The sequence below is a fragment of the Aedes albopictus genome, chromosome 1, assembly GCF_035046485.1.
Source record: "Aedes albopictus strain Foshan chromosome 1, AalbF5, whole genome shotgun sequence".
NCBI lineage: Eukaryota > Metazoa > Arthropoda > Insecta > Diptera > Culicidae > Aedes > Aedes albopictus.
Window position 1 is genome coordinate 263,102,278 of NC_085136.1, and position 72,089 is coordinate 263,174,366.

General features: G+C 40.7%; 1 protein-coding gene across 1 annotated transcript; it reads left to right on the top strand.

Annotated features, from left to right (window-relative positions):
* Positions 1 to 24,299: 24,299 nt before the first annotated feature.
* Positions 24,300 to 49,633, top strand: LOC134285918 (gastrula zinc finger protein XlCGF57.1-like). The gene is made up of 3 exons (XM_062847485.1): positions 24,300 to 25,876; positions 48,852 to 49,177; positions 49,599 to 49,633. Exons 1-3 carry the CDS (start codon positions 24,300 to 24,302, stop codon positions 49,631 to 49,633), a joined length of 1,938 nt encoding a protein of 645 aa, XP_062703469.1.
* The last annotated feature ends 22,456 nt before the right edge of the window (positions 49,634 to 72,089 follow it).

Below are 72,089 nucleotides of genomic sequence, written 5' to 3' on the forward strand. Positions count from 1 at the left end.
CTTAGAGGAATATTTAGAGAAATTCCTGGATGACTGCTTTAAGGAATTTCTGGACAAATATTTAAAGCTTCCTGGAGGGATGTCCTCGAGGAATTAATGAAGGATTTTTTTGAGAAATTTCTGAAGAAACTCATGGATGAATTCCCGAAGAAATTTCGGAGGGATCCATGGAGAAATCTCTGGAGGAATTCCTAGAGAAATTCCCGGAAAAGATCCGGGAAAATATTTTAGGATTTTCCGGAAGAATTAGTCGAGGAATTTCTGGAAGAATCCCTGGAGACAATATTGGAGGAATCCCTGGAGGTATTTCATGAGGATTCCATGGAAGTTTCCCTGGAAGAATTCCTAGAAGAGTTGAATTGATTGAAATTGATTTAGGATTATGTGGAGGATTCCGTGAAGGATTTCCTGGAAAAATCCCTGGATGAATGCCTTGAGAAATTTCTGGTGGAATCCATGGAGGGAGGAATTTCTGAAGGAATTCCTGAAAAAAAAATCCTGCAGAAATTCCTGGAGGAATCCATGGAAATATCCCTGGAGGAATTCTTGGAAGGGTTCCGGGAAACATTCTTTTAAGATTCTCTGGAAGAACTCTGACAGAAATACCTAGAAGATTTTCGGGATTAATTCCTGGAGGTATTTCTGGATGAATTTCTGAAGAAATTCATGAATAAATCCCTGAAGAAGTCCTTGAGAATTTCCTGTAGAATGTCCTGGAGGAATCCATGGAAGAAGTGCTCGAGAAATTTCAGGAGGAATTCCTGGAAGAGTTCCGGGAGAAATTCCTTTAGGATTTTCTGGAGGAATTTGTAGAGCAATTCCTTGAAGAATCCCGGGAGGAAATATTGAACAAATTCTGGCAGACATTCCTAAAGGATTTTTTCTAGAAGAAATTTCATGAGGAATCTCTGGAGGAATTCCTGGGGGTAAATCTGGAGGAATTCCTGGAGGTAATTCTGAAGAAATTTCTGGAGTATTTACTGGAGGAATTATTTGGGGAAATTCTGGAGAAATATATGAGGCTCCATGGAGAAATTTCTGAAGGAACTCCTCGAGAAATTTCTGAAGGAATTTCTGGAGGAATTTCTGCAGGATTTTTTTTAAAAGAATTTCTGAAGAAATTTTTTAACGAATCCCTGCAGGAACTCCTTGAGAAACTCCTAGAAAAAGTTCTTGAGGAATTCTTTGAGGAATGCAAGGAGAAATCCCTGTAGTTCTGGTGATAATTCCCAGAGGATTTTTAGAGGAATCCCTGGAGGAGTTCCTGGTAGAATTTCTGGCGCTGTGGAGCGGACCTGGTGTGATGGTTAGAACACTTGACTATCACGCCGAGGACCTGGGATCGAATCCCACTCCCGACAATCTCGCAAAATGTGAGTTCTTCATTCGGAAGGGAAGTAAAGCGTGGGTCCCGAGATGAACTAGCCTAGGGCTAAAAATCTCGTTAATACAGATAAAAAAAAGGTTCTGGCGCTCTTCCTTAAGAAATTTCTGAAAGAATTTTTGCGGAGGAATTTTTGCGGAATTTCTGAAGAAATTCATGAATGAATCCTCGGAGGAATTCCTGTCGAAATGCCTTGAGAATTTCCTGGAGGAATCCATGGGGGAATTTTTCGAGGAATTCTAGGAGGAATTCCTGGAAGAGTTCCGCTTCATTTAGGATTATCTGGAGGAATGCGAGGATCAATTCTTGGAGGAATCCCTAGATGAAATATTGTAGGAATTCTGACAGTCATTCCTAAAAGAAAATTTCAGGAGGAATCTCTGGAGGAATTATTGGAGTATTTACCAGAGGAATTATTTGAGGAATTTCTGGTGAAATATATGAGGCTTCCTGGAAAATTAATGGAGGAATGCCTGAAGGAACTTCTCGAGGAATTTCTGAAGGAATATCTGGAGGAATTTCTGAAGATATTAATTATTGCATCCCTGGAGGAATTCCTGAAGAAATTTCAGGAAAAAAATCTCGAGCAGAAGAAAATATCAACAGCATAATATTTTTTTTTTAATTTTTACTAACGTGTATTTTAACTTAAATGCTAATTCTACACTCCATAATAAAATATGTTATTTTGGCATAACAACTGTATAATGGAATTGGAAATTTATATGTTATTACCATATCTTATTTTGTTATAAACTTGTCTGTCATAAGCGGCAAAATAACAAAAATCATAACAAAAAATGTTCCTGGAATACCAATATAATAATAAGTTTTATTAGATCAAAAACATTTTAATAACATTGAATCTTGCAATAAATTTGAGAAATTGTTATTACTGTGTTAGAGTTCATCATATATTTATACATTTTCAATAAAAGAATAATAACAAAACTTGGTCTACAACAAAGCATATAATTGAAATGTTATTTAGTGGATGAATCTCAATAATAATTTGATCATAACAAAATAAGATTGCCAGGCAAGACATGTTATAAAAAAGTAATACTTTGATAAGCTCATAATAACAAATTATGATATAAAACAGGCTATGTGATTCTGTTGTTATGAATTTGATATTCCCCTCTGCTCGGGATCCTGGAGAAATTCCTAGGGGATTCCGTGGAGGATTCCCTGGTGGAATTTCTCGCGGAATCATTCGAGGAACTCCCGAAATTCCTGAAAGAGTTTCGGGTGAAATTACTTTAGGATTTTCTGGTGGAGTCCATGGATGAATTTCGGGGAGAATTTTTTGATGATTTTTTGAAGAAATTTATGAATGAATTCCTGCAGGAATTCTTGGATAAATTGCTGGAAAAAATCCTGAAGCAATTCCTGAAGGAATCCGTGGAGGATTTCCTGGACAACTTCCTTGTGGAATTCCTCGAGGAATTCTTGGAAGGGTTCCGGGAGACATTCTTGGGGAACTCAGGCAGAAATTCCTAGAGGACTTTATGGAGGAATGCCTGGAGGAACTGCTGGAGGAATTTCAGGAGTTCTTCCTCGACAAATTTCTGAAAGAATTCCTGGTGGAATTTCTGGAGGATTTTTTGTGGAATTTCTGAAGAAATCCATGAAGGAATTTCTGATGAAATTGTTTGAGAATTCCCTGAAGGAATCCATGGAAAAATCCTTGGAGAAATTTCTTGAGGAATACCTGGAAGAATTCCGTGGGAAATTCCTTTAGCATGTTATGGAGGCATCCGTGGAGGAAATATTGGGGAATACTGACAGACAGACATTCAGGAGTTTTCCTAGAAAAATGTCAGGAGGGATCTCTGGAGGAATTTTAGGAGTATTTACTGGAGGAATTCCTGAGGGATTTATTTGAAGATTTTCTGGAAATATATGAGGCTTCCTGGAGAAATGTCTGAAAGAACTCCCCGAGGAATTTCTGAAGGAATTCCTGGAGGAATTTCTAGAAGAAGTTTCTGAGGAATTTCTGAAGAAATTCAGTAATGAATCCCTGAAGAAATTCCTTAAGAAATTTTTGGAAAAAAAATCCTAATTTCTGCAGGAATCCGTGGAGGGAAATCACTGGTTGCATATTGGAGGAATTTATAAAGAAATTTCTTTAAGACCCCTCGAGGCATTTCTAAAGGAATATCTGGAGGAATTTCAGAAGAAATTCATTATTGAATCCCTGAAAGAATTCCTGAAAAAATCCTGGAGAAACTACTGGAGAAATCTGTGGAGGATTTCCTGTAGAGATTGCTCGCGAAATTTTTGGCAGAGTTCCGGGAAACATTCTTTTAGGATTCTCTGGAGAATTCTGGCTAAAATTCCTAGAGGATTTTCTGGAGAAATCCCTGGAGGAATTTCATGAGGAATTCTTGGAGGATTTTTTTTAGGAATTCCTGTAGGAATTTCTGGCGTTATTTTTCGAGAAATTTCTGGAGGAATTTGTTGAGGAATTTAAGAAGGATTTTTTGAAATGATTCATTGATGAATCCCTGAAGGAATTCCTGAAGAAATTCGTTGAGAATTTCCTGGACAATTTTCTGAAGGAACTCCTTGAGGAATTTCTCATAGAACCCCAATATGAAGTACTTGGTGATGTTGGCACCACAACATGTTGAAACCCCTACTTGGGAATTCATATTGCGTGTAACACCATCATTCTATTTTGCACCATGATCATACATATATTGCACCATTATTATAGTGCCCCCCCTAAGCAAGAACCCTGCGCACGCTAGTGGGTGGTAAATGTACATAGTTAAAATAAAGTACATGGTGGTAAGAAAACTGAGCGAGACAAGCCTTGATTTGCGACGGGTTCTATGGACGACATTGGGCGGAGTACAGGAGAACGATGAGTGACGCGGAGGATGAACCAAGAGCTCGCTGACTTCTACGGTGAATCCAACATCCTGAAAGTGACCAAAGCTAGACGAATACGCTGGGCAGAATATGTTGCGAGCAGGGATGCCATATATACAGATTTATTTTTGAGCATCGGTACAGATTTCGTTTTATATGAAATACAGATTTTTGAGCAGAAGGGTAATTTTATTTTTGTATGGGATACAGATTTTTCTCCCAAATTTTGTATGGGATACAGATTTATGAAAAGAGTGGTACAGATTTTTTTTAAATCATCTGGCATCCCTGGTTGCGAGACTGCCGGACAACAACCTTGCAATATTGGTGTTTGCTTATCATCTTGTTTAGACAAGAAGACGTAAAATATAGAGAGTACGATGGGTGGACCAGGTGGAGCGTGCTCTGTAGGTATTGTGACGGAAAATTGATGATTCACTGTTATCATAAATTTAATGCTGAACTAAAAAAACTGCTTTCAAATCTATCTGCTTCAGTGACACAACTTTCAAATTGTTGATTTCAAAATGTTTTCTGTGTTACTTGGGAGGGGCATGGATAGGTAGAATCCGTTACCTCAAAGAACTGGAAAATACGCGAAAATAATTGGACTGCCTACTCCGGTTCTGTTTAATCTGTATGCCAAAGCTGATTAAAACTAGAAACTGTGTCAATACATAGCAAGTTAAAATATTTATACAAAAGAAAAGTGAAAGGGGCTTAACCACCTGGTCGTCGTAGTTAAAGCTAGGCAACTCATCAATATCGCAGCACGTAGTAGTTTGTTAATGTGCGATCAACCAATTTGGTTTCCCTCAGATTTGATGATCGTAAACATCGTGCCTAACAATATGTTGTCACCTTGCCCGAGGTTTTAAAATCCTATAAAAGCTCCGGGCCAAATATTAATTCCAAAATTATCACCTCAGGCGTTTATGATTTTCTCCACCGTTGTCCGTTGACTTCCCGTCGGCGTCGTCGTCTCGACGGTCGAACCCACTTCAATCTCTGCGCGGTGACAGTATTTAAATCACCTCCTCCGGAGAACTGGAGAAAGCAAGCAAGGGAAGTGTAATTTAATGTTTTTGATATTGAAATTTATGCGTCGGCAGCAGAAGCAGCAGTAACTAAAAACTGAAACCACACCACGCTCTAATCGTTGAGCTGCGCTGAGGTTACAGAAAGCGGAGAAAAGGTGACGCGAAGATCAAGCGGCGGGGTCAGGGAAAAATAACTGAAACTTATTATCATAAAATATACGATTACGGCAGCCGATAGTCGAGAGTGACTTTGACTTGGTTTTTCATAACTCTTAGCTGTGCTGTGGAGTGGATCCCAGCAGCTGTGCTGGTACTGCTAAAGAGTTCACCAAGTGGTTTTCCCCCCGAAAAAACAAGGCTCCTATCGTTCGTTTACGAGGGCCGGTCCGAATTTGTCTAGTCCGGTCCCGGAGTGAACGTTTATCTTCACTCTGTTTCCAGCCAGAGAGCTGGTCTAGCTCCGAGACAAGAGTCATAGCGGGAGGGTGCGACAATATGTGGAGACAAAATGGTTAATGGTAATTTATGCAGAGAACTGCGCCGCCATGCCGTCTTCCATGGAATAGCACGTCGGGGTGTAGCTCCGGTAGCCGAGAGGCAGTTTGACAATGTAACAAACAAACGATTCTACAAGCACCGGGAGAGGTTACATGGCAATAATATTCAAATTTTTATGATCTGGTGTCTCCAAGGATGGATGTTTGCTTTCTGGAGGCATGGGAATAACGTTTCGAGCCTGGGAGAAAAAAGTGACGAACTTTGAATTATTTTATGGCGTTATGGATGAGTTGAGAAATTGTTGTGTTTTGAGTTATTGAAGAGGAATTCGAGAAAAAAAGGTCGTTGTGACTAATTGACTGACAAAGAAATGCTATGAATACTAACAGTTCCATTGAAAAAAACGTCTATTTGCAGATTTCAGATGAATGTTTTATGAGAGCATTCATGTTCCAACTGTTGAGGCGCCTCAACAAAATTGGTATTAAACTGGAACCTCTTTTTATACACATGGCTGGGGTTGCATAAATAAAAAAAGCATAAAAAGAGGGAAATTTGTGCAAAAATTAAGTTTGGACTTTAAAGAGGGAATCTAGTACTCGCGAAGGGGCGTTCCAGAGGGTTGTTTCAGGGGGTTTCAAGAGCCTTTTAAGGGGTCCTGTCTGGTTTTGTTGGCTTTTTCATGGGATAAAGGAGAGTTCAGGGATATTTCAATACAGGTTATCTTCGATATAGCGTACAAAAAAGTTTTCTCTTTGTAGGTACGTTATTATCGAAGTGTACGTTATATCGAAGCAGACAAAAATTTAATATGTTTATGCTAGTGTTGATTTTTTCGGACGAGATATAAACCCCAAATAATGATTTCGGTCAAATTCACAAAACCAATAATGAAAAACATGAGTTTTCAGGAAAGACTAATTTTGTTTTTTTTTGTGCTTCGATATAACCACAGACAAACAGACGTAACACTCTGATAATTCCCATCGTACACCGATTTAACGGTCTTTTTCAAAATTTGATAGTTGGCCAACTGCTCAACCGTGGCGCTCGCATCGTTTTTGTTCGAGTTTGACGTTTGCTCACTACCGCCACCTAGTTGGTGGTCGGCCAAACATAGTCCTTTTAGCATTGGGCAAATATGTTTCCGTGACTATGATTTGAACCGAAAAATGTTCGAGGTGTTACATCTGTTTGTCTGTGATATAACGTTCACTTAATATTTCCCCAATTTGCGCTATTTTTGGATAACAAGGCTGATGCTGCAACACAAAATTGGTTGAGTGATTTAGTAGTTGTACGTTATATCGATTTCGCTATATCGAGGGTACGTTATATCGAAGAACACCTGTAGTAAGGTACACCGGGGCAAGTTGGAACGGGTGGGGCAAGTTTCATCTGATGAAATGAAATAGATTTCTATACAGTTTGAAATTTTTTCTTAGGGGCTTTAAGGCTAATTCAGGGGATCTCAGAAGGCTGACAAGGGCGTTTCAAGGCATTTCAAAGTCATTTCAGAGAGTTTCGGAGAGGTTTCAAGGGGTTTTCAGTTGAGTTCTGGAGCATATTAAGGGCGTCGAAAGGAGTTTCAGAGGCATTTCAAATTGGTAATGATGATTTCAAGGGCGTTTCAATGGGAGGTTTCAGAGGCGTTTCAAGGTCTCGTCGTTGGGGGTGAGAATGGGTCAAAAAAGGATACTCAATGATTGTTTGGTATATAACAAATGCAATTGAAGTCGGAATAACTTTTTATTTGGTATGTATACTCTTCTATATGGTAATAAAAGTTTAGCAAGAAAGTATCACATTACATGAATTACTTACTAAACTACAAATGATTGAATATTGACCCAATCTCACCCCTTAGAGGGGGTGAGAATGGGTCAAAGTATTCGAAGTCACCTATCTTAGAATATAAGTTAATTTTATTGATCATAACTAGTAAATCTATTTAAAATACAAAGTAACCATGACGAATAATAATTTAGGTAATTTTAAAAGATGATAAATCCACCTAAAAGGGCTAATACAACCGAAAAAATGGGTGAAATTTGATAAAATAACGTTTGTATGTTGTATCGCTATTTTTAGCCACCATAATCATCCTCATTTAAAGTTTCAACCTCCTAGAGAGGAGGGAGGAAGATTACAATGAGGGAAGGACACATTGAAAGATTGATTGAAAAAAATGATATTTTTAGTATACTGCATAAGAAATGTTTAACCAAGTCCTCCGTTATAAACTCTTATGTACATGATCATTGGCCTCTCAAGATAGAGGGTCGTTCAAATATTATGTTATACAACATTTCATATTATTAGACCCTCTCTCGCAATAACATTTAAACGAATATGCAGTACACTAAAGGCTAGATGGTGATTAGAGGAGCTGTCCTAACGCATGGGTGTATTTTTATAAATGATTTTAGGCACTAAACGTATGAACACACTCGCTTGACGCTTCTTCGACATATTTTCGAAAAAAAACGTGCTTTTATGAAGATACGGTAAACATGGCACCACTTTAAAGTCAATTGGGGACTGGATGACAAGTTGAATTTTTAGTTAAGGTTATGTGCTCGATAACTTGCTTGACCCAATCTCACCCCCATTCTTAATATTTAGACATAGGGTCGAAAATATTGAATTTTTAAATAAAAGTGCATTGACAGTCCACTTTTTTCGTTGCATCAACCAGGTAATACCTACAGCTAACTACTTTTAAGAAAATTTATGGTTAGGTGCTTGTGTGGAACATTGCGAAGGAGAAATTTTTTCAGAGAGATTTACTAGTAGTTTCATCACATAAGTTTAGCCACAAATCTAACAAAAAACGATTATTGCTAAACATCTTATTCTACATCATGACATTTAAAAACATCTCCTCTTTGAAATAATATAATGTTTTCAATATAAATTAGCGATAGTTGACGAGTTATTTCAAATTTTATGTTTCTCCATTTTCACCCAATCTCATCCCCCAGACCCATTGCACCCCCATCGACGGTATTGTATGTCAGGGCTGTATCAGGGAGTTATACTCTTAGTTCAAAGGGCATTTCAGGAGCGCTCCAAAAGATATTGTGATGGGGTTCTGAAAACCCTCTGAAACTTCCTGAAATACCTCCGAAATCCTCTTAAAACCCACATTAACCCCATGTATCGCACCAGATACCCGCCGTAACCCACGAAAACACCTTCGTAACGCCTTCGTAACGTTTCTTAATTCCGTTAAAAATGCTCTGAAACTTCCTGAAACGCCCAAAACGCCTGCATAACGCTTCTGAATCCCGCCGAAAATGGTTTGAAACTTCCTGAAATGCCTTAAATATCCCTCATTTCATTTTTGCAGAAAAAAGCAAACAACCAAAAGGCATTCTATATAGAAATTATCCTTACGAAAGTTAGGATCTTGGACTAAAGCCACTTGCGCTGAACCATTTTTCAAAAGTCAGCAAAGATTGAAAGTTGCTATTATTTAATGCTGGAGATTGATCTAAGCCATTCTAACCGTAGCCTATGCCCAAACTAGGCAAGATTAAACTTTTTGCAACAATATTGCACAAGGATACCACCACGATCCACCAAAACAACGATGCACAGTATGAGCCTCCAGATAACACCTTTCAAATCCTGCAGGAGTTGTATCCCCGTTTTTCCCCCATTAAAAAACGACATTCGTAAATTTCGTCTTTTTTGTAGAAAAATAAACATATCTCATCAACGCATTGACGGATTTTTAAAATTTATGCCTGAAAATAACCGTATTTTCTAGTGTCAATTTCTTGATTTTGCTTTGGCTGACCAAGCCATGTGGGAAATTACACTGTTGAAAATGCTTTAACATCCATGTGCACAACAGAACATGTGCTCGATGAACAAATTGAGATTTGAAATTATGAAAAGAAATCCACGTACTCCGGTGAGACTCGAACTCACGACTCCCAATTCGCTAGACGGGCGCTTCTATTCCTTCAAGCTACGGAGTCACTCGACTATCTCCGTCGCCAGCAGGCCTAGAACTGAACTCGATTCCACAATCGCACATGGTTATCTTCTTTTCACAATCCAAACCCCCTTCGGATGGGATTAGATGAACATCTAACACATTGTCTGTTGTGCACATGTATGTCAAAGCGGGAGAGGAAGTTATTTTTAATTGTCGAGAACTTCGGGCACTGCCTCCCAATCACTTATTGGTATGGCAATTAGTGTGCAGTCGGACTCTCGACGGGTCGGTCCTCGGCCGACCGAATACGGTAAGGGTGACCGTAGCACCTTACAAATGTCAATTTCTTGATTTTGCTTTGGCTGACCAAGCCATGTGGGAAATTACACTGTTGAAAATGCTTTAACATCCATGTGCACAACAGAACATGTGCTCGATGAACAAATTGAGATTTGAAATTATGAAAAGAAATCCACGTACTCCGGTGAGACTCGAACTCACGACTCCCAATTCGCTAGACGGGCGCTTCTATTCCTTCAAGCTACGGAGTCACTCGACTATCTCCGTCGCCAGCAGGCCTAGAACTGAACTCGATTCCACAATCGCACATGGTTATCTTCTTTTCACAATCCAAACCCCCTTCGGATGGGATTAGATGAACATCTAACACATTGTCTGTTGTGCACATGTATGTCAAAGCGGGAGAGGAAGTTATTTTTAATTGTCGAGAGCTTCGGGCACTGCCTCCCAATCACTTATTGGTATGGCAATTAGTGTGCAGTCGGACTCTCGACGGGTCGGGACATGGACGGGTGCACATGGATGTTAAAGCATTTTCAACAGTGTAATTTCCCACATGGCTTGGTCAGCCAAAGCAAAATCAAGAAATTGACATTTGTAAGGTGCTACGGTCACCCTTACCGTATTCGGTCGGCCGAGGACCGACCCGTCGAGAGTCCGACTGCACACTAATTGCCATACCAATAAGTGATTGGGAGGCAGTGCCCGAAGCTCTCGACAATTAAAAATAACTTCCTCTCCCGCTTTGACATACATGTGCACAACAGACAATGTGTTAGATGTTCATCTAATCCCATCCGAAGGGGGTTTGGATTGTGAAAAGAAGATAACCATGTGCGATTGTGGAATCGAGTTCAGTTCTAGGCCTGCTGGCGACGGAGATAGTCGAGTGACTCCGTAGCTTGAAGGAATAGAAGCGCCCGTCTAGCGAATTGGGAGTCGTGAGTTCGAGTCTCACCGGAGTACGTGGATTTCTTTTCATAATTTCAAATCTCAATTTGTTCATCGAGCACATGTTCTGTTGTGCACATGGATGTTAAAGTATTTTCTAGTTCCAAAATTTTGTAGAAGACGCCAACTGTGTAGAATTTAAAACATAAAAGTTATTCGAAAAAAAAAATCGAATTTTTGGGGTCCACCCTGCCACATTTTTTTAAAATTGCTCTAGCACAATAGACAAAAAATGACCTACAAAGTTAGCGTCTTCGGCAAAGTTTCTCCAAATAGATCGAAGAAAAACTTTCTAGAATATTCCTCTGAGCTGACTTAAAAACTGAAAAAGCTGAAAATTTTATTTTGATGTTTTGCGGGACCACCCTAATTTTGATAACCATCAAATCATAGCCCATAACTATAGTAACAATATGGCCGAGGACACTCACTTTCTAAAGCATCAGCTTCATGGTCAAAATAATTGTTTCCTACTAAATTCGTGATCTGACCCAGTGTCATAAATTAAATATATTGACGCTTAGTCATTGCATCATGACGATAAGTCATGAAACCATAGCGCTGAGACATGAAACTATGACTCTTAATTTTGTAAATATGATTCCTAGTCATATAATTATCTCAGAAAAGGCGTGTGATCTACCTTTCTTTTCTGTGAGAAATAGAAATGCTGTTTATTTTCATGTTTTCTGATTTCAAAGCGGTTATTTTCCGAAGAAAGTTGCAAAGAAATTGACCAAGGAACTCTAAAGGCTGCTAAAGTTCCCAAAATAAATTGCCTGAGAAATATTTAAAGAAGTTTCCAAAAACATCCAATGCACTTAAGAAATAAAGAAAAAAAAATCCGAAAGAATGGCCATAGGAACACCAGTAAAAATTTAATATCGAACTACAAAATGGAATTCCACAGCTGTTTTAGGAGAAACTGCCAAAGAAATTGATTCAACCGGAAATATTCCCAATTGCCGAAGAAATTTTCTAAATAATGGATTACCCGCATAGGGCGCGTTTGCAGCTGATCTGCAGTTGTATTTTTATGGCAGATAGCATCTAAACTTAAATTTCTCGAAACAATATACTTTTCTCGAAAAAAAATATACATAGTTGACACCAGTGCTGGAAAACCGTGAGTAAAATCGGTTTCGTGCTGCTGAGGTTCGCGATCGTTCGACAGGAACACGAGCGAGAGGTTCGCATCATTCTCTACTGCGATGCTTTTGTGTTTCAGTGGTTCATGGCTAATTTTTCACTAATGAAATCAAATTTTGGTAAACTTTTTCGTTGAATGAATCATTGGAATGGTAGTTGTCCAATATAATCATAAAACACTGAATTAATTATCTTTAGGGGCAAAGAAAGGCAACGAACCAAGTGTCAACAAATTGCGATCCTTTTGGCAAACCAACTGCGATCCGGCTCATTTGACATATTTGTTTTGTGTTGGTTCTTCGCTTCGGCAAACCGTGGACCACTCTTGCTTTTTTGGTTCGCGAGCACGAGTACAAAGTTTGTATTTGATGTGAACCAAAAATCACGTCAAATGCATGATGCTTTCCACCACTGGTTGGCACCCAAGCGGTCATCATTGTGCACAACCACTACCTATTTTTTTCAGGTTACCAAAAGAATCTTCGATGGAATTTGATATAGGAATTCCAGTAAAAAATGCAAAAAATAAATGGAAATATCAACGAAAAAAAAAGCTTGAAAAATTCTCAAAGTATTTCTGAAGTATTTTCTTGAATTAAATTTCTATAGAATTACAGAAAAAATAAAAAAAAAATATCGAAGAAATTGCTAAAAGAACTCCAAAATGATTTACTAAGAAACTGCTAAAGGATTCACATAATACAGCTTTTACCGTAGACGTACATATTTTGTAGGTATAAAAGCGGTATTCATTGAGCATAAGCGACACCATTTTTTTAGTAACGGTGGAGAAATTTGCCTTTAGATACTATTCGCATCTTCCACACAATGAAGAAGGTAGGTCTTAAAAAAAATATCGTAATGAATCGCCAAATATAGGGTGACGATGGGTATTATCGGCAGTTTTGTTCTCTTCGTCATGGCGGGTTTTTGTCAGCTAAATACCTTGAAACTTTATCGTATAATTCAGTTTGGTTAGGAAGGATTTGAGGCCAAGTCTGAGTTTAACAGCTTTCAAAAAAACCCCCTTGACGAAGAGAACAAAACTGCAGAGAATACACAATTTCCCCTACAGAAGAATCCCAGATATTCCATATGGCCGAATAAATTTCCCAATGAATAACCTAAAATAGCGGAATTGGTTGGGAAAACACCAAATAATTTCCAAAAAACTAAGAAACTATTTTCCAAACAAATAAGCGAGGTTTCTACCGAAGATTCCTCCAGAAATTCGTTCAAAAAATTAACAATTTTCCGAAACTGGTTATAATAGATTACTCGGCTAGAAAATACTAAAAACAAGTTCAATGAGATATCCAAACAATTGCCCGATTTTTTATAATGGAACTGTTGATGAAATTATGAATTTCCGTAGAATTGCCAAAGCTATGAAATCTCAATAAATACCGAAGAAGTTCATGAAGGGTTTTCAGAAATCATTTTCAAATAATTTGCTAAAGAAATTATCAAAAACTTTTTAAAAGGATTTTTGCAGAAGAAATTTAAAAAAAATGTCTAAGAAATGGCCCAAGAAATTCAAAAACAATCGCAAAAATGATTCAACAATTAAAAATTAAAATGGCAAAATGATTGCTAAAAATTTTCCAAGGAAGTTTCTAAATAAACTGTCGATGGAATTGCCTTAGGAACTTCTTAAATAAATGTCTTCGGAATTACCGAAACAAAATCTGATAGAATATCGGTAAGAGCTACCGAACTTATTCTCAAAGTAAATTGCAAAAAAGTTCAAATTCATCGATTTCCGAAGAATTTAATAAATTTTCTTTTTTTTTTGATAATTCCTTTAAGATTTACTTCCCATAAATTTCAGGAATTCCACCAAGCTGCGCAATTTATATGAGATTCGTGCAGTAACATTTTGATAGGAATTGCGGACTGAGCAGCTTGTGCAAACTTGGTAGAATTTCTGAAATTTATAGGAAGTTAAACTTTAAGAAATGCTCACAGAAGAAAGGAATTTCCAAATAAATAATCGAGAGAATTCCCAATGGAGTTGCCAAGGAAAATAAGAAGAAAATACTAAAATAATACCAAGACATTGTCGAAGGATTTCACAAAAGAATTATTGATTGATTGATTGATTTGTCTTTCTAAAGAGACTTTCACCAAAAAAAGAATTATTTCCACATGATATCATAAAATAATGTATGAAGAAACTGTTTTACATAATTCGAATTGCCGATGAAACTGCATGAGTAATATCAAAAGAATCTGCCAAATCAATTCCAAAGGGTTCACAGAATCAATTCCTAAAAAAAAATCGAAGCGATTCTAACAACATCCTGTATGAATTCTCGAAAGTGATGCAGTGGCATCTGAAGAGTTATTGAGAGCAATGACTCAATTAATTCATGAAAGAATTTGTGAAACATTTCCTGAAAAAATCTCCACCAGTATTGGTTAAGAAACCTTGTGAAAATATTTTTTTTAAGATATTCGAGAGAAATTATCAAAAGAACATTTGAAATATTTTATAAAATGTTCCCTGATAGGATCACTGGAGGAACTTCCGCAGAAAACCCTGGAACAATACATGAAATTAAAAAAAACTTGAGGAATTCCCGTAGAAACCATAAAAGCCCTTGTGGAATTTCACAGAAAATACATGAAGGCATCCTAGGGAAAGAATAAGAGAAAAGCTCAATAGAATTAGGAAATCTGAAAAGTCATTTGCTAAAAAAAAAATTTCAAATTTATTCTTAAACGAGTTTAATCTAATCTAATCTAATCTAATCTAACACATACGCAGCCAGTACAAGAAAGCATCCTGGAAAATAATCGGGTAAGATTACACCCGATCATTTTTCTTGTCAGTATTGATGCTTGCAGCATATCGATGATATGACACAAGCGTCAAAGCGGCCAGGCCTACTGCGTAGCGTTTACCGCAAAGATGATTGTTTGAAATGATTCGATTTCCATAAGCTCATAAATATTTCAAATCGGATCACTTCTAGAATCTTCAGGGGAGGAAGGATGCGTGGACATACCGTACCAAACGCTCCGAGATTTGATAAATTATTTAGTTGTGTATATGAATGTAATAATGGCACATTAAAAAGAAGCATGAAACGTTCTCACCAAATTTAAATTGATCGTCCGTGAACCCTTTCATTGATAAATGATATTTCTGACGTCCGTCTGGTGGCTTGATGTTGGCAACAGGATTCCTTTTGAAGGCGACGTTTGGGTGACGTAGTACCAAACGGCTCATCCAGTTGATAGCCGCTTCTCACAGCGTTCGGACGTGCTTTGATTTCCTCTAGTGCTACGTATCGGTGAATATGAGTGGTTTTCGTAAAAACACTCTGGTGGTAGATTTCAGTGTTCTGCCTTCGCGTCCAGAAGTTGGGAAGGTCCACCAGTTTCTGGAACACGAGATTAAACTATCTCTATCTGATGTAAAGAGTGTCCAGTTCCACAACACCCGAAAATGTGTGTTTGTCGAAATGGTGGACTGTGTCACAGCGCAGCGCTATGCAAAAGCGCATAACATCAAGAGATTTTTTTCATGCAAAGGCAAGCTATTCAAAATCCCTGTGTTCGTGGATAGCGAGGCGGTAAGTGTCCGAGTACACGATCTTCCGCCGTCCGTGCCACACACAACTGTAGCCAATTTTATGATGCAGTTCGGAGATGTGCTTTCAGTGCAAAGCGAACTTTGGAGGCATTACTTCCCTGGGTTACCGAACGGAGTTCGAGTGTTGCAGATGAAGGTCAAACACCCCATCCCGTCATTTATCTCGATCGCCAACGAGGTCTGCTTCGTGGAGCATCCCAATCAAATCCGCACCTGCAGGCGGTGCGGCCGAGCGACACATCCAAAGCAGAATTGTGTGGAGGCAAACAATCCCGAAACTATCACCACAACACCATCAGTAACAGCAATACTACCAAGCGAACAAATGTTCAGTGATGCTGATTTCCCCCCGATAAGCATCGATTTAACTCAATCGGACGAGGTCATCGAAACATCGGCAAATAGCAAGCGCACACTGCCCGAACAAGAAGCACCGAAAGCTGTACCTACGGTCGCTGTGGATGAAGCAGAGCGACACAATACGACTGGAGAGGACGACAACAACGACGACGACAATGACGACGACGATGAGGAGAATGATGGTTCATCATCTCCATGCGAGGCCAACGATGGTACCTACAAACGACGGCTGTCAACGAACCGCGGCAAAGATAAAAAGAAGATTTGTTGTACCCTGGCATCACAGAGTGTCTGTGATACCGTTTCGTTTAATATTTCAAATATGAAAGACAGTAATTGGCCCCGTAAAGCCTAAGCGCGCATGGGCCTATCAAATAAATGAACTAATAAAAAAAAAAAAAAAAAAACGGCTCATCCAAGCCGAGCGATGAAAACACGTTTTTTCTTCCACTGATAGCTTTTCAACACGAAAATAAAACCAAACTAACAAAATTGAGCCCGGCACCAGAAGCAATTCTTAATACAAATCGTGAGGCATTTATTCCAATGTAATATATTGATATACGGATATTTCACATAACTCAATTCTTTTCTCCTAACCGAGTGCGGCGGGCGGAACACCAACCCAACCATCGACGTCAAAAGAGTTCGCATCGTTGGGAAAATACGGCACGGGACTTCACGGAGATCTACTTTTCACTCGCGGAATAACTGCCCGAGTGGCGTAGTGCCGCACAGATCGCTAAAAGAATCGCGGAAAAACTTTTCACGAAAACACAAAAAAAAATGCAAAAAATGCTTGACAAGCAAAAACACCCAAATTTATTCTTAAACGAGTTTAAGAAAAAAAATCCGATAAAAACTCTGCATTTATTTTCGAAGAAATTCTCGGAAAATTCATGGAGAAATTGTCGATGGAATCCAAGACATGTTATCGAAAATAATGATTTTCGAAGAAAATTTTAGAAAAATCACGAAAATTGTGACACCGGAGCTTTACGGTTTTCGGATGTAGAAAACATACACTGTAGAACTGTGGTCTAGAACTAACTTTATTACTAATGCTAAGCCTTATATATATGAATGAATGTACAATACATTCTACCTGATTTGACTCATTATCTTTTGGGTCCCTTTCTTATTATCTCTACTTTGTTATCGCCGCCACTATCGGTGCGTCACTATTTTCATTACAATTTATGGGTCTCTTTCTTGGTCCTTCGTAGAAGATTAGTTTATGACGTAATTGTCTTGGGTAGCAGAGAATTATCAACTATGCGCATATTGCAACTAACAATATGCCATGCGGTGCGCTGTATAACTTAAGGAAAATGACAACTTGAGTTTGAAATGCAAATTGATTGATTCGCGTTCGTTACATTCCGGACCCCGTAAATCTACTAGATTTACAATAATAATTGTCGATAAGCGATTTATTACTTATTATATGAAATGATATTAATATTGTCTTTTTACTTAGGACTAGACATTTGTGTTGAATTTTGGATACACATTTCCTCTATACAGGTTCATTTCTGTTTCTTCTGTTTCATTGTTTGGTTGTTGATTCTCTTCTGAACATCTATTATTTTCCATTTTGTTTACCGTCTCCCTTCTAATGTTTTTATGCGACAAAAAATTAGTTAATGAGTCCCAGAATGATGCTATTAGTTTCCAACTGAAACCATAGATGTCATATAATATCTGACTATGTATGATTGTATCAACAATAAATTTTAAACCTCGAGCGAATAGGTAAATACCGATGAATGTTGACGTAGTGTTTCCCAACCATGTGCTCCAAGACAACACTTTGTTCCAGTACTTATGTATTGCACCATCAATTATTTTCTCAGATAATAAAGCATCAAATCTAAAGCCTTGAGTATTAGGATTTTGTCCAGCTAAAATTTTATAAACTACAGAAGATGCTACACGTCTTTCGCCTTGTTCATATATCATGTTCCTCATTTTGACCAAACTGTTGGAATCATAAACCCCACTCTCCATTAAGTTTGGCAATGGCGTGTATGACCAGCTGGTAACAATATCAGTTGATAGTTTACTTGGCGCAGTGGTTTCTCGTAATCTTCCATCTGTGGTGTACCATCTGCTCCCAAATTTGAATTTGGCAGGAAGTAGAGGAGTACACTCTATTTCTGTTCCTAATGTTTGTAAAACGCGTGTAACTGGAGCTAAAAACATTGACACATTATTGTAAAAAACGGGAATTTCTTGATAACATTGCTCAGTAAATCTTGGTGTAATGTAAACAGGTTTACACTCCAAAACGTGCAAAACTTCGCCAGCGACTACTGCTGTGTAACCATTTCTCTTCATTATGCTGCTGACGAATTCATTCGGGTTAAGCCTAGCCAGTGTAAGCTTAGTTTCTAAAAGAACTTTATCTAACTTACACATTTCAGCCATAACCATATTGTAAATATCATTTAAAGATTGACCAATATAACTTTCTACAAGAGTAATTTTGGAATTAAAATAAGTAAACAAATCCAAATTTTTTCCACTGTTTGCTTTTCGTGTAAATGGAGATCTAATACTCTCTGTTTCAATTATTAAAATTCTAGGATGATCAGTAGTAAATCCGTTGTAACCACAAATGCGAGTATCTTCTCGTGTTTTGATCGAAAATACTTGCTTTTCTGAAATAGTGCTGTAAACCACTGAATGAGTTTGCTTTATATTACCCTCTAAACTTGTAGTTTTATTGACAAGTCCTTCATAAATTACTTCAAATTCAGTTGTTTCACAGGACTGATTCAAGTCTACATTCCAGGTCAAATAACCTTCTTCGGAATCTAGACATGTTCCAATTGAATACGAACACATTAAACCATTTTTCAAATATATCTGATCATTTTCAAGGTCAATATTTGCAATATAGTCGTATAGAGCAATCTCGTACTCATAATAAACTAGTGCCCCAGTCCATGTATAGAATGGTGTACTATATGTGCCTCCGTTGCATGAATTTCCAGTCACGCTACCTACAATAAGCGTTTCACCCCTTGTAGTGGAATTTAACTTCAGCTCATTAATTTGTCTGTCATGAGTCAGCGATACAATTCCTAAAGCGTGTACCTTTGTACATTCTTCTGAATTGAACTCTTTGACGATGTAAGAATATCCATACTGATAATCTGAAGTATGCGAAAATGCTCCACAATGTCTTATGGACCTTCGAATTATTACCTTACATTGAAGAACTTTAGTTAAACTTTTTACATTCCTTTGTAAAACCTGTATTGTTATTTCTGTTGAACTCAAATTACTTTTCTGAGGAATACAAGAAGCTACATCAAGAAGCGAGTAACTTGTCATGTTTACCTCTGGGTTGGCACAATCAAATGCTATCAATCCTCTAGTTTCGAAACCAAAGATTAATGTAAACATGTATACAAGCAACATAAACGATATGAAGTTACTAGGATTTTTTGTTCTTATGGTTTTATTCGAACGTAGATTGCACATTTCTTCATGATCATCTTGATTCGGGATTAAATCTGGTGAATCTAGTTTCTTCGGTTCTGAAAGTGGAATTGTGTCATGACTTCCTTGAAAGTTTTGAGTTTGTTGAAATAAATCATCATTTGTTTCTAAAGATGGCTTTGGCTTTTGAATTTTCCGAACATCTAAAACTGCCACTTTGACGGCTGGTCTTTCATAAATACCTTTAGATGTTTTAATTTCAGCAGATCTTACTTGTCCATCTTTAGCCATTCTAACACTGATTACTCGACCTTTCAGCCATGTTCCAGGAGGTGCCTTATCATCAGTTATTACAACAATATCGTCAACTTTAATAGGTTCAATTTGATTAGTCCATTTATTTCGTTTCAACAGTAATGGAAGGTACTCTTTCGTCCACCGAACCCAAAAATATTTCCCATAGTTTTGAACCTTTTTCCAATGATGTTTTTCTAAGTGAATTGCAGTTGGATCATAAGGTGGTACATATTCTCCAGCACGACCAATTAGAATATGAAATGGTGTCATTATTTCGTCGTCGATATCTTCTACTGGTATGTGTGTTAATGGACGAGAGTTTAGAATAAATTCTACTTGGATCAGAGCAGATCTTAAAATTGCTGGTCGTGGTAAACGACTACCATACTGCTTCAGCATTTTATATAGCGATAACTTTATGATTTTAATAAGCCTCTCCCATACTCCGCCGAAATGGGATGCCGCGGGAGGATTGAATGTCCATTTTAAGGCTAATGCTGCCGCATCACCGTTTCTCATTCTTTTATCAATATTCACAATTAGTTCTTTTAATTCATTGTCAGCTCCAACAAAGTTGGTGCCATTATCGCTGTAAAGGTGCTTAATTTTTCCTCTTCTGTTTTGAAAATTACGCAAACAGACAATAAAAGAATCTGTATCTAATTTCTCAGCCATTTCGATGTGAACTGCTCTACTAGACATACATGTAAAAATCACACCCCAACGTTTTTCTCTTGATCGTTTTACTGCAACTTCAAATGGACCAAAGTAATCCACTCCAGTATGCGTAAATGGATACAAGAAAGATTCGGTCCGATAATCTGGTAAGGGTGCCATCATGGGTGGTACTGGTTTTGCGTTAACAATAATGCATTCTTGGCAATATTTCTTGACCTTTTTCAAAAGTGACCTTTGTTTAATAATCCAAAACTTTTGAAGAATAGCTGCAATCACGACATTGTCATTCTGATGCAAATACCGTTCATGATATGTCTTTACAATTAAAAAAGAAATATTATGTTCATATGGTAATATAATTGGCTTTCTTGCTGATTCGGGTATGCTTCTTGCGTGTTCCAATCTTCCTCTTGCTCTGAGTACTCCATGATTATCAAGCATTGGACTCAATTTTCGTAAGTTGCTGGATTTTTCAATTTCTTTACCTTCTTTCAGTAATGTTACTTCCTCTGCGAAACAATCCCATTGAGCTTTTTTGAATATCGCGTTTTCAACCCATTTTACATCATCATAATTAGTGCTACGATCAAAATCTGTTTTATTTTTAATCCAATCGGTAAACTTTTTTATTATTAGAGTTCGCTTAACCAAACGCCACCAGTCCGAAAAATAATCGTCCTGAATAAAAGAGTAAGGATGTATTCTTTGATGAATGTTTACATAGTTTCTCAGCTCTTCATCAGTTTCCATACTTACTGTCCAGTTTGGCCAATAACTTTCTGATTTTCTTAAAAACGATGGTCCATTGAGCCATAATGATGCTCCCTTTTTAATTTTTGTACCTTCATCAGCAGGGTTTAATGATGATTTTATATATCTCCATTGATCCATTGAAGTTGTTTCTAAGATTTCAGCAACTCGATGAGCTACGAATTGCTTATACCGCCTATGCTGACTATTAATCCAGGCTAGGACAGTTTGACTGTCTGACCACATGACGCATTTTGAAATCGAAATTCTTAATTCTTTCTTTACGGTATTCAACAATCTTATCCCTAATATTGCTGCTTGCAACTCTAAACGTGGTATGGATAACATTTTATTCGGTGAAACTCTTGCCTTTGCTGATACTATATTCACATCAGTGCCATTTGCAGTAACACTTCTCAGATACACAACGGCAGCAAAAGCATTTTCCGAAGCATCTCCGAACATATGCAACTCATAAAACAATGCATTTTTCAAGGTCATACATCTTGGAATCTTAAAATGGGTGACAAGTTTAAGCATATCTATCCAAGAGTTCCAAAAATTTGATAAACTATCTGGTAACTGGCTATCCCAATCAGAAGATTCTTTATGCCATTTTTGTAAAAGAATTCTACCATGAATTGTGAAGTTCGAAATTAACCCTAAGGGATCGTAAATACTCATTACAAACGAGAGAGTTTCTCTCTTTGTAATCAACCTTGTGAATTCCAATCGATCAAGTTTTAATTGAAATTCGATCAAATCAGTTGTTGTATTCCAATAGATACCCAATACTTTATCAGTTGGTATTTCTTTATTCTCGAACCATTTTATTTCTGAAACATGAAGTCTTTCTGAAGGAATAACGTTGGCAAGCTGTTGCGAATTTGTAATAAAATTTCTTAGATGAAATCCAGCATACTGTTGAATATTTATAACACCCTGAACAACTTCAGATGCTTCTTTAATTTCATCAAAGCTATCCAAATAATCATCAACATAAAAGTTATTTTCAGAAGCCTCAGAAGCCTTTGGAAAATCATCCTTAAAAAGCTGTGCATTATAATTTTTCACTGCTTGAGCACAAGCAGGAGAACACGTTGATCCAAAAATCATTGATTCCATCACATATACGCTCGGATCCCTATCGGCCTCACATTGTCTCCAAAGGTATCTTTGTGCAGGCTGATCTTCCATAACAATTTTTATTTGCTGAAACATTTCTTGTATATCCCCTGTAACAGCGATTTTGAACTCTCTGAATCTTAGCAAAACACCGAACAAAGATTTTACTGTGTCAGGACCGGAAAGCAGTGCTGAGTTAAAAAATACTCCTTCTACTGCTGCAGCTGCATCAAAAACAATTCTTGATTTAGGTGGGACTTTGTTTTTATTTGTCACAATAAAATGAGGCAAATAATAGGTGTTTGGATGTTCCTGTAGTAGCTCACGTGGGCTAAGCTTACGGGCATAACCCTTTTTAACAAATCCTTCAAATGACTCAATTGCCCATTTTCTTAGCTCTGGTTTCCTAGCTAATGTCTTCTCCAATATTTCCAAACGTTTGAAAGCATTATTAAAACTTGGAGGGAAACTCATGCTTTCAGTTTTCCACAATAATCCTATTGAGTAATGTCCGTTTTCATATTTAATTGTATTTTTAATAATTGATTCAGCTCTTTCTACTTCTGCTGATTTTGGTAATTTATTAACGACGTTGACTCCAAAGTTTTCAGTAGAACAATAATTTTCAAAAATTGCTCTTAAATCTGTACTTTCATGCTCTCTAATGCAAAAAGAATATGAAGGCTCACCTCTATATACCTTACCGAAAATCAACCATCCTAGTTTGGTACGCGCTGCCATCGGCGAGTTCTCGTCACTTATCCTTCTGTCGGTCGTCAACAACAAATGAGCGTGCTCCATACCAATTAAAATCGTGGGCTTGGCGTTGACGTATCCCTGAACTGGAACATCAGCTAAATAAGTGAACTCCTTCTTCATGTGTTTAATATCCAATGTTTGCGTTGGAAGTTCAATGTCCTCGATGGTCCTGACATCCTTCATTGAATAAGTTTTTCCTCCATGTCCGCGTATCCACAGCTGTACTCTTCGGCTAGGTGATTCCTTTGAAACGTTCTGCGTCCAGGTTAATTCCAGTGGTTCTGACCGTCCACGGAGCCCAAGTTTATCCGCTACCGATTGATCCAAAAGGCTTAATGACGAGCCGGGATCAAGGAAAGCGAATGTTTCCAAAGAGAGGTTTCCATTCTGCAACGTTACTGGTACTATTTGATAATATACCGTTGATTTTCGACTTCCATGATGATTATTGTTAGTTTTGTCCTTCTCCAGATTTTGATTTTCCTTGGGTTTCTCGACGGCTGCTTTATGCAATAAACGATTGTGCATTCCTTTGCAACCGTCTATTTTGCATTCTCGCTTGCTTCTGCAAAACTTACTACCGTGTCCTTTGTTCAGGCAAGAAAAACACAGTTTCAATTGTTGAATTCGTTGTTGCCTTTGCTCAACATTGAGGTTTTTCAATATGTTGCACTTGAACGTTTGATGCTCATGCTTACAAATGTTGCACTGCATTTTTGAAGGATTGTTATGAATATTGATTCTGGGCTTTTGTTCCTTTCTTGTAGGTGGTGCTAATCTCCGTAATGTCGTTGCGTGAGTTTGCAGCCACTTATTCAAATCATGGAGAGTTGGCTGACTGACATTTCTTTGAAGCGCTTCTGTCCATGTTATCTGCATACTAAATGGTAGCTTTGATACTATGTCAGTAATTAACCGATAATCATGAAGGAATTCTGGCTTGGCCAATGTTTCCATTGTCACAACCAAATCGTCCAATGCGTTAGCAATATCGATAGTATGGAGTTTGGGTTGATTCAATGTTTTTATCAGCTCGTTCAATAATTGCTGATAAATAGCCTCCGGTCTCCCATAAATTTCTTCAAGCCGTTGCATTATTCTAGGAACATTCTAGGAACATTCGTTCAAATGCTTGGTACATTTCCTGAACCACCTGACGGTACCCGCAATAGGAACAATCGGGTAGTTATGTCCATGATGCCGCCACCTCCACTCTACACCGCTAACCCTTCCTCTTCGTCGACGACCACCGCAGCACCTCGCAGGCCGAGCGAATCGATTAGTGGGTCTTCCGCTTCCGCAACCACAACGGTGGTTAATATCGTCACTAGTTCCCCGGCGGATACGGCAGCCATGGTAGCGGCCGCCACCGGAAATTCCGAATCAACCGTAAAACAGCTAGCCCCGCAGTATCAGTGCCAGATCTGTTCCAAGTGCTTTAACAGTGTAACCACCCTGTCGGTGCATTTGAACTCGCACGAGAATCAAATCGAATACCGCGCCAACCCCGGCGCAGCCACGTACAACGGGCACATCGTGACGGCCGGGGGCCATGTAATCAAAACGGAACCGCAACCGTTCCAGATTCTCTCCCCAGCGGCGACAGTCTACAGTGGAGGAGTCCACGGCTTCCAAGTGGCATCCGCTGGGGCTGCCACCGGCCACACATGTCAAATATGCCAGAAGGTATTCAGCTCGGGCGAGCAATATCAGACCCACATGAAGATCCACGAGAACGAGTTCCGGAATCGGGCACTGTATCAAGCTAGTAGTAGCAGCAGCAGTGGTGGCGGGGGCCAGCAAACCACGGCGGTTGTGCAACAGATTTCGTTAAAGGAGCTGGATCCATCGGAGGAAGAAGACGGCGGGAAGCCAATCGATTGCATTGTGTGCCATAAGAAGTTTCAAACTGCCACGCAACTGGCAGTGCATTTGAGGGAGCATAGCTCCGAGAAACCCTACCGGTGCACCGTCTGCGGTAAGGGCTTCATTCAGTCCAACAACCTATCTACTCACATGAAGGTCCACTCGGGCCAGAAGCCGTTCAAATGTGATATCTGTGGTAAAAACTTCAGTCAATCGAACAATCTGAAGACCCACGTTCGGACCCACACAAACGAGCGTCCCTACGCATGCGCAATCTGCGAGAAGCGTTTCAATCAGAAGAACAATCTGACAACGCACATGCGGACCCATTCGATGACCTGCAAGGTCTGCCAGACGCCATTTCACCATCCGACGGAACTCTCGAACCATGTTCGGATTTGCTACGCAGACCAGAAGCCCAACATATGCTCCTTTTGCAACAAGGTGTTCATGAACCACGAGGAAATGAGTGACCACATGAAGCAGCACAATCAGGTCAAACCTCACAAATGCCAGATTTGCCAGAAAACGTTCACCCAATCGAACAACCTCAAGACCCACATGAAGACACACATCTTCCAGGATCCCTTCAAGTGTTCGTTCTGCTCGCGGTCGTTCCCCAACGAGGAAGAATTCAGTCGCCATTCATTGGTGCATTCTTCGCCGAAACCTTTCAATTGTCCCTACTGCGGAAAGCAGTTCATCCAGTCGAACAACCTGAAGACCCACGTAAGGACCCACACCGGTGAGAAACCGTACAAGTGCTACATCTGCGACCGGCTGTTCAATCAGAAGAACAACCTGAACACCCACATGCGTATCCACCAGGGTCTCAAGCCGTTGCATTATTCTAGGAACATTAGCAGCCCCTATCATCAAATTTGACACGCTCTTGGCAGCTTGGCCATACAGAGCTTCTTCCAATCTTGATAAATTTTCGAGATTGGTAAATCTACCTTCGGCAGATGTGTCCTTAAAAATGCTTTTGAATTTCGGCCATTCACGAGCCTCTCCACTAAATTTTGGAAGCTTGATTAATGCTTGCCTCGTCGCATTTAAAGAACCTTCAGACTGACGTCTGTTTGCCACATCTTGTTGAATTTTCAGCGATTCATTTAGCTGGTTCGCTAAATCAAACTTCACTTTTACGTCCAATAATGTTGCTCGTTCGATTTCCAGATATTCGCATTTGGCGCAAAGGAATCGCTCTTCTTGTGACGGCGTATGCTTAAGGTGCACACAACTAAGGTGGAACCACCTATCACAATCGTCACAAGACACCATATTATCCTTGGTGTCAGCTTCCTTGCATAAACGGCAGTTTCCGTTCTTATTTTCCACGAATTGGAACATAGCTTTTGATTTTGCCATCGCAAATGTTCACTTTACTCTCACCTGGTTGTTTGCTGCTACTTTGCTTCTCTGTTTCCTTTTGCCGGATCTGCGCGTTCACTTCTGATGACAGCTTCTAAAGGTATTTCCAAACCTTTTTGTTAATTCACACACTGCAGTTTCACTATTTTCAAAAATGTCCAATGTCCTAGTTTCACTTGAATTACCACTCTGGGTTTTAATATTCAACACACAAGGTATTTTAGACACGATTCGTGAATATCTATTCACAACTTTCGAATGTTTGCCACTATTGGCTCAAGATTTGTAACAGTTAAATTTTGTGACAATGCACAACACTCAGACTGCACTCCTGGCGACAGTAAACCACGTTACAAAATCAATCACTGTAGCTATTTATTACGACAACTTTTTATATTGTCGGAGTCCTTTCCACTTATTCTAGTTGATCTCCGCGCGCCGGTATCACTGCACAATTTCAACACAACGTCGCGAGTACTTTCCTCTCTGGTAGTTCACCAAAATGTGACACCGGAGCTTTACGGTTTTCGGATGTAGAAAACATACACTGTAGAACTGTGGTCTAGAACTAACTTTATTACTAATGCTAAGCCTTATATATATGAATGAATGTACAATACATTCTACCTGATTTGACTCATTATCTTTTGGGTCCCTTTCTTATTATCTCTACTTTGTTATCGCCGCCACTATCGGTGCGTCACTATTTTCATTACAATTTATGGGTCTCTTTCTTGGTCCTTCGTAGAAGATTAGTTTATGACGTAATTGTCTTGGGTAGCAGAGAATTATCAACTATGCGCATATTGCAACTAACAATATGCCATGCGGTGCGCTGTATAACTTAAGGAAAATGACAACTTGAGTTTGAAATGCAAATTGATTGATTCGCGTTCGTTACAAAAATAATTCTTGAAAGAATTCCCCTAGTCAACACTAACAAAGCCAATACATGAAAGAACCCTGGGAAATGACAGTATTCGATCTATCATTTTTCCTGTCTATTAATGTTTGTTGTGTATTAAATCTACATTACCGATATAAAACAACCAGTTGCGGCGCAGCTCTTTTTTGAGCCAAAATTGTTGTTGGTTCCCTAAAAACCAGGAGGAAATCGAAGGCAGCGCTGTCGAACCTGCACCCATTTCCATCGCAGAGGTTCTCCTCGCCCGGACAACCCCATCGCCCACACTATCCAAAGTGACACTCGACTCGAACCATTTCGAAAGCACACAGACTATGCTAAAGTGCTTGGAAAATATAACAGAAGAACATCATTTCTGAGCACACTAAAAAGGTTCTCCATTAAAATTAAATTGATTTTTCGGAGCGTTTTTCCTACTTAATTAAATGCCAACCTGCTTCCTCCGGTGGTGTCTCGTTTCGCCTTCACCAGCCCTGTGTCTTGTCAGACACTGTCCTAGGTGGAGCCAGTGATGCCACATACACAGATTTACCTAGAATTACACAGATTTTTTCCCATTTTAACCTACAGATATCTGTGATCACAGATCAAAGATTTTTGCAATAAAAAAGATTTTTAAGATTTTTAAACAATGACAATGACTTTCGGTAAAAAAAAGGTTTATTATAATTTTCATGTACTCAAATTTAAATAATAGAAAGTGAATCTTCTAGTTGGATGGCCTAGGCCAAGCTTCAGGCGCATTGTTTTCGAAGTTCTTGTGGTTTCTGATGATCTTCAGATGCAACCTGGGAGTGTTTTGGTCAACGTTATTCTAAGAACATTTTTTTCCGTTTCTTTTTTAAACAAATTGTTCAAAAATATCCGATTTTGGAGACATTAACCTATCACAGATTTTTACTAAGATTTTCTGAAATTTCCTACAGATGAAAAAGATTTTTTTGACCAAAATCACAGATGAAAACCGAAAAAAATGTGGCAACACTGGGTGGAGCGTCAGCGCTCAGCGCGCTCGCGGACAACCCTCTACCTCTTCATTCCATCTGCTACTGTAACGCTCGTAGAGTGGAGTCTTCTTCAATCAACGACCCACTACTGTGTGCTTGAAATTATGGGATTTGGACAGACAATCAAGTACGCATGCTGTAGCTAGGTATTCCTACCCTGTAATTCTCTACCATAATGGACGAGTAGCACATGGAGCTTCATCGTCGTCGCTGATTGATTGCGAACCCTGCGATGTCATCGTCGATATGAAGCCGACAACAACGTATGTTGTTACGACGGATGGACGACGCACCGCAATCAATCAGCAAGGTGTTTTCCATTGGACCGCGCAACAGCAACCGAAAATTCGATTCGATTGCCCAACGAACACTCGATTCTCGCATCGATTCGAGAATGATTTGGTCAGCCATCAGCCAGCCAACCAGTCAGTCAGTCACTCAGTCAGTGGGTCAACTTGCTGTGCATCTTCGATTCGATTGGACGGACAAGTGGTTGGCTTTGGAGAGGCACTTTATGGAAGGGGGATTTTCGAAAGATGGATCTTCTGTTGCGAAGGGTATCGACGACGACGAGAATTGGAAACAAAGTGCACTTTTGCGGGGGAGTGGGTGCATTAGTTGCCATATTCGCTGGGTGATTAACAAGTGCCTAGTGACTAGTGGATTGAGATTGGGATTGATCATTGAAAGGCAAAATGGAAGGTCCAATAAGAAATGGTTAGGCAATAATAACTACCATTTGATCAATCGAGTTTAATGATGCTTTTGAATTGGCATTGGGGCATGACTTCAAGTGGATCACCCACGCTGCTTCTGCGGGTACTTTCGACTACTAGCAAGTTGAGTGGGAGTGAATAGCGTAGGGATTGCATTTTATGTGAATGTAAAATAATGATCCTTGGTTTTTGTGTTTAGTTGAAATAGTAACATTTTCAGTGCTGATTGGGTTAATTTAAGTTTTATGAGATATTCATGATGGCCATTCTACTTGATAATTGATGGACTACTACAACTCATAACGGCGAGTCTGGAGCGGACCTGGTGTGATGGTTAGAATACTTGACTATCACGCCGAGCACCTGGGATCGAATCCCACTCCCGACAAACTTACAAAATGTGAGTTCTTCCTTCGGAAGGGAAGTACAACGTGGGTCCCGAGATGAACTAGCCTAGGGCTAAAAATCTCATTAATACAGATAAAAAAAACGGCGAGTCTATGACGAATGAAGACTTCGCCTCCATTGGCCTTAGTCCTGGGCCAATCGCTTCCAGTCAGTCGCCTTGAACGTTTAGAGCCCTCGAGAGTGCGCGGTCTACCACGAAGCCGACTGCCTCCCGACAAGATGAACATAACAAAAATATATCATAATTATATCTTAATGTGATATAACTAACAAATTATGTTACAATTTTGTTATGATATGGACTGTTTATTACTTTTTCAAACTGAATTTTTAGAAAATATATTATAATCTTTTGTAACTAAAATTGTTACAAAAAATCAGAACAAACTCTGTTATAACTTTTTTATTTTTGCAACTGAACAAAATGATCAGTTGAAAAAATAACATAATTATATCAGAATATGAAATAATTTTAAATTTAAACTAAATTACAAAAAATAATAAATTTGATGTTCGTTTTTTTCATTGCTTGCAGGGCAAAAGGTCGACGGATAACAGTTAAAAGATCAAAATATGCTTATAAGGAAACAGATTTATTCTGTGTAATTGAAAAATTTAAGAAAAAACATTCAATTCAACAGCAATGCAGTTTTGCTTGTTTTTATTGCGTAGAATGCCGGAAGCGTATCCGGCACAGTGCTGAAAAATTCATTTCGTCATATCTAAATTCAATCACCTACAGCTCATTTTTGAAGCTGAACATGAGAATATGAAATATTAAAAACTTGTGCGGCTAGACCAGTTCTTCAGGAAAATCACGGAAAACCCGCTATTTTTCGAATATTTAAGGTAAATGCACCGACTACCTTAGAAAAATGCCAATGGTATTCACGGTGAACATCATTTGGCATTTTTCAAAGGTAGTCCGTGACATTATCTTTAAATATTCGAAAAAAAGCGGTTTTTTCCGTGACTTTCTTGCAGAACTGGTCTAGCCATACTAATTTTTTACATACCATATTCTCAGGTTCAACTTCTAAAACGAGCTGTAGGTGGTTGAATTTCGATATGACGAGATGAAATTTTCAGCACTGATCCGGCTACCCTCAAAACTGAAAAGCACTTATATTTTTCCAAATTTGAATCGATTTAAGTGAACTTCGACTCGTTTAAATAAGAAATCATTTTTTATTGATTGGTTATGCGAATAGAACGGTTGGGTTACGCGGTATTCCCAAAAGACCAAATTTTCTGGAACATGTCCTTATGCTATTGAGGGGCCCAGATGCAAAGAGGTGTAAGTGACCATTTTGTCGAGTTTGAGTTGAGCATATAAAAAATCTTCAAATTTCAAGCTTTCAGGAACTTTTTTAAGATTATTTTTATGATGATTAGAAAAATTACAATACATCAGATAAAATTGGGTTGATATTGAAACTCCATACATTTTGTATGGGATGAAAAATTGATGAAAAACTCAAAGCTCATTTACTCGAAAGTGGATTTTTGTAACTTACTTCCCTTTGCTTCTAATCCCATCTATTCTAATATCAACATTGTTGGAGTTAACGTATTGAAAATACATGGTCTCTCGGGAACCATGCTCCGTAATGATTACTTTGAAGTTAATATTTTGGGCCAAGGTTGGGCAGATATGCTGTTGCAGCTGGTCTATGGAAAATTTCACGCCTATGGCAATTCGGGATTTCCTTAACCCACGGTGACCAGATTGGTTCAGTCGGATTTGTTCTAGATGGGAAAAAATAAATCTGGATTAAATGAGACCAATATTGTCAAAATCGGAGAAAATTTATCGCAGATATAACCATTACATAGTTTACCTTCTTTAGTTTATTGACTGCTGTTTCATATTATGAAGTAAAAATAAAGGCATTGCAACTTCTAGAAATTTTATCAGACTCTTCCGTATTTTTTATTTTATTGTTTGTTTCAATTTGAGTTTTTGGGTAATTATATCATTATAGCTACTGATATGTTTATCTAAGTATTTATTTCCTTCTTTCAATATCCCAGTCCCGTTACGGTGCTTAATTCCTATCACTTTTCTATGATTCCTAATTCTTATAGGTTAAGTATTTGTAGCTTCTAAAAGTGATACATCTGTACATGAGTTTTTTTTATGAATCTCAAAATTGAGTAAATATAGTTGGATTTATATGTCATTTAAACAGTACTGCTATTCTAACTTCTAAATATAACGTCCAAAAGTACCGAAAAGACTATGTATTATGAAGTAATGAATGTTAGTGAGCGTGGAGATAGCAAATGTGGTACTAAATAATTCGAATCAATAAAAATGTCAACTATACAGCCGATTCTGCTCAATTGATGATTGCATTTGTCTATCATAAGTTTTTTTTTCGACCTATTATTATTCGACCATATATTCATTGACATTATGTCATAAATATCTTTTTTCATTACTAAAAATAATCTAAAACAGAATAAAACTAAATAGCATCTGCAGAAGTAATCATATCGGCATATGATATTATTGTGTTCAATTAAAACAAAATCATATTTTACCTTCGCTCACATAGGTACGTGTATTTATAATCGCCGTTCTCGCAGCGCGAAGAAAACAAAAACAAAACAAAACATCTCCGTCCGGAAACAATCATTAACGACTAGCGTGTTTGTCGCCGCCAAAATGCACTCCATGACGAAGCTCAATCATAAATAGTCGACTAGCAATATTTTCGTCGTTCTCTTTGTTCCTTGGAAACAGCCGACGACGGGCCATGCGAACGCCACCACTGTTATTAGTGTTTCAGTGCGCATGTCTGCGCAGTGCGCACCGCGATAGCGCTGTTGGTAAGAGAGAGAGAGAGAGGTTCATTGTTTGATCTTGCATTCAAATCTCTGTCTATTTTTGTCCTGCGACTGACAAACAAGAGATGAGGGAATAGGGAAATTGACAATACGTAGAACCAGTAAAGCTTCTTTCGTCGCTCACTTCAGGTGCTGCAACAGCCTCATTGTTAAAGGCGACAGAAAATTTACGATGGCAGGATTAATGGTTCGGATCCCGTCCGGGTTTGTAAGATTCATAATTAACTCGAAAGTTTTTTTATGTGACCTATAATTTTCTAAAAATAGAATATCACACTTAAAATAATTACCCAAAAATTTAGTTTTTACCCTATTTGATTTTACCCTAATTTAAAATATCAAACAGTATTATAATTTTGATATATTTTATCAAAAACTTAGAACAGGGCTTGAAATATTTTTGATGTATTTGTAACAAACTCTGATACACTTTTGTTAGAACTCTTATGATTTTTAGTTAGAATTTTTGTTAGTTTAACAACATCCTGCATCTAAATTATAACTGCCTATGTTAGAAAAAATCTGTATAACATAATAACATATTATGATATAATTTTTTTATGATCGCCTAGTCGGGCTGTTTTTGGTTCTCTGATGAATATAGTTTTATCTTGTCGTTCCTCTGGCATACGAGCTACGTGTCCAGTCTATCGTAGCATACCGTGCTTTATTCGCTTCACTATATGGCGCCATCCACAAATTACGTTACGCTCTAGGGGGAGGGGGGTCGAAAAATGTTGATTTTAGCGTTACGTAATAAATGGATGCTGCCTATGTATCTCTTATGTATATGTATACTTCGCACAATTCGTTGTACATGTGACGCCATCGGAAGCCATCCCAGTTTACCGCCAAATACACAGCGAAACAAAAATTAACTATTGATCTGTCTCAAGAGCAAACTTATGTGTCTCCGACGGATTTTGGGCAGCTGAATTCGGGATCAGATTTGCCCCAACACGTCACAATTTTGAGTTATACCTGAATTTATATGGCAAAATATGCGGTCTTGGCCTTTTTAGATTGCTAGCCATTAAGCATGGAAATATTTATTTTATGCAATCAAAGGGTAAATTGGTCAATTAACATCTAAATTAACGACTCATACAAAATATTTCGTTTTATAACTTCGAATTTCCCATACAAGTCACCCTCTAAAAGTTGCATGCAAGTTAACCTACTAACATAAAATGCGGGTTAATGACCCCAGGTAAAAAATAAAAGTTCAAAAAATCGCCAACAGCTCATTTCTCAACAGAATTCATCCAAATTTTGAACACAAACTCACACAACACTATAGTTTTGGAAATATACGGGATCAACATTTTCTTGGACTTCTGGACGGAGTAAGGCTGGTGGGTCACTGGGTCAAGTCGGGCAAAAATAAGACCAAGTACGATTTGCACCCCCATAACTTTCTTCTTAACGAAGTATTTCAATGGGAGTTTGCACATTCCGTTGCCTAACGATAGTTGATGTTGCTACAGGTTTGAACTTGAGATTTTCCGATAGGTTTCTTTTGAGTTCTTGGGATATTCAACATTTCTGAACCATCCAAGTCTATATTTGCATTTGTTGTTTTCAAATGAAATTAAACACGAGATATTATTCCCTTATTGACCCCATAGGTCATCGGATACATCTTAAGAACATGTACTGCCCTTATAGTACTATTAACACTTCCTGAATATCTCGATGGATTGTCCGAATCCGTCCTTACAAAACATAAACACTTGAAATAATCACCAAGGAATATTTTCAATATTTTTATCGCTCTTATTTTCACCAAAACTCGAACATCTGTATAATGTTGGTTATATCAACGAACAGTAGAAATTTTGGACGATCTAATTGAAGTCATGCCTTGACTACATATATCCGTACATGGACTACAATTAGACCTATTTGCATGCGGAAAGCAACGGTTAGCTCCAGAAACCAATACTACACCGAACAGGAGTAAGTTAATTCCTCGACTAGATTCCTGAGTACCCGGGATGGCCTGACTGAAGTCAGGCCTTGAATTAATTGAGCTGTAGATAAACTGTAATCACATTTTTTTTACCTATGTGGAACCTCTGTGCACTATATAAATTCGTATTCTATCATGTATCATTAAAAAAGGTATCGCACAACTATTCCTGGGATAATTTGATGATCTAAGCGAAGTCATGCCTTGACTTCAGAGAACCATAGACGGACAACAATGAGAGTTATTTGCACACGGAGAACAATGGTTAGCCCCAGAAACCAATACTACATCGAACTGGAGTTAGTGAATTCCTTGACTAGATTCCTGAGTGCCCAGGATGGCATGGCTGAAGTCTGGCCTTGAGATCATTGAGCTGTAGTTAAACTGTAATCACTACACTGACTAAAATTAGACCTTTTTGCATGCGGAAAACAACGAGCAAATAACTCTCATTGTTGTCCATCCATGGTTCTTTGAAGTCAAGGCATAACTTCGCTTAGTTTATCAATTTTTCCTAGAAATAGTTGTGCGAGACCTTTTTATTGACACATGATAGAATATGTGTTTATGTAGTGCACATTATAGTCAGTCTGGCGAATAGAAAATCCTAAGATCTGCAACAAAAAATACCAGCAACACTAGAAAAAGTTCAAGTTTTCAACAGACTCCGTGTTTTGGTTATTATCTTTACAGATGCAATAATCCCTCATATTCAAACTCTCTCGACATGTCAAGTTCAACTGGCTCCGATAGCTCTATCTGCCAGACTGTGTATTTAGAGACTGTAGTGCACATTGGTTATACATAGGTAAAACATATTTTACCTTTTTAAACAGGAATTCACTTACTCCAGTTCGATGTAGTACAGGTTTCTGGAGCTAACCATTGTTCTCCGCGTGCATAAAACTCTCATTGTTGTCCATCTATGGTTATCTGAAGTCAAGGCATGGCTTCGCTTAGGTCATCAAATTTTTCTGGGTATAGTTATGCGAAACCTTTTTATTGACATATGATAGAATATGAGGTTATGTAGTTCACTGAGGTTCCACATAGGTAAAACATGTGATTACAGTTTATCTACAGCTCAGTGAACTCAAGGCCTGACTTCAGTCAGGCCATCCCGGGTACTCAGGAATCTAACCCTGTTCGATGTAGTATTGGTTTCTGGAGCTAACCGTTGCTTTCCGCATGCAAATAGGTCTAATTGTAGCCCATCTACGGTTCTCTGTAGTGAAGCCATGAGTTAAATCAGATCGTCCAAAATTTCTACTGTTCGTTGATATAACCAAAATTATACAGATGTTCAAGTTTTGGTGCAAATAAGAGCGATAAAAATATTGAAAATGATCCTTGGTGATTATTTAGAGTGTTCTTGTTTTGTAAGGACGGATTCAGACAATCCTTCGAGATATTCAGGAAATGTTAATAGTACTACAAGGGCAACACATGTTCTAAAGATGTCTCCGATGACCTATGGGGTCAATAAGGGAATAATATCTCGTGTTTAATTTCATTTGAAAACAACAAACGCAAATGTAGACTTGGATGGTTCAGAAATGTTGAATATCCCAAGAACTCAAAAGAAACCTATCGGAAAATCTCAAGTTCAAACCTGTAGCAACATCAACTTTCGTTAGGCAACGGAATGTGCAAACTCCCATTGAAATACTTCGTTAAGAAGAAAGTTATGGGGGTGCAAATCGTACTTGGCTTTATTTTTGCCCGACTTGACCCAGTGACCCACCAGCCTTACTCCGTCCAGAAGTCCAAGAAAATGTTGATCCCGTATATTTCCAAAACTATAGTGTTGTGTGAGTTTGTGTTCAAAATTTGGATGAATTCTGTTGAGAAATGAGCTGTTGGCGATTTTTTTAACTTTTATTTTTTACCTGGGGTCAAACGGGTTAATAGCGCCAGCAGGCCAGCTATTGCCGATGCGCTCTTGCGTCTAAAAATGGACTGCAGAACGGTGAGTCGATAAGGAGAGCGTTCAATATAGCTCTGGTCCTCACAAGTTCCTACCTCATGCTTCCACGGGTCAAGCGATGACAAAGACCGCCAGCTAAGAGTTGTGTGCTTAGCTGGTAGTGCAGCCTGGGCACTGTTGTCCTTCTGACTTCAGCTAGATTGAGGAGGTACGATCCGAGTGTCTGTTCACCAAGGAGGTGCGGCTCAAACAGCGTCTGTTCTGGCATCCAGCGGCTGAGTAAGAAACGCTGCACCACGCCCAGCTAGATCCAAGGTGGTAGCCCCATCAGCGTGGTCGTCCCAGTGTTGATTGGGACGTTAAACAGAACTGGCACGATGGCCCTCCGGCGAGACAGGAGTGCTGGCGTAGTCCCAATAAGCCACCCGTAAAAATCCCCATTGCGAATAACATAGGAGACGACTCGATACAATCGGCAAAGACCCACGCGACGAAATAAGGACTACGATTGGAAACTTGGAACATGGAATTGCAAGTCACTAGGTTTCGCAGGATGTGGCAGGATCATTTACGACGAGCCACATCCCCGCAACTTCGACATCGTGGCGTTGCAGGAACTTTGTTGGACTGGACAGAAAGTGTGGAAAAGCGGGAATCGAGCGGCTACCTTCTACCAAAGCTGTGGCACCACCAATGAACTGGGAACAGAATTTATAGTGTTGGGCAAGATGCGACAACGTGTGATCGGGTGGCAGCCGATCAACGCAAGGATGTGCATGTTGAGAGTTAAGGGCCGTTTCTTCAACTACAGCATCATCAACGTCCACTGCCCACACGAAGGGAGACCCGATGACGAGAAAGAAGCGTTCTACGCGCAGTTAGAGCAAACATACGATGGCTGCTCGCCGCGTAACGTGAAAATCGTTGTCGGCGACATGAACGCGCAGGTAGGAAGGGAGGAAATGTACAGACCGGTAATCGGGCGAAACAGCCTGCACGCCGTATCGAATGATAACGGCCAGCGATGCGTAAACTTTGCAGCCTCCCGTGGTATGGTAGTCCGAAGCACCTTCTTCCCCCGCAAAGATATCCACAAAGCCACCTGGAGATCACCCGACCATCAAACAGAAAACCAAATCGACCACGTTCTAATCGACGGTAAATTCTTCTCAGATATAACCAACGTCCGCACATACCGCAGTGCGAATATAGATTCGGATTACTACTTAGTCGCTGTATGCATGCGCTCAAAACTTTCGACAGTTATCACCACGCGTCGAAGTCGAACGCCGCGGCTCAACATCGAGCAACTTCGTAACGTAGAAGTGGCTCAAGACTACGCGCAGCAGTTAGCAGTGACCCTACCAACGGAAGAGCAGCTTGGCGCAGCTACACTTGAAGATGGCTGGAGGGACATCCGATCCGCCATAGGTAGTACCTCGGCTACAGCACTAGGTTTCGCGACTCCGAATCACAGAAACGACTGGTACGACGGCGAATGTGAACAGTTGAAAAACGAGAAGAATGCAGCATGGGCGAGAATGCTGCAACACCGTACGAGAGCGAATGAGGCACGTTACAAACAGGCGCGGAACAGGCAGAACTCAGTCTTCCGGATGAAGAAGCGCCAGCAGGAAGAACGAGATCGCGAAGCGATGGAAGAGCTGTACCGCGCTAAGGAAACACGAAAGTTCTACGAGAAGCTGAACCGCTCGCGCAGAGGCTTTGTGCCACAAGCCGACATGTGCCGAGATAATCACGGGAATATTCTTACGAGCGAGCGTGAGGTGGTTAAGAGGTGGCGGCAGCATTACGATGAGCACCTCAATGGCGACGTTGCAAGTACCGAAGGTGGCGTGGTAACAGATCTAGGAGTATGTGCACAAGACGAAAGACTTCCGGCCCCTGACCTTCAAGAGATTGAGGAGGAGGTTAGCCGGTTGAAAAACAACAAAGCCGCTGGAGCAGATCAACTACCAAGCGAGCTTCTAAAATACGGTGGAGAAGCACTGGTGAGAGCACTACACTGGGTCATTACCAAGATTTGGGAGGAGGAAGTATTACCGGAGGAATGGATGGAAGGTATCGTGTGTCCCATCTACAAAAAGGGCGACAAGTTGGATTGCGGGAACTACCACGCGATCACACTACTGAGCGCTGCCTACAAAATACTCTCTCAAATTTTATGCCGCCGTCTATCACCGATTGCAAGAGAGTTCGTGGGGCAATATCAGGCTGGATTTATGGGTCAACGCGCTACAACGGACCAGATGTTCGCCATCCGCCAGGTGTTGCAGAAATGCCGCGAATACAACGTGCCCACACATCACTTGTTCATCGATTTCAAATCGGCGTATGATACAATCGATCGAGACCAGCTATGGCAGATTATGCACGAATACGGATTCCCGGATAAACTGATACGGTTGATCAAGGCGACGATGGATCGAGTGATGTGCGTAGTTCGAGTATCAGGGACACTCTCGAGTCCCTTAGAATCTCGCAGAGGGCTACGGCAAGGTGATGGTCTTTCGTGCTTGCTGTTCAACATTGCTTTGGAGGGTGTAATAAGAAGAGCGGGGATAAACACGAGTGGGACGATTTTCACGAAGTCCGTTCAGCTGCTTGGTTTCGCCGATGATATTGATATTATTGCTCGTAAATTTGTGACGATGGCGGAAACGTACATCCGACTAAAGAGTGAAGCCAGGCGAATCGGATTAGTCATTAATGTGTCGAAGACAAAGTACATGATGGCAAAGGGCTCCAGGGAGGAATCACCGCGCCCGCCACCCAGAATTCATATCGACGGTGATGAAATCGAGGCGGTTGAAGAATTCGTGTACTTGGGCTCACTGTTGACCGACGACAACGACACCAGCAGAGAAATTCAGAGGCGCATTGTGGCAGGAAATCGTGCTTACTTTGGACTCCGCAGAACTCTACGATCGAATAAAGTTTGCCGTAACACGAAGTTAACTATCTACAAAACGCTGATTAGACCGGTCGTCATCTATGTGCAAGAAACATGGACCCTACGTGCAGAGGACCAATGCGCTCTTGGAGTTTTCGAACGGAAGGTGTTGCGGCGGAGTGCAGATGGAAGACGGGACTTGGAGAAGGCGAATGAACCACGAGCTGCATCAGCTGCTGGGAGAACCAACCATCGTCCATACCGCGAAAATCGGGAGGCTACGGTGGGCGGGTCACGTCATCAGGATGTCGGATAGCAACCCGACTAAAATGGTTCTCGAGAGTCATCCGACCGGTACAAGAAGACGTGGAGCGCAGCGAGCTAGGTGGGTCGACCAAGTGGAGGACGATCTGCGGACCCTACGCAGAGTGCGGAACTGGAGACAAACATCCATGGACCGAGTGGAATGGAGGCGGCTCCTATGTACAGCAGAGGCCACCCCGGCCTTAGCCTGACCGTACGTACTCTTGCGTCTAAATTCCAGAGTGACGTAGGGATTGGTGGAAATGGAAATGGTTCAGTGAGTCGGGGGTGTATTCCTGCCTCATGTGGTTCTCAATAGTCGAAGAATTTTGTTCGGAGTACAAAATGAAGTGCATTCAGGCTCTAAAACTGTGCAAGTATGGCCATAATAATGAACAAGGATCAAGCCTCCCTATAATCTACCAAAAGTGGTGTGAGTTGCATGTACTTCCACAGATAGATAGTCTCTTTTATATAGCCACGTGTTCTCCATTCCTAAAGCCAAGACCTAATAATAAATGTTACCCACAACTCATGTGCGGCGCAAATTGAGCTCACCAATTTACCATAGTTTTACATCAATATTTAATAATTGGTTAGACTCCACATTAATATGAATAAAAAAAATACCTGAAAACCAAAACGTCACTAGCCCCGGTGGAAGTTTATCCCATTACCACAGTGTAAATGAATCATTAGATTTTGAGGTACGGTCGATGTCCCACAATCGATTGAACTGTTTCAAGTATATTTTCAGTGCCGAAATTAATCCGGGATGTTCATTTTCGTGCCCACCAGGAAAGACCACAGCCTGAATTCCGACCGAAAAACCCGACCGCCAGACGCACGTGGACACCGGATGATGTGGTGCGCTTCTGGTTCTATCGGAACAATTTTGTACTCTATCCAGGTAACAAAGTGCACCCCTCTCGCTATATTTGTACGACCAACAAAAATTGCCAATTTGGCACACGTTCGTTCTCATCCGGTACTGCGATGTGGCTACTATACTGCGCTGCTGCTGTTCATCCTCCCTCATCGTCATCTGTTGGGGATGGCTTTTGATACACGGTACACACTACACAGTGACTTTGGTTCGGAACTATACAACGAAAATAACCGCGACCGCTACCGGCGGTGCGGTGGCCTCGGCCTTGCTAGTCGAAAATTCGCCAAACCCAAGGTATTGACAAAATGCGGTTTATATTGAATCCTCACATACTGTCGGCGTCGTCGTCGTCGTCGTCAGTTATTGGAGTTGTTGGTTGGAGAGCAGGCACAGACGGCGCGCGGTGCACTTTCATGTGTGTTTTTCTCGTTGCACAATATCTACCGCGTGGGAAAACCGTCGGGAAAATGGGACAAACTGATTCATAAGTTCGATCCACCACCATATGCACTTATCTATAGATTTCTATTGATGTACCGTGACTTCGTGGAATTTATCAACTTTAGTTCCATTCCATTCCAAAATAACGCTTTAAACTTAAATCAAGTTGTTAAGAATGACCATCATCTGATCATGCCATTGAAAAATAGCATTTTACCCCAACTTACACCAAACCTCCATGAATCTTTAAAATTTGTTGACAGTAGACGGCAGCTTGTTAACTAGGCCAGCCCGGTACACTTTTTTGTGCCCCCAATCCATTCGATCAATATGCAAATTCCCGACAAACGCAATTCATCTCCATTTCCCAATAAAGCGAAGCACAGGCGTGACAGGCACTTTTCTGGGAAGGGTTTCCCGAATAGAAACCAACAATAGTGCTCTCCATTAATCACCTTTAATTGAGGGGCTGCCTGCGAATGATATCACCTTCTCCCACGTCAATCACAGAGCGCGAGCTTTGTGACATTTGCACCTGATTTTCACCCGTTCGTGATGGAACCGGGATAATCTTTCACCATCATCAGCTGGCATACTAGCAGCTAGTGATATCCATCCGGTGAAGTTTGCGGGCGAAAGACGATATTTGAAAAACGTTGGATCCGATCTACTGATTTTGGGTATAGCGAAGATTCCATATCGCTGCGCTTGGGTCATCTATCATAGGGAGCAGTCTTTTCTTCTGTTGTCATGAAAAGGGGACTTTGTGTTCCACTTTTTGTGAGTCTGTCATCTAGGATTAATTTGAATTGCAATGTGCCTGTATAGATTTCCAAATGATTTGAACGCCTTTTCTCTTATGTGCATACATAATATATTCGACGTTGCACAGTGGCTGATTTCGTCATTTTAGCGCGCTTAATTAATAACTTTTTTACTATGAAGTTTAGCGTCATGGTGTCTTCGGGAAAGTTTTTCACTATAATAAGGAGCTTCTTTTGAGCTCTTGTGAAAAATGATCAATCCCCCTAAAAGTGGGATAGAAAATTTATTTTTTGAATTTTTCAAGATACGAGGTTGGTGTCCTCACAAAAGTTGTAGAAAATGTTGTTTGGAGCAACTTTGCCGAAGACACCAAGTTTGTAACTCCGTTACTTTTCAAGATACGTTACGTTTTCTTTCATCAACCCCTTGAAAAAGGTTTTTTCGCCATAACTTTCTAAATATTGATTGTACAATTTTCTTATGTTCTACAAAGTTATAGATAATAGAAAAATACACAACTTTGCCGAACATGACATCCCGCTAATTCCAAAATTAAAATAGTTATAACGGTTTTTATAGTTTTTTGGGCCATATTTCAAGCATATACAACTTAGCTATAGGCAATTATATGCAAATTTCCTTTTACGCATGTGAAAGTACATGTACTTGCCTCTCTTAGAAAGCCAAAATCATCAAACTGTAAGAAACTGTAAGATGGTTTTTGTATAGAAACTTACATCCATTTATGTTACTCTTATATGGGATTCAGGCCCGTGCACAGAACTGAAGGTTCAATGTCGGTTTGAATTTACCTTCTCAGCATGATTCCACTGGTGTGGTCTGCTGGGAATGTATGATCGAAAGGAATGTGAATAACATGTGCGCTGCGCATGTTACAGCTGTTAAATCGTGATCCGACGAAAGAAGTTTCACTTTATGCGTTTTTTTTCGTAGACTACGTGGAGCATTGTGAGTTAGTAAGAAAAAGAAGTAGTTGGTGAATTTTTATGTAACGTACTCCAGAATGCACCACAATCCATTGCATATATTCACACACACGTACAATAGCAATAAAAATGCAAGCTGACATGAAATGTCAAATAAGTATGTTGAAAATATATATAAATCCCATATAAGAGTAACATTAATGGATGTAAGTTTCTATACAAAAACCATCTTACAGTCTCTTACAGTTTGATGATTTTGGCTTTCTAAGAGAGGCAAGTACATGTACTTTCACATGCGTAAAAGGAAATTTGCATATAATTGCCTATAGCTAAGTTGTATATGCTTGAAATATGGCCCAAAAAACTATAAAAGCCGTTATAACTATTTTATTATCGGAATTAGCGGGATGTCATGTTCGGCAAAGTTGTGTGTTTTTCCATTATCTATAACTTTGTAGAACATAAGAAAATTGTACAATCAATATTTAGAAAGTTATTGCGCAAAAACCTTTTTCAAGGGGCTGATGAAAGAAAACGTAACGTATCTTGAAAAGTAACGGAGTTACAAACTTGGTGTCTTCGGCAAAGTTGCTCCAAACAACATTTTCTACAACTTTTGTGAAGACACCAACCTCGTATCTTGAAAAATTAAAAAAATAAGTTTTCTATCTCACTTTTAGGGGGATTGATCACTTTTCACAGAAGCTCAAAAGAAGCTCCTTATTATAGTGAAAAACTTTCCCGAAGACACCATGATGCTAAACTTCATAGTTAAAAAGTTATTAATTAAGCGCGCTAAAATGACGAAATCAGCCACTGTGCGTTGTGATGGGTGACCCTTGTGCTCACCGAGTGATCTGCATCGATTTGTAGTTGAATAGTTACGGCGTTTAAAATATTCCTAAGGCCGGCCCTCCATAAACTACACAGACTCTTAGGGAGGAAGTACAGTTAGCCTTAATGGATCGCCAATCCGGAGACGGCGGGTTCGATTCCCGTTCCGGTCGGGAAAATTTTCTCGACTCCCTGGGCATAGTGTATCATTGTACTTGCCTAACAATATACAAATTCATGCAATGGTAGGCAAAGAAAGCCCTTCAATTAATAACTGTGGAAGTGCTCAAAGAACACTAAGTTGAAGTGAGGCAGGCCAAGTCCCAGTGGGGACGTAGAGCCATAGAGAAGAAGAAGAACAGTACCTTTTTGTGTTCGTTGGAATGCATCATCATGAAGAGGCTCACTAAGCTCAGTTTCAAAACTAACTGACGCCCTCAACTATGCATTCGATTCACGGCCAAGAGCTTTTCATTATTTCGGGTCAAAGTTTTCTTGACTTTCTTTGGCATTGAGTATCTTCGTGCCTGTTACACGATACACAGCTAATCGGGTTCGGTATTTTTTTTATCGAAATTTCAACCGATGAGCGCTCGGTAATGGGATTTTAACGAAATTCTGTAAAATTTTTACAAATTTCAGTAAAATATTATCGTTTATCTAACAAACTCTAACGAACTTCGGTAAAAGTTGCTGCCTTTACCAAATTTTTCCTGTAAAAAAAAAACTTAACGGTTGAGATTTCGGTAAAACATTACTGAAGTCGGTGATTTTTTTTCTAACTGTGTAGGCCAAGATGAGAAGCAGGCTTAATCTCAGTTGGGGCGTAAATCCAAAAAAGGAAGAAGTAGTATTTACTGCCTTCTCAATTTTCAGCCTTTTGTAATTTCAGCCTTATGTTACAGTTTCTTAATTTCAGCCTTTCGTGTTCAGCCTTTTGAGCATTCAGCTTTTTGAAATTCAGCCTTATGTGACCACCCCCCCTCGAGCACGGTCCATGTCTCGTGTCCATAACGGACCACCGGTCTTTTTAGCGTTTTGTACATGGTGCATTTTGTGCGTGGGTGAATCTTTTTCGAACGTAGTTTCTTCTGGAGCCCGTAGTAGGCCCGACTTCCACTGATGATGCGGCTTCGAATTTCACGGCTCACGTTGTTGTTAGCCGTCAGTAAGGATCCGAGGTAGACGAATTCCCCCACCACCTCGAAAGTATCCCCGTCTATTGTAACAATACTACCCAGACGGATCTGTTCGTGTTCGGTTCCGCCTACCAGCATGTACTTTGTTTCTGAGGCATTCACTACCGGTCCGACCTTTGCTGCTTCAAATTTCAGGCGGGTGTACAGCTCTGCCACCATTCCAATGTTCTGGCGATAATCTTCGTGTCGGCTGCAAAGCATTCAAATTGACCGGATTTTGTAAAAATCAATCCCTCGGCTGTTGAGCCCGGGTCGTCGCTTCACACCTTCTAGAGCGTTGTTGAGCCACGTGGAATATGCTTGCAAGAGGGTGAGCATGGCGATTACGGCACTATCGAAGATAATTGTCTCGAGTAAGCGTAGACTTCTCGCGTCAGTAGCGGTCTCCATACTACGGTATGGTGCCTCTGAATGGTCGAGCGCGCGAGAGGTCAAGCGAAACGTAGAGCGGCTCGAAAGTACACACAGGTTGATGGGCCCAGCGCATACCGTACGGTGTCAAAGGACGCGGTATGCGTTCTGGCGGGTATGATGTCCATAGAACTTGTGGTGTCAGAGGACGAGGAGTGCTTCGCGAGACGCGGCACAAGAGGCGCGAGACGGATTGCCAGATCATCGTCGATGTTGAAATGGCAGAGGGATTGGTCATCCTCCAGCAAGAGCAGATGGACACACAGGCTCATACCGAACGTGTCCAAGTGGACGAGCAGGCCCCATGGCGAGGTGAATTTTCACTTGACACAATTTCTGTCAGGCCATAAGTGCTTTAGGTGGTATCTGCACAGATTCGGACATGCAGGTTCTCCTACATGTCCGGAGTGTGCAGACTGCGACGAGACCGCGGAGCATGTGCTCTTTGAATGCCCACGCTTCGTGGAGCAAAGGTCGAGTATGCAGGAGGTATGCGGTAGAGACATCACTCTCGACAACATTGTTGAAAGGATGTGTACGGGGGAGTACAAGTGGGATGCCGTTTTTTCCTCGGTATCTCGAATTGTCAGAGAAAATGGCGAGCCGAACAACAGCTAGTTGAGTTGGCTCCCCCTCCCCATCCAGGAGCTTGAGCCCAACGGGTAGTCTATGTACTAGCCAGAGCCCGAGCCTCCGAGGAAGAGCGAACAACTTAAGGCGGTAGCAGGTGGAACGCTCACCATTAGAGTGTACACATTGTACGAAGTCTTCCGGTCGGTCAAAGACCACGGTCTATACAAATTTGTTTGTTTGAACGAAAGACCACGCGGGGAGGGGGGGGGGGGGGTAGTGTTCGGAATATCCCAAAAAATTACCACGTGGTTTATGGACAGCTCCTTACGAACCAAACTGCTTGACTTTAAGATGTCAACGACCATCTGAACAACTTTGATGAAGACTGTACCTTTGCAAATTATCAGGATTTCGAGAAGCATAAATTTACTATCAAGGGAATGCATTATTCAACTGAGTGTTTCAATGCTTTTTCAAGTGAGTCCGTACTTAAATATGACGGGTAGTGTATGTCTTTCTATGAAAAGTGCGTGTTCCTTTGTTGCCAAGGCAGTTGCGACTCAATTATCTTCGCTGCACTGCAGTCTCCAAGAGCCCGCCGAAGTGCGATGCATTGGGCAGGATGAGGAAGAAGGCGGGTGTCGACAGATTAGTAACTCACCAGCCCTAAATGAACGAAATGAACTGCCTTCGTGGTGAAACGCTTCGTAGGATACGCTCGTTTATAGATGGCTTTCAAAAACAGACGGATCTTGCGTGGTCTCCCTTGTCACGGTGAAGGGCCTACTCGGAGTGACTCGGGTAGCTGGAAGTTGGCCGATCTGTTGACGGACCGGGACGGGATTCGCTCGGGTACATTGAACACATCCTTGAGATACATCACACAGCTCAGTGAAGCTAGGTACGAAAGTTGTAGGTAAAGTATGATGATAATAAATTGTAAATATGGGTGGTACCAACACTATAAGGCGACGAAAACGCGAAGCCAAAGACACCGCCCAGATGTGCTTCAGAGAACCCTTAACCCCAGCCCTTTCCAAGCCCATCCTTAAAACATTGGGACTTACTAACCTCGAGCTGCCACGAGTACCCTGGCTCCGACCCATACTAACTATGGTACATATATAAGATTGCATTTGTACATATCATACAAAAATTGAACTTTGGCTCCGCAAAGCGTTAAACGCGATTGAGCCCCAAATAAATGAACTAGAAAAAAAAAATGTAAATATGGTTGTACCTACCTAGATTGAATAAAGGAGAAAGGCACTGATCTGGTGGTAGTGCCTCGCCTGTTTTATTTGTCGCTTCAACAGGCTATGGGCGGGCCTAGCGACACTCTGGTGGTGGTTCAGGAGGCGAGGAGCCCTAGATGTGGTATCCAAGAGACGTTGAGGAGGCGAATTCCCGATAAGGTGTCAAGATGCGATGAGACCTGCACTGGAATCAAGAGACAGAGAGTGCTGGCTGATCGATGGACGCTGGAGCTGGATGACAGAAGATACTCGGGTGGGAAGACTCCCTGTTTTTCTATTTGTTGTTTTAACCCACGAGCGATCGCGCTGTTGTATTTTGTACAACACGTTGAAAAAATCTCGCTTTTTGTACTCTGCATTAGCGATGTGCTGACGCAGGTAGTCAACCGCGCGAGTTACGGAAGGTTAACAATCGGTACCGGTCATCTTCCATGGGCTGGCCAATATTCGTCGCAAAGTTGCTATGGGTTTTGCGAGGAGATGGAAACCGTACATTCATGTCCAAGCCTTCGTTGACTCGTCCATGTAGTTGATCAGCGATAACTGCTAACTAAGTACAAGTTCCGTAAACGGCTTCCGAGGCATTCGTAAACGTGTATAGTTGCACCACAAAAATCGACGCTACAAGACCCAACGGGTCAAATACAATAGATAGCGGATGAAATGGATCTCTTTGATCTCTTTGAACCGAAATTGGCCTCGTTCAGGTTTTCAGCAGATGCCCAACATCTTCATGGTTTCATCCAGGTTGAATCACTCACTGGATGATTGGGTGCCACTAGTTTGTTGGACGTCGTCGCGTAGGTCTTTGCCGATTGTATCGAGTCGTATTTTCTCTTATGTTATTCGCAATGAGGGCCATCGTGCCAGTTCTGTTTAACGTCCCAACCAACACTGGGACGACCACGCTGATGGGACTACCACCTTGGATCTGGCTGGGCGTGGTGCAGCGTTTCTTACTCAGCCGCTGGATTCCAGAACAGACGCTGTGTTACCGTACGGTAACATTTAATTTGATTTGCCATGATGTGGGTCAGTAGGGACCGAAAACTGATCAGCTAAAAAAACGATCGATTCAAACTGTGCGGGCGGCTGACAAACAACCGCAGGCAAGACACACAAATGAGTGGGTGGCAACGTGAAGATGACGCCCATGATAGACGGACGCTACACTCGGGACGGTCATAATGAGTGGCACAGAGGGATCGTGGATGAGAGTGATGAGATTTTTTTTTTATTCTTAATCACTTAACCTAATTTACAGCTCTATTGTCCACTAGGGCACTACGTGAGCGAATTCAATTGATAACTGCACTTACATTTTTGTACAGTTCCTATTCTAACTTTATCGAACTGGTTGCCTTTCTGCTACTTTCACTTTTCTACTCTATACATGGTAGAATGATGAGCACAAGGATGATGGATGGCCGTTGTTCCTTTCCAGTCCGATTGGGGGTCCATTATGAGTAGCAGTTTGCCGATGTCCAGGTATCCGGGTCCGTTTGAGCCACGGGGCTCAGAAGAGGGTCAGTGTCAGCCGCTCTAGGGGGAAGAGCAACCGACGAAAAATTGCAAGTGCCGGGGCTGGGAATCAAACCCATGACCATCCGCATATGAAGCGAACGTGTGACCAACTACGCCACGGGCCCCGGCTAGTGATGAGATAGCCGGGGCAGTTAGTGGATATCTTTCGATGAGTCAAGATCACGGAAAATTAGAAGTTTTGGTTCGCGCTATTGGAAGGGAAACCGGGTGTTTAGAAGATTCTGGGCACGTGAGTTTGTTCGGTCCCTGGACATTTTTAACGGAACAGGAGGACCATTTCCCAGCCGTGGTCCCGAAGAAGTCCGATACGGGTGCGTCGGAGATTTTCCCACTCCGGCAATTACGAAGACTGTAGGCACCGTTAAGTGGCCAATTTTCCGGCTTCTACTGGGATATACAAGTATCAGCAGGGGCCACAAAACGCCGAGTCCCCGATCTACCACGAAAGCCATCATCGAAGCCACCTAGTTTGGCCATCCATCCGAGTGCCCTTCCAAGGAACCACGTGGGCGTTGCCCTACCAAGTCTCTACCAACGTTCGTCGGCTTCCACAAGGCCGCCGGGTGAGTTTCGGACCCCTGGCGGTGAACCCATCATCACGTGGAGGATCTCGACCGACCAGCGACCGCCCACCCCGGCTACCCGCGGCTACAACGCCCTCGGCTGGCAGTCCCGTTCAACACCAAGCTCTTTCCAACGTTCGCCGGCTACCGCCAAGCCACCGGTGAGTCTCGGATCTCTGGCGGTGAACCATCCGTCACGGTTGAGGATACCTGCCAGCAATCGACCAACCCTATCGCCCACTCCGTCTACATCCACCGACCGCCAGGACGTCCTCGGTTGCCAAGTGTGTCCCGTCGCCCATCGCCGAATAAATCACCGTAAGTCAAATTTACATTTTCTCATTAGGACTCCCACATCCGAAACACCCCCTACTATCTACGCCCTGGGACCCGGGAGACAAAAGACGGCCTTGAGTGCCCACCCCGGAAGCGGCCGTCGGCTGAAGACTAGCTGCTTGGGGCTTAGGCCAGTTCCCGTCTGGGACTGAGCAGCTTCTCCCGGGGTCAAATCGTTTCAGCTGTTTGAGCCGCACCTGCTTGGTGAACAGACACTCGAGTCGTACCTCCTCAATCTAGCTGAAGTCAGAAGAACAACAGTGCCCAGGCTGCACTACCAGCTAAGCACACAACTCTTAGCTGGCGGTCTTTGTCATCACTTGACCCATGGAAGCATGAGATAGGAACTTGTGAGGACCAGAACTATGTTGGACGCTCTCTTTTTCGACACACCGTTTTGCAGCCCGAACGACAACGCCGATGGAGCTCAGTATTTGAGACCCGAATTATATACCACAGACATCGATTGATGAAAACCTGTAGCTTATGTGTGGTCTCTGCTGATATGCACTACGTTTCGCTGGCATACTACGGCACAAATTTCACGTTGGAACTGAAATTTCGAATTTCGGTGCGTAGACTGATCTGATTGGATTCCCATATATATCGTAAAATCTCAGAAGCAGTCCTAGCCTTTTTGATCCATGCTCCTATGTCGATCAAGGTACCGCCGTCTGACGCGATCTGGCTGCTAAGATATTGAAAATGTTCGACCATTTCTATTGCTTATCTAGCTACTGTAAAGTTGGTTGTCCGTGTTGACATCCAACGATTTGGTCTTGCTAACGTTGATGATAAGACCCGCCGTACAGCCCAAGCAACAAACAGTCACGGCAGCGCAGTAAGTCACAGTGACTTTTGTGCAACCCGTACATGCGCTGCTGTGACTGTTTTGTAACCATGTGCGTTGCTTAGGAGGAGCGATTGGCTAGGTCGTTGAGCTTACTCTGCATGTCAGAGCGCCGGGTTTCCAATTAGCCTAGTGGTTAAGGCTATGGATCACCAATCCGAAGACGGCGTCCCTGCCCCATAATATACAAATTCATACAATGACCGCAAAGAAAGCCCTTCAATTAAAAGCTGTGGAAGTGCTCTTAGAACACTAAATTGAAGAGCGACAGGCCAAGTTCCAAAGCGCACGTCGAGCCTCAAGGAAGAAAGAAGGCAGATGTCAGAGCGCCGTTGGGCTAGTAAGGCAACATCATCGGCCAAATCTAAGTCGTTCGAATGCTCCATAGTGATGAGCTGCCATACTAAACTGATTCTATTCATATAAAACTTTTCAATTCTGACTCATTACCTGAATGGAGGTTTGGGTGCAATTGGCAAAATAGTATACATACTTCTGTACAGATAACCAGACTGATATCAAAGCTCTTGTTTCAGCTCCAACACCAGGTTGAAGGTGGTCATCGCTTGCCAGACTCAAATCGAGTAGCTCGTAGCCCTCTGAGCCAACTAATCAATGTCAATTACATCCCCATATGTTCGGGTGCAAATTGACGAAAAAATAATATAAATATTACCTACGTGTTTGACTGTCAATGCCTGGTGCTGCTTCCTTAGTCATGCAACAATTGGTGATTTACCTTTTAGTTGCTCAGTCTTTTAAAGCCCACCAGTTCAGCCCAATATGGATACAACAAAGATATGTATGTAAAGCTAGTATATTAATAGTTCACTTTCTGTTTTACTTTCTCCCTTGTTTCCGTAAACGGTGACGGTAGGTACAGATCGCCACACAGGCTTACACCAAGCCAGGTGTTCTTTTACAAAACAAATTTTACAAGGATATTTGCATTCCGTACCCATGCTGGCTTCAGATAGGCTATGGCAGTGTTAGGATAGATGTAAATTTCCTAGTTGCTTGCTAACTTCTTTCCCGTTCTTTCGAGAGGTTTATGTGAAATTTCTGCTTCATTATTATTTCAGCCGATAGTCTTGGGGGTCACGTAAATCAGTGGCAAGGTTTTGGAAGATTTGCGATTCAACGGTGGTTTATTTATAGCGGACGGACCATACTTGCTGGTTAAGGATAACTTAACATTGTTGATACATGCATATCTTCGAATTTGGTTAAATACTTTAAAATTAAGCCAATTGAATCGTTCTTTTGTTGTCCTGCAGGATGTATTTCAACACACCCCGTTTTCCTTCGCTTCTGTAGCGTGTCACACTGAAGAGTGACACACTGATGCATGGCTGGTGTAATAAGCCATTAAGTGTTCCTACGTAGTTGGTTGGCAGGTTGTGGTACAACCAACTTGTTATGACCAGAGTGCTCTCATAGCTGACGACAAGCATCAGAACAATTAGCGGTTGGCTTGGCAGCAATCTTTACGAACCGTGAAACTTGGAATGTGCATTTTAGCAGCTAGCAAGCATCGTTTTCAGCTCGGGAGGTATTGCTACGCTTATTGTCTTTCACGCGTTGGGTGGTATAACTATGAGTTGAAGTGGATTAGTTTCCATGTAAAGTGGGATGGTCTGACTTGCTGGAAATGGATCCAGGCTCGGATTGAGTTTTGATGGAAATGTTGTCTACATCTTTGTTAACATGAGAGACGATGGAAGAGTTCTCTGAATTCGTTAGGTTGACCCATAGCTCAATGCGGGATATTCCCAATGGATCAGTACGGCCCTGTTGAAAGGGCTGAGCCTGTATTACAGTGCCATGAAATTTGGATTACAATCATCTCTGCCAGTCGGGACAGCAGCTCGCATCATCTGTGGCAGCAACTATCATCATCTCCGCAGGTCATCTTCAGCTCTTCATTCAAACTTTATGAACCAGCGCAAATCTATTTGTAGCAATACCAACCATCGCAGTCACTCGCTGCTGTTGCTGCTGCTACTGTAATGTATGGATCAACAAAGCGATGCGATTGTTTCCACTAGGTACTGCTGGCAGGAGATGGTGCTCACCGGTATTCAACGACCTGTGAGTTGGCTTCTAATGGTCGGAGGAGAATAATGGCAAATTTGTGAACAACCATCATTGCACACTGTAGTCTAGAGAGTATCATCATCACCGTCATCGTTGTCGTCGTCGTCACCGTCTCTGAAGTATCGCACTTGACGCCCGGCTATGCGATGAAAGCTAAGGGAAGGTGGGCCAATGTGCAAAAACGGAAGAGCATAATTAAACTGTACGAGATTTACTGGCGCTGGAATGGCCATTTCCTCGACACCCGGACCTCTTCGTCGTGACCCGTTGTTGGTGGTCGGTCTAGCCGAAGCCATCAACACATTAGCATCCAGGGCGCTGGCTACCGCGGCAGCAGGCACACAGGGTGATGAATGGTAATTTTATGATTTATCTCGCGTTAGCTGGATATTATTAGCTTTTCCCATCATCACCATCAAAAGCTGGAGCATGTACGACGGAGCTTCATTCAGCGGGAGTCAGTTGTTGCTGCCGGCGCTCTTCTTTGAAACGGTGGTGATGGTTCTCCTGGGTTTGCGGCAGTCAATTGTTATGGTAGCAGGTTCGGGCATTGTTTGGCTCAATTGAATTAGCTTTCGGGTTTACCCGAGATGCAACTTGCGGTCCGTAACGGGTAAATGGGTAAGAGAGACACAACGGAGTTAACCCTTTTAGTATGTTTTTGCAAATTTTGGGTTGAGTGTTACCGGCGGTAGATTGAACATTGTTGACATAAACGCAGACAATTAAACCAGCGATGTTATTTCTTACCATAAACATGATTGACTGCTTAAATCATATCTGAAAGTGTGGTGAATGCTGGTAAATGCGTACCTTGCGTACTTTTTGTACCTGAAGTAATAGTATACTCCTTATTGCAATCCTTAGTCTAATCCCCAGGTTTGCCTTTGCCTTTGCCTTTGCCTTTGCCTTTGCCTTTGCCTTTGCCTTTGCCTTTGCCTTTGCCTTTGCCTTTGCCTTTGCCTTTGCCTTTGCCTTTGCCTTTGCCTTTGCCTTTGCCTTTGCCTTTGCCTTTGCCTTTGCCTTTGCCTTTGCCTTTGCCTTTGCCTTTGCCTTTGCCTTTGCCTTTGCCTTTGCCTTTGCCTTTGCCTTTGCCTTTGCCTTTGCCTTTGCCTTTGCCTTTGCCTTTGCCAGAGGTCTTCAGAATGTTTCAAAGGGGCTCCAGAAGCCTTTAGGAGGTTCCAAGAGGTCTGTAGAACGCTTTAGGGGATCTAAGGAGTACGTAGCAGACTCAGGAGCCTTTCATGACATCTCAGCGTATCAGCGTATATCAGGATGCCTTAGGGGCGTTTCAGAGGTCTCATGGGGTACCAGGAAGTCTCAATGGCATATCAGGGGTCATAGAGGGTTGCAGGTAGTCTGAAAGATTTCTTCAGGGGAACACAGGGATGTTTTATGAGGTCTAAGGGTGCTTCATGAAAAATCAGAGGTGTTTATGAGGTCTAAGGGTCTATTATGGGGACCCAGGGGCCCTAGAGGTTTCAAGGGGATAACGAAAAGTCTCAGGGGCGTTTCATGGGATCTATTGGATTTCTGGGGGTCCTCTGATATTTCAGAAGGCGTTTCAAATGGGGAGTTCCAAGTAGTCTCATAAGAGTTTCAGTAGGTCTCAGAGGTATTTCTGGGAATCCCAGGGCGTTTCTGAGGGGTACCTGGAGATCTTAGGGGCGGTTTAGGGGGATTCAGGGACCACCAGGTTGTTTCAAAGGCGTATCAGGAGTCTCATAAGGCTTCAAGAGAATCTCAGGTTCGTTTTAGAGAGTCTCAGCGGCGTTTCAGAGGGCCTTATGGGGCCTCAGCGGCATTTTAAGGGGACTCATAGACATTTCAGAGAGTCCCATGGTGTTTCTGGGGAGTACCAGGAGGCCTCAGGGCCGTTTCAGGGGGATTCAGAGGGTACCTGGAGATTCCAGGGGTCTTGCTTTGCTCTTGCTTTGCTCTTGCTTTGCTCTTGCTTTGCTCTTGCTTTGCTCTTGCTTTGCTCTTGCTTTGCTCTTGCTTTGCTCTTGCTTTGCTCTTGCTTTGCTCTTGCTTTGCTCTTGCTTTGCTCTTGCTTTGCTCTTGCTTTGCTCTTGCTTTGCTCTTGCTTTGCTCTTGCTTTGCTCTTGCTTTGCTCTTGCTTTGCTCTTGCTTTGCTCTTGCTTTGCTCTTGCTTTGCTCTTGCTTTGCTCTTGCTTTGCTCTTGCTTTGCTCTTGCTTTGCTCTTGCTTTGCTCTTGCTTTGCTCTTGCTTTGCTCTTGCTTTGCTCTTGCTTTGCTCTTGCTTTGCTCTTGCTTTGCTCTTGCTTTGCTCTTGCTTTGCTCTTGCTTTGCTCTTGCTTTGCTCTTGCTTTGCTCTTGCTTTGCTCTTGCTTTGCTCTTGCTTTGCTCTTGCTTTGCTCTTGCTTTGCTCTTGCTTTGCTCTTGCTTTGCTCTTGCTTTGCTCTTGCTTTGCTCTTGCTTTGCTCTTGCTTTGCTCTTGCTTTGCTCTTGCTTTGCTCTTGCTTTGCTCTTGCTTTGCTCTTGCTTTGCTCTTGCTTTGCTCTTGCTTTGCTCTTGCTTTGCTCTTGCTTTGCTCTTGCTTTGCTCTTGCTTTGCTCTTGCTTTGCTCTTGCTTTGCTCTTGCTTTGCTCTTGCTTTGCTCTTGCTTTGCTCTTGCTTTGCTCTTGCTTTGCTCTTGCTTTGCTCTTGCTTTGCTCTTGCTTTGCTCTTGCTTTGCTCTTGCTTTGCTCTTGCTTTGCTCTTGCTTTGCTCTTGCTTTGCTCTTGCTTTGCTCTTGCTTTGCTCTTGCTTTGCTCTTGCTTTGCTCTTGCTTTGCTATTGTTTTGCTTTGCTTTAAAGATAGGTGACAAGTTACTATATAAGCAAGTGTACCGTATTTTATTTTCTCGACCGAATTGTAGGTAATTACGTTAGCTATCTGAACAAGTCTTACTCTGAATGGAATTCATACGAGGAAATGAAAAAATATGTATTCAAAAAGCGTGTTATGATCATTCACCCGATGAGTAAAAATTGTTTGGAGTGCACTTCGCTGTTGTAAACTAAGCCCCAGAAAATGAAAAGTTCTGGTAATCCATAACATTTAATAAATAAGTGCTTTTAACAAAAGACTGCATACGTAAAATGATTGTGATCTGAGAAATGTTATTCTGCATGTAGTTTTCCCAATGAAACCTACATATCGCCCCCTTAATGCTAGAACTAGGTAACTCGGTTTGGAAAGTACGGGTAAAAATGGCTGGTAAAACTTATCCTGCTACAAAACAAACACTTTGTTGGTCTTAAATGAAGCATCATTATGTGTTTTAGTAGTTTCAATCGACAAACTTTTGTTTATTGTGGTGAACGTTCAGATGCAAACAAATTGCTCGCGATTTCGTAAAACCAGTTACCTAGTTCTAGCATTAATGGGACGATATATCAATTCATTTCACTGTATTCTATTGTTTTCCATATCAATTGGATTATCCAAAACCCTTTATCATTCAGCTGTCTATATTTTGAGAAACAAAGTGAATCTTGAAGAGAATGTATCCCCTCATTGCAACGATGCCTTCGGTATACAAACAGACCCAACTGCATACTAATGAACCCTTTAACGTTTGTCGCGTCCCAGCCATTTTCCCATTTTCTCGCAAAGCTTTTGTGCTCTATAGGGGTAGGCGGGGCAATATGGACACCCGGGGCAGAATGGACACCCTCAATATTTTGAAATATGCGAACTTTTTTGAACTTTCAATGAATGGGGAATATAGTCACTTTGTCTAAAACGTAGTTTCAGGAAAGAAACATTCGAAATTAAAATTATACTTGATTTTACACGAAAATGTTGCGTCCTCCGTTTTTTGTGCATGGAAATTATAATTTTCACACCATCTAAAATAAGATTTAGTGATTATTTTTATGGCAGGTAGATTAAAACGTGATATTTCTAGAGCACATGCAAGTAGTTTTGCTGTATCTACATGCTTAAAATGTTTATATTTTCTTCTTTATTATATCAAAAATCAAGTTTGGAAATATCTTCTGCTGCCGGGGCAAAATGGACACTCACCTTTTTGAAAGAAGTGGCAAGGGGAAAATATAACCTAAATCACAAACCAACCAAATTCTTCGATTTCAGTATATTTTCGGTTAAATGTTCACTATAGTAGACATAGGGTGAAACGAATAGGTCAAAAAACGACAGCAGTGGAAAATAGTTGTTCTAGGCACAGCTGTACATGCCGACAAAAACGAAGCTTTATCCAAAACAGCCTGAATTTAAATTAACTGAACAAAAATGAACTCATTCGGCGTATTATTCATCCAAAATAGTTGTTTTGTAATGAAATGACTTTTAGGTGTAAATAATGTACAAAATTCGTAAAAGTCTCATGGTGTCCATATTGCCCCATGGGGGTGTCCATTCTGCCCCGTATGCTTGAAGACGGTCATGAAAAACTAACATTTTTCATAACATTTTTTGAAGTGGATAAATCATTTTTCTTCGTGAACATTCTTATGCAATAGATGCTAAAAAGACTTTAAAAGGATACATGTATCAAAAAACTAAACTTTTTTGACATCTTGCCAGATAAAGTTGGCAAAAACCTTAGGGTGTCCATATTGCCCCGCCTACCCCTATTATCGATGGAGTGTGCTTGATGAACTATGAAGGGAGCCTGGAGCAACTCCCCCTGATACACCGAAGCCGTATACCGTAGAGCTCGGAAACGTCTCATCGGAAGCACCAACCAACCCCACCAGCAAGCAAATGTGTCAGAACGGATAATGATGAATGATGGAAAGTAGGCAAAGTCATGAATATTTAAGTTTCGTTTTGATAGAGTCAACTACTTACTGGTGGAGGAGAACGTGCCTCTAAAGCCGACCTACTGATACCTGATACTGGTGGAGATGATGAATTGGAAAGACACTACCGTGCCATACCAGACCAGTGCAGTGCAGCAGTGCTGTTGTGTTGCTGTGGGCTGGACTGCATGCAGACAAGTGTACCGCATCAGATCCGAGAGGTGAGTGCAGGAAAGCGACCGACCCTAGCTGTCCATCACTGTTGGCCGGCGCCCAGACTTGTCACCAGACGGAACTTGAGAGGAGACACTCACTTAGACAAGATTACGGCCAGAGTTTGGAGAGAAGGCACTTTATTTTTTATGATGGGGTGAATTTTACGTCACTAGACAGTTGAACTATCTCTGTATGTATACGTAGATCAGTGGTTTTTAACCCACATTAGACATACTGTTTTTTTTTTAACATAGCTAAATGGTAAGCGGATCACTAGCGATCACTAGCGTGCGCAGGGTTCTTGCTTAGGGGGGGCACCATAATAATGGTGCAATATATGTATGATCATGGTGCAAAATAGAATGATGGTGTTACACGCAATATGAATTCCCAAGTAGGGGTTTCAACATGTTGTGGTGCCACTTCACCACTTCACCGAAAACCAAGTACTTCATATTGGGATTCTAGAGAAGGCTTCGGATGGTAATGATTTCAAGGCAATACGAAACTTAAATATGAAGTCATTATTTCGACTCTTATAAAACTTTATAAACGTATCAAATGCAATGGAGAATATCTAGAAAATTATCAATTATAGAAAAAAATATGATCGTTGTGAAAGGATTTTGATCCTAGACAATCAATGGTGCTAGGAGAATGTCAGAACTCCTAGATAGAACATTTTGATCGGAATCCTTATTGCAATCTACAGAGATTCCTCCAGGATTTCTCCAAAGGTTCGTGCATGAGTTCCTCCAGGAATTCCCTCAAAAAAAGTTCCAATAATTCCTTCAGAAATTCCTCCAGGAAGTCTCATATATTTCTTCAGAAATTCCTCAAATAATTCCTCCAGGAATTCCTCCAGTAAATACTCCAGGAATTGTTCCTAAATTACCTCCAGGAATTCCGGCTGAAATTTCTTCTAGGAAAAATCCACTAGAAATGTCTGCCCCCAATATTTCCTCCAGGGATTCCTCTAGGAGTTGCCCCACGGAATCCTCCAGAAAATACTAAAGGAATTTCTGAAGAATATCTTCCTGGAATTCCTTGAGAAAGTCCTCCAGGAGTTCCTTCAGAAAATTATCCAGGAAATTCTCAACGAATTTCTACAGGAACTCCTTCAGGGATTCATCCATGAATCATTTCAAAAAATCCTTCTTAAATTCCTCAACAAATTCCTCCAGAAATTTCTCGAAAAATAACACCAGAAATTCCTACAGGAATTCCTAAAAAAATCCTCCAAGAATTCCTCATAAAATTCCTCCAGAGATTTCTCCAGAAAATCCTTTAGGAATTTCAGCCAGAATTTTTCCAGAGAATCCTAAAAGAATTCCTCCCGGAACTCTTCCAAAAATTTCGCGAGGAATCTCTACAGGAAATCTTCCACAGATTCCTCCAGTAGTTTCTCCAGGATTTTTTTTTCAGAAATTCTTTCAGGGATTCAATAATGAATTTCTTCTGAAATTCCTCCAGATATTCCTTTAGAAATTCCTCGAGGGGTTCCTTCAGACATTTCTTTAGAAATTCCTCCAATATGCAACCAGTGACTTCTTTCAGGAATTCCTCCACGGATTCCTGCAGAAAATCCTAAAGGAATTTCTTCCAAAACTCTTCCAGGAATACCTCCAAGCAATCCTCTAGGAATTTCTTTAGGATTTTTTCCAAAAATTTCTTAAGGAATTTCTCCAGGGATTCATTACTGAATTTCTTCAGAAATTCCTCAGAAACTTCTTCCAGAAATTGCTCCAGGAATTCCTTCAGAAATTCCTCGAGGAGTTCTTTCAGACATTTCTCCAGGAAGCATCATATATTTTTCCAGAAATTCTACAAATAAATCCCCCAGGAATTCCTCCAGATAATACTCCTAAAATTCCTCCAGAGATCCCTCCTGACATTTTTCTAGGAAAACTCCTGAATGTCTGTCTGTCAGAATTCCCCCAATATTTCCTCCACGGATGCCTCCATAACATGCTAAAGGAATTTCTCACGGAATTCTTCCAGGTATTCCTCAAGAAATTTCTCCAAGGATTTTTCCATGGATTCCTTCAGGGAATTCTCAATTAATTTCATCAGAATTTCCTTCATGGATTTCTTCCGAAATTCCACAAAAAATCCTCCAGAACCTCCACCAGGAATTCTTTCAGAAATTTGTCGAGGAAGAACTCCTAAAATTCCTCCAGCAGTTCCTCCAGGCATTCCTCCAGAAAATCCTCTAGGAATTTCTGCCTGAGTTCCCCAAGAATGTCTCCCGGAACCCTTCCAAGAATTCCTCGAGGAATTCAACAAGGAAGTTGTCCAGGAAATCCTCCACGGATTCCTTCAGGAATTTCTTCAGAATTTTTTCCAGCAATTTATCCAAGAATTCCTGCAGGGATTCATTCATAAATTTCTTCAGAAATTCCTCAAAGAATTCCACCAGGTATTCGTTCAGAATTTGCCCGAGTAGTTCCTTCAGAAATTCCTCCAGAAATTCCTCCGAGATGCCTCCAGAGATTTCTCGCCGAAATTCATCCATGGACTCCACCAGAAAATCCTAAAGTAATTTCACCCCCCTCTTCCAGGAATTCCGGGAGTTCCTCGAATGATTCCACGAGAAATTCCACCAGGGAATCCTCCACGGAATCCCCTAGGAATTTCTCCAGGATTTTTTTTCCTGAAATTTCTTCAGGAATTCCTCCAGGGATGCAATAATTAATATCTTCAGAAATTCCTCCAGATATTCCTTCAGAAATTCCTCGAAAAGTTCCTTCAGGCATTCCTCCATTAATTTTCCAGGAAGCCTCATATATTTCACCAGAAATTCCTCAAATAATTCCTCTGGTAAATACTTCAATAACTCCTCCAGAGATTCCTCCTGAAATTTTCTTTTAGGAATGACTGTCAAAATTCCTACAATATTTCATCTAGGGATTCCTCCAAGAATTGATCCTCGCATTCCTCCAGATAATCCTAAATGAAACGGAACTCTTCCAGGAATTCCTCCTAGAATTCCTCGAAAAATTCCCCCGTGGATTCCTCCAGGAAATTCTCAAGGCATTTCTTCATGAATTCCTCCGAGGATTCATTCATGAATTTCTTCAGAAATTCCGCAAAAAATCCTCCGCAAAAATTCTTTCAGAAATTTCTTAAGGAAAAGCGCCAGAAATTCTACCAGGAACTCCTCCAAGGATTCCTCAAAAAAATCCTCTGGGAATTTTCACCAGAACTACAGGGATTTCTCCTTGCATTCCTCAAGAACTTTTTCTAGGAGTTTCTCAATGAGTTCCTGCAGGGATTCGTTAAAAAAATTCTTCAGAAATTCTTAAAAAAAATCCTGCAGAAATTCCTCCACAAATTCCTTCAGAAATTTCTTGAGGAGTTCCTCAAGAAATTTCTCCATGGAGCCTCATATATTTCTCCAGAATTTCCCCAAATTCCAGTAAATACTCCAAAAATTTCTTCAGAATTACCTCCAGCAGTTCCTCCAGAATTACCCCCAGGAATTCCTCCAGAGATTCCTCATGAAATTTCTTCTAGAAAAAATCCTTTAGGAATGTCTGCCAGAATTTCTTCAATATTACTTCCCGGAATTCTTCCAGGAATTCCTCCTGGAATTTCTCGAGCAATTCTTCCATGGATTCCTCCAGGACATACTACAGGAAATTCTCAAGGACTTCTTCAGGGATTCATTCCTTCAACGATTTATTCATGAATTTCTTCAAAAATTCATCCAGAAATACCTCCAGGAATTACTCCAGAAAATCCTTCAGGGATACCTCCATGGATTCCTCCAAGAATTTCTTCAGGATTTTTTTCAGGAATTCCTTCTGAAATTCCTCCCTCCATGGATTCCACCAGAAATACCTCAAGGCATTCATCCAGGAATTTTTCCAGGAAATCCTTCACGGAATCCTCCACATAATCCTAAATCAATTTCTCCTAGAACTCTTCTAGGAATTCAGGGATGCTTCCATGGAATCCTCATGAAATACCTCCAGGGATTGCTGCCCGAATTCCTACAGAAAGTTCTCTAAGAATTTTTGCCAGAATTCCTCCAATATTGTCTCCAGGGATTCTTCCAGAAATTCCTCGACTAATTCCTCCAGAAAATCCTAAAATATTTTTTTCCGGATCTCTTCCGAAAATTTCTCTAGGAATTCCTCCAGAGATTTCTTCATGGATCCCTCCAAAATTTCTTCGGGAATTCATCCATGAGTTTCTTCAGAAATTTCTCAAAAAAATCCTTTATTAATTCCTCGAGAACATTCCTCCAGGAAGCTTTAAATATTTGTCCAGAAATTCCTTAAAGAAGTCATCCAAGAATTTCTCTAGTTATTCCTCTAAGAATTCATAAATAAATTCCTCCAAAAAAATCTGGAGAAATTTATCCAGAAATACCTCCCGGAATGCGGATTCCTGAAGAAAATCATCCAGGAATTTCTCCAGGAATTCCTCCAGGAATGTTTCGCAAAAAAATACATCAAAGAATTCTTTCGGGAATTCCTCCAGAAATTCCTCCATTCATTCCATCAAAAATTTCTTCAGTAATTCCATCTTGAATTTCTACAGGGATTCCTCCTGGAATTTCTGCAAGGATACCTTAAGGAATTCCTGCTCGGATTTCTCCAGAAAATCCTGAAGAAATTTGTACCTGAACTTTTCCTGGAATTCCTCGTGAAATTTTTCCAGGGATTTCTACAGAATTTTTTTCAGCATTTTTTTCTGGAATTTTTTCAGGAATCTCCTGGAACAACTATAAAAATTTCTCTAGTTTTTGCTCCAGAAAATTCTCTAGAATTCCTCTTCTTCATTCCTCCAAGAGTCCATCCACGGATTTCTCCAGAAAAAAACTTCTCCCGAAACTGTTCCAGAAATTTTTCAAAGAATTCCTCCAGGAAATCCTCCAGATTTTTTTTCCAGAAATTACTTCATTTTTTCAGGAATTTCTCCAGAAAAATCTTTAAGGTTTCTTCCAGATTTTTTTCTAGGAATTCTCCAGGGATTCATCCTTGAATTCCTTCACAGATTCCTTCAGGAATCCCTCCTAGGATTACAGCAGGGATTTTTCCCGGATCTTTTCTGGGAATTTCTCTAGGAATTCCTTAAGGGATTTCTCCATGGATTCCTCCAGGAATTTCGTCGGGAATTCATCCAGGAGTCTATCCATGAGTTTCTTCAGAAATTACTCAAAAAAAAATCCTTCACAAATTCCTCGATGAGTTCCTCTAGACATTCCTCCGGGAAGCCTTAAATATTTGTCCAGAAATTTCTTAAAGAATTTATCCAGGAATTTCTTTAGTTCCACAAAAAAATTCTTCAGGAATTTATCCAGAAATACCTCCCGGAATTCAAACATGGATTCCTCCAGAAATTTCCCCAGGGATTCCTCAAGAAAATCATCCAGGAATTTCTCCAGGAATGTTTCGCAAAAAAAATCTCAAAAAATTCTTTCGGAAATTCCTCCAGGAACTCCTCCATTATTCCTGAAAAAAATCCTTCGTTAATTCCATCTTTTTTTTTTATCTGTATTAACGAGATTTTTAGCCCTAGGCTAGTTCATCTCGGGACCCACGCTTTACTTCCCTTCCGAAGGAATTTCTACAGAGATTCCTCCAGGAATTTCTGCAAGGACTCCTAAATGAATTCCTGCTCGGATTTCTCCAGAAAATCCTGAAGAAATTTCTCCCGGAACTCTTCCAGGAGTTTCTCGAGAAATTTCTCCAGGGATGTAGAAATGACATTTTTTCAGGATTGTTTTCTGTAATTTTTCAAGGAATCTCTCCAGAAATTTCTCCTGGGACAACTATAAAAATTTCTCCATTAATTGCTCCAGAAAATCATCTAAAAAATTCTTCATGGATTCCTCCAAGAATTCCTCTAGGTATTCCTACAAGAATTTATCCACGGTTTTCTCCAGAAAAAAACTTCTCCTGGAACTGTTCCAGAAATTCTTCGAAAAATTTCATCGGGTATTCCCCCATAGATTTCGCCAGGAATTTCTCCAGGAATTCCTCCAGAGATTCATCAATGATTTTTTAGATATTCCTCAAAAATCCCTCTAGGAATTCTTTTGCTCGAGGAGTTCCTTTAATCATTCCTTCAGGAAGCCGCAAATATTTTTCCAGAAATTTTTCAAAGAATTCCTTCAGGAAATCCTCCAGAAATTCTTCCAGGAATTCCTACATTTTTGTTAGGAATTTCTCCAGAAAAACCTCTAGGGATTCTTCCAGAAGTTTCTCTAATAATTCTCCGGGGATTCATCCTTGAATTGCTTTACGGATTCCTTCAGGAATTCCTCCTAGGATTACAGCAGGGATTTCTCTATGAATGTCTCCAGGGATTCCTCCAAGTATTCCTCCTGAAAATCCTCCAGAAATTCTTCCAATGATTCTTGAAAGCATGCCTCCAGAAATTCCTCCAATAATTTTTTCGTGGATTCTTCCAAAAATTCCTTCAGGAATGACTCCACTGATTCCTCCAGAAATTGCTCCACAAATTACTCCAGAGATTTTTCCAGTTATTTCTGCAAGGATTCGTCATTGAATTCCTCGAGTAATTCTTCCACAAATTTATGCAGGAATTTTTCCAAAAAATCCTTCAGGAATTCCTCCAGCAATTCATCCTGGAATTCCTCCATGAACTATTTCATGGATTCCTTCTGTTACCCCTCCAGTGTTTCATCCTGTTAATCCTTCACGGATTCCTTCAGGAATTCCTCCAGGGATTACGTCAGGGATTTCCCCAGGAATTTCTCATAGCTTCCTCCAGGAATTCTTCTAGAAACTCCTCGAAATGTCCCTCCAGAAATTTCATCAGGGATTCCTGCAGAAATTCCTCCGGACATTCTTGCAGAAGTTCCTCCAGGAATTTTTACAAGGAAACCTCCAGGCATTCTCCCAAGGATTCCTTCAGGAATGCCTTCAGAGAATCCTCCAGAAATTCTTCCAGGAATTTCTCCAGGGTTTCTTCCAGGAATGCCTCCAGAGTTTACTCCAGGGGTTCGTTAATGAGCCCCTGCTGGAACTCTTCCAGAAATTTGTCCAGGAGTTTTTCGACATATTTCTCGACAAATTCCTCCATGAAATCTTTCACGAATTCCTCTACGGATTCCCCCAGGAAATTCTTCAAGGATTTCTTTAGAAATGCCTCCAGGGAATTCCTTCAACAATTTTTCCAGCAATTCCTTTAGTAGCTCCTCCTGCAAATTCTCCTCTGGAATGCCTTCACGGATTACTACAGATATACGCCACGATTACGCATTGAAAGCTTTAGTAATGCATAAAATTTATCGATGGTGCATTATTTCGCAATTAGACACATATTTGATTCAAAGATGGTGCGTGAGATGGTCCCTGGATGATTCTGTGAGCATCATGGTGGTGCATGGAATGAATGATGTATGTATGGTGAATTAGCTATGATTCTGTTATACTCGTCATGTTTCATATTAAGGTGCACATTCAATTCGTGCAAAAGGTGCAGGAAACTCAATGTGGCACAGAAATCAATATGTTCCAGGTACGTGGAATACTATTTTGTATGCGAAATGCCAAAATAGTGCATCAAATTCAAATGTATACCACATCATAATGGTGCATAAGATACCTAGATAGTATAATGAATGCCAAAATGGTGCATGAAAAGCTTTGAAGAAGGCGTATGATGCTAGTGTGCTGCATTAGTTGTCGCCGTTATTCAAAGATTATCAATATGTTGCATGGTTAGGTGCACGAATTGCAAAAATGGTGCATAGAATACAAAATAAAAGTATTTTATGTGATGCTCACAACATAATGATGCATCAGATGCCTAGATGATATAATAAACGCTGAAATGGTGCTTGGAAAGCTTGGATGGTGCATAAAATTTAACGATGGTGCATATCAGTATGATGCATTTGATTTCTAGTAGATTAAAAGATAGTGCATGAGATCAGCATAATGCGTGGATATCTAGTTCATTCTGTGGACGCTTTGAAGAAGGTACATGATGTTAGTGTGCTGTATTAGTCGTTACCGTTATTCAGCGACACTCGACATTGTGTATGGCTAGGTGTACGAATTGCAAAAATGGTGCTTGGAATTCAATGTGGTGCCGAAGTCACCATGGTTCACGTACATGGATTACAGTTTTGGAATACGAAATGCCAAAATGGTGCATGTTATTCGAATAAGGTGCTGACATCACTGATTAGTTAAAAGATGGTGCGTGAGATTAGCCTAAAAATGATTCTGAGAACATCATGGGTGTGCATGAGATACTAAGAAATTGTATGTATCAGGGGTGCATTTGTTGCCACCATGATTCAGTGATTCTCAACATTGGGTGATTAGATCCAAAATGCAAGAATTGCAAAAATGATGCATAGAATTTAATGTGGTGTGGAAGTCAACATGGATCAGGTATTTGGAATACTATTTGGTGTACGATATGGCAAAATGGAGCTTATGAAATTCAAATGTGAATTATATGCTTAGATGACGCGTGAGATGGTGCTTAGATATTTATGTGATCATTATGGTGGTGCATGAAATGCAAAGGAGCTACATGATGTTTGTATGGTGCATTGGTTTTACCATGATTCACTTATACTACTCAACAAATACCATATGTAGGTGCACGAATTGTAAAAATGGTGCAGGAAACTCAATACGGCACAGATATCAACATAGACCAGGAACAAAGAATGCTATTTTGTATGCGAAATGTCAAAATGGTACATCAAATTCACTTGTGAACCACATCATAATGGTGCATAAGATGCCTAGATGATATAGTGAATGCCAAAATGGTGGTTGGAAAGCTTTGAAGAAGGTGCATGATGCTAGATGATGCATTAGTTGTCACCGTTTTTCAAAGCTTATCAATATGGTTAGGTGCACGAATAGGCTCCTAAAGTCCTATCGGGATTCTTATTTTAAACCACAATATATGGTTCAATAGTACATATTAACTCAATTTTTGACGTTTTTATTAACCGTAGTTGAGAATATATAATTTTTATTTTTTTATCCTTGTGTCTCGTCCCTAGCTCATAACACATACTTTGAGTGATTGTTTTTCACCGTGTATGTCAGATAGGAACATTTTTGAAATCCCAGTGCGAAAAATGTCGAGCTCAGGCACACAAAGTTGACCTCAAATGTCAAAGTAGAACTATTTACCATTTTACTTATTTCGAATTTTCTCATTATTCCTTTGTTTTTCAAGTTCGAGTAAAGTACAATTCCGATTAGAATACCATGCTTGATCGTATTATTCAATATAAGCGAGATTTCGTCTTTAATTTTAGGACCCTATTGCAAAAATGGTACATAGCATACAAAAAAAATGTATTTTATGTGATGCTCACGGCATTACGGTGCTTTAGATGCCTAGATGATATGATAAACGCTGAAATGGTGCTTGAAGACCTGTGATGATGCATGAAATTTCATGATGGTGCATATCAGTATGAGGTATTAGATACTTAATTGATAAAAAGACATTTCATGCGATCATCATAATACGTGGATACCTAGATCATTCTGTGGACATCATGATGGTGTATTGAAAGCTTTGAAGAAGGTGCATGATGTTAGTGTGCTGTATTAGTCGTCACTGTTATTCAGTGATACTCGTTATTTTGTATGGCTAGGTGCACGAATTGCAAAAATGGTGCTTAGAATTCAATGTGGTGCCGAAGTCACCATGGTTCACGTACATGGAATACAGTTTTGGAATACGAAATGCCAAAATGGTGCATGTTATTTGAATATGGTGCTGACATCACTGAGTTAGAAGATGGTGCGTGAGTTTAGCCTAGATGATTCTGAGAACATCATGGTTGTGCATGAGATACTCAGAAATTGTATGTGTCAATGGTGCATCATGGCTCAGTGATTCTCAACATTGCGTGGTAAGATCCAAGGTGCAAGAATTGCAAAAATGGTGCACATATTTTTTTTATAGAAGGGGGGGCAAGTGCCCCCCCTTGCCCCCCCCCTGTGCACGCTAGTGCTAGCGATGATAAGAGCCTATAGTGTCGAAGCGGTAAACGCGCACCATGCTGAAGGTGACGCGTTCGATTCTCGGTCGGTCTAAAAACTTTTCATTATGAAAATTTTCTTGTTTCCTTGAGCATAGCGTATCCACAGAGAACAGACATCCAAGTCCAGTTCCGAAACTGTGTAAGGAATTTAACGACCATTTGAAATCGGCAACACAAGTGGCAATAGCGTGGCGCTGCAATCAGTTAATTTCCCATACTAATTTAATTCACCACTTGAAATATTTCAATTCACCACTGACTGTGGCAATATGGTGTTTGGCGACGTTAGTGTTGTCATCGTGTATTGGTTTGCAACCTTACTCAAGTGAAGATTCAAATCCTTACACAACTTTCTGAATGAAATTTGTTCTAGCCTGGATGTCTGTTCTCTGTGGCGTATCTACATGCCTACCACACGTTTGCACACACTTGCAAAAACGTTATTGGCTGAGCTATAAGCTGCTATAAGCTCTCAGTAAATAAAATTGGAAGTTTTCATAGAACACTGAGCTGAGAAGCACTCTTTTTTTAGTGAGAAATTTTGTTTTCCTCCCCTGTTGGGGAAATTAAGCCACTCCGTCCAATAAGCCAAAATTTTGTGGCATCATCAAATTTGCATGGTTATTTTGCGGCATTCTCGCAACATACTCTACCTATAATATGACTCCAGATTTAGTCAACATTAGAATGCTGGGTTCACCGATGAATGGAATATAATTAGGGAGTTCATCTAAATACTTTATGAATTTTTGCAGTAGTCATAGGCGATTGATCCTAAAAACTTGTTACTTGAAAATGAACGTTGAACATGCAAGGTGGAACCACAGAGAACAGACATCCAGGCTAGAACAAATTTCATTCAGAAAGTTGTGTAAGGATTTGAATCTTCACTTGAGTAAGGTTGCAAACCAATACACGATGACAACACTAACGCCGCCAAACACCATATTGCCACAGTCAGTGGTGAATTGAAATATTTCAAGTGGTGAATTAAATTAGTATGGGAAATTAACCGATTGCAGCGCCACGCTATTGCCACTTGTGTTGCCGATTTCAAATGGTCGTTAAATTCCTTACACAGTTTCGGAACTGGACTTAGATGTCTGTTCTCTGTGGTGGAACAAAACTATATAGCTTCAAACTATACTCAAAGTCTTGAAGCCACGTACCTGTCTATGCAACCCCTCTCAGCTACAACCTACCAACTTCATTCAAGAATCGGATAATATTTTGTCTATTTCTGGTAGCACTGTGAAGCACTTGTCTTGAAGTTGCCACTCTGATGCAGCACCTCTGATCACCTCTGTACCACATGCTACCAGTATTCATTCGTTTCGTGCAATCTTGTCAGGTGACGGGTGCTCCGACGATAAATGGGCAATAAATTTAGTGAAACACACTAACGGACGAATGAAACTCTCTCCCTACGAAAAACCAGGACTATGAATGTCAACTATGCTGGGAAGCCTCTTCGGAAACCGAAATATAATTGTATAACAGGGCGGTCATGAAGAGTATCAACAAAGGCTTTAAAAGTATAACCACATTTTCGCACAGGTGAGCTGCCGTGCTCTGTCAGGTTGTCTGCTCGCCGCCCGGCGGCAGCATGTCACTGCACTGACTGGCGGGAACACCACCGGGGAATGTGGCACATGACATACTTCTGACGGATGTGGATTATGTGAGAGGCCACAATGCAATGCAATGATGTCCGGGTGTGGTGCATTTCGTGTGCTCTGACGCCTCATCGTCGTCGGTCAGGTTGGTTGGCGCTGTGTAGGTATACGTTTTGGCATCCCAAGTCGGCAAGCAGAGGCTGACATGCCACCCAAGTAACACACATGTTATATAAAAGCTATGACAGCGCAAGTTTTGGTTGTATAGAAGTCTATTTTACGTTATTTCAACACGATGTTAGAATTACGTAAAATAAACTTCTATACAACCAAAACTTGCGCTGTCGTAACTCTATTATAACATGTGTGTTGCTTGGGCAACTACGGACGAACGAGTGAACGGTCAAGAATCACCACAAAGACTCTTTAGTTTAGTTCATCAGACTGTTGGTAACATGGGTATATCATGCTTCAGTGATGTGTGGAAGTTGATTTCCAAACCATATTGGACTGCAGATTGTTTTGAAAAGTTGGCCGTCAAAGTTTTTATAATTCCAGGAGAGGACATATTTCTCACGTCATCCTGAAATTTGTTTATGAGTGAGTGTGAGGTGAGTTGTGATACTTTTCTAGCACACAAAAGATTCAACATGATTCACCTGAGAGTGTCTGTTTTGAATTCGACTGAGAAGATTTGATATTTTCCTTGGATTCTGCCTAACAATCGAAATAAGTTGCATTGAATGCAATAGAAACTTCGATTTCGTCCAAATAAACCACATCCGTTTGGATCCAGTCCCACGTCCCACTGCGACCGCCCAGGTGCAATCGATTTGATTCTAGGCGTTGACATCTTCTACGACCATTTCCGTGAAGGTCAGATCAAGAACGGTAGTGGAGAGCCTGTTCTGTAGAACACTGCCCCCGGATGGGTAGTTTCCGGAAAGGTGCAAGCAACGGTTCCTGTAGCGGTATCCAACCTTGCACACATTTCGTCCGATCGAGTATCAGCTAGCATGGTTCTGGGAAATTTAATCGTGTCACACCCAAAGCACACACTCCGTCGAAGAAACAGAATTCGAGGAGTTTTTCAGAAAAACGACTGAGACGGATCCTTCCGGTCGTTTCATCGTCGGCCTACCAACCAAACCTTCGTTGATCTCGAGGCTAGCAAATTCCAGAGACACCCAAGATTATCGTTATTTTTATCTGGAACGGCGGCTCAACTCTAGTTCTACACTAAAGCAAGCGTACTCTGCTTTCATCAAGACCCGCAGCCAGGTCCTGTGCCAGTTTACTACTTGCCTCATCACTGCATTGTTAGACCGGATAACCTTACCACCAAACTTCGAGTGGTCTTCGACGCGTCTTTTTCTACTGACAGTGGCATCTTCTTAAACGACGCGCTTCTTGTTGATCCTGTTGTCAAAGACGACTTGCTAACGATTGTCCTAAGGTGCCGAATGCCCCAGTTTTCTATCATCGCAGACAAGATGTATCGGAAAATTCTGTTGCGAGAGTCGGACCAACCACTACAAAGGATTCGATGAAGAGATTCGCCGACGCAAAAATTACAAACTTTCCAACTTACGAGGGTTACCTACGGAACATCTTCGGCTCCGTATCTCGCGACGAAGTGTTTACAGAAGTTTTCTGAAGATGGTGTAGGAAGATATTCAGATAAATTAAATTGTTTGGTATAGGATAAGGTTTATCTACAGGGGATGGCCAAAATGTTTGGGATAGGCAACTTTTTTTCTCTCACAAAAAAGTTCAACATGCTATAACTTTTCATAGAGTGCATCAAAAAATCTCAAATTTTGACAGTTTATCAACATATTATATGTGCATCATTGGTACAAATTTGGGCTTGATTGAATAATTTTTCGCGAAGTTAGAACCGTTCGGGTAAAACACTATGTTTTAGACAACTCATTTTTGAGCTGTCATATCTCGGAGACCAGTGAACCGAATTGAATGATTTTTTTAACGGTTATCAACAATATATTGATAGTTATTACAACGTTATAAAATGTAATATTTTCTCACGGTGAATTAAGTTATACCGGGTTAAAATATTTACCCATATAGAGGAAAATAAGTCAAATTTACAATACCTCACAAAATTACTAAATGTGTTCTTCCTTTAATCTAAATAGGCTCTAATATATCTGATTAAAGATAACTTGAGAACAGAAGTGGAAAATCTTTGGATATCAACACTAAAATTTATTGACATTGACGTAAAAAAATTACATTTTTTCGAGAAAAATCCAAAAAGTGTCAATCCATGATAACTTTTTTCAACGTTCAAAAAGTATCTATGTTTTAATAGTTTGTGAAGCATTTGTATATTGTTAGTATACGTTCAAAATTTCATTCAATTCGGTTCACTGGTTTCCGAGATATGACAGCTCAAAAATGAGTTGTCTGAAAAATAGTGTTTACCCGAACAGTTCTAACTTTGCGAAAGATTATCCAATCGAGCCCAAATTTGTACCAATGATGCACATATAACAGGTTGATAAACTGTCAAAATTTGAGATTTTTTGATGCACTCTATGAAAAGTTATAGCATGTTGAACTTTTTTGTGAGAGAAAAAAAGTTGCCTATCCCAAACATTTTGGCCATCCCCTGTATGTATTTATAAGTTCATTTGTTTGCGATATTCTAATAACAATTCAAAAAGAAATAGCTTCAGAATTTGCATCAGTGTTTTCAATAATGTGAGATAACGGTATAGCGGAATGAGGCTAAGCAAGCTCATTGTCAACGATGTCAATAACGAAAGGAACATGCGACGCGAGATGCGACGTGTATGATGCGCTGGTGTGCGTGGCATGTGAGTGGATGAATGGCGAGAAGTGACGACAACAAGGGAGCAAGAACGAAGGAGACGTTCAATGAGGCAGTTTTGTAAGGAAGGTTGCGATGAACGGTTGTAATTTGGCTGTGGTTTCAGATTCGCGGATTGAAAATAAATAAATAAATAATTGAAAAATGAATATGAAATAAACAAACTGTGTTTAAGTTAATAAGAGAAGAATTCCTACAGATGGGTCTAAAAGTCTCATGCAGCTGCAGTTGTTCATGGTCGAGACATTTTCAGGAACTCTGTCAGAAGCTAATGGAGCTAACTTACTCCACTGGGTTACCCCTTCGCAAATGGGCTTCCAACAGTTCGGCTATTATGGAAGCCGTTCCTTCGAACCTGAGAGATGAGCGTACCTTTTTCGAACTTAACTCCTACGCATCGCTCGTCCATTGACACAGCTAAGGGAACGTCCATAAATTACGTCACGCTTTGAGGGGGGAGGGGGGGTTCAGCAA

What these genes read in the sequence shown, in the direction of transcription:
- LOC134285918 (XM_062847485.1), top strand. Translation starts at nt 24,300, where the DNA reads ATGCTTGGTACATTTCCTGAACCACCTGACGGTACCCGCAATAGGAAC. An exon ending in ATCCACCAGGGTCTCAAGCC is followed by an intron (nt 25,877 to 48,851) that starts GTTGCATTATTC and finishes GGCTTCCACAAG; the next exon opens with GCCGCCGGGTGAGTTTCGGA. An exon ending in CCATCGCCGAATAAATCACC is followed by an intron (nt 49,178 to 49,598) that starts GTAAGTCAAATT and finishes ACCGTTTTGCAG; the next exon opens with CCCGAACGACAACGCCGATG.